At 42.1% G+C, this 60,400-nt stretch overlaps 3 protein-coding genes and 1 long non-coding RNA gene across 9 annotated transcripts; 1 reads left to right on the top strand and 3 right to left on the bottom strand.

Moving 5' to 3' along the window:
- Window positions 1–5,747: 5,747 nt before the first annotated feature.
- On the bottom strand, window positions 5,748–10,217 carry LOC142960753 (uncharacterized). Its single transcript, XR_012956357.1, has 2 exons — window positions 9,959–10,217; window positions 5,748–6,630 (listed from the first exon to the last, which is right to left on the bottom strand). It is a non-coding gene; the product is annotated as an uncharacterized LOC142960753 (long non-coding RNA).
- A 210-nt stretch (window positions 10,218–10,427) lies between these two features.
- On the bottom strand, window positions 10,428–40,070 carry klhl13 (kelch-like family member 13). Of its 4 annotated transcripts, XM_076101769.1 has the most exons (10): window positions 39,977–40,021; window positions 38,213–38,284; window positions 27,545–27,692; window positions 27,368–27,439; window positions 23,214–23,355; window positions 21,777–21,909; window positions 20,220–20,416; window positions 18,848–19,643; window positions 16,235–16,348; window positions 10,428–11,924 (listed from the first exon to the last, which is right to left on the bottom strand). In XM_076101769.1, the coding sequence occupies exons 2-10, from the start codon at window positions 38,217–38,219 to the stop codon at window positions 11,437–11,439; spliced, it is 2,097 nt and encodes a 698-aa protein (XP_075957884.1). In that variant the 5' UTR covers window positions 38,220–38,284; window positions 39,977–40,021; the 3' UTR covers window positions 10,428–11,436. The 4 variants fall into 4 exon arrangements, with proteins under 4 accessions (XP_075957884.1, XP_075957885.1, XP_075957887.1 ...); XM_076101770.1 differs by lacking the exons at window positions 27,368–27,439; window positions 27,545–27,692 and adding an exon at window positions 35,253–35,490 and having other exon boundaries at window positions 39,977–40,006; XM_076101772.1 differs by lacking the exons at window positions 27,368–27,439; window positions 27,545–27,692 and having other exon boundaries at window positions 39,977–40,070.
- Window positions 40,071–42,348: 2,278 nt separating this feature from the next.
- Window positions 42,349–50,270, top strand: wdr44 (WD repeat domain 44). The gene is made up of 20 exons (XM_076101229.1): window positions 42,349–42,883; window positions 43,694–43,727; window positions 44,742–44,825; window positions 45,145–45,727; window positions 46,045–46,184; window positions 46,285–46,380; window positions 46,495–46,631; window positions 46,741–46,824; window positions 46,931–47,037; window positions 47,165–47,316; window positions 47,398–47,536; window positions 47,632–47,693; window positions 47,812–47,931; window positions 48,040–48,162; window positions 48,242–48,433; window positions 48,535–48,636; window positions 48,749–48,864; window positions 48,962–49,089; window positions 49,203–49,337; window positions 49,421–50,270. Exons 1-20 carry the CDS (start codon window positions 42,807–42,809, stop codon window positions 49,507–49,509), a joined length of 2,700 nt encoding a protein of 899 aa, XP_075957344.1. The 5' UTR covers window positions 42,349–42,806; the 3' UTR covers window positions 49,510–50,270.
- A 93-nt stretch (window positions 50,271–50,363) lies between these two features.
- On the bottom strand, window positions 50,364–59,830 carry LOC142959776 (U2 snRNP-associated SURP motif-containing protein). 3 transcript variants are annotated; one of them, XM_076101230.1, is made up of 24 exons: window positions 59,673–59,830; window positions 58,685–58,769; window positions 58,451–58,562; window positions 57,548–57,687; window positions 57,369–57,436; window positions 57,162–57,259; window positions 57,007–57,071; window positions 56,760–56,925; window positions 56,442–56,641; window positions 55,786–55,829; window positions 54,524–54,628; window positions 54,371–54,437; window positions 54,003–54,172; window positions 53,746–53,908; window positions 53,566–53,645; window positions 53,371–53,458; window positions 53,154–53,282; window positions 52,797–52,986; window positions 52,483–52,572; window positions 52,344–52,407; window positions 52,068–52,218; window positions 51,747–51,857; window positions 50,795–50,964; window positions 50,364–50,701 (listed from the first exon to the last, which is right to left on the bottom strand). In XM_076101230.1, exons 2-24 carry the CDS (start codon window positions 58,760–58,762, stop codon window positions 50,581–50,583), a joined length of 2,670 nt encoding a protein of 889 aa, XP_075957345.1. In that variant the 5' UTR covers window positions 58,763–58,769; window positions 59,673–59,830; the 3' UTR covers window positions 50,364–50,580. The 3 variants fall into 3 exon arrangements, with proteins under 3 accessions (XP_075957345.1, XP_075957346.1, XP_075957347.1); XM_076101231.1 differs by having other exon boundaries at window positions 57,578–57,687; XM_076101232.1 differs by having other exon boundaries at window positions 52,492–52,572; window positions 57,578–57,687.
- Between the last annotated feature and the right edge of the window lie 570 nt (window positions 59,831–60,400).

Genomic DNA, 60,400 nt, shown 5'->3' with positions numbered 1-60,400 from the left:
CAACTCTTGTCTCGACAGTCAGATCCCCTGTGCTGCTCTAGCAACCTCCACCGGATGCTTGTGTCCAGGGTTTACTTTACATAATAAGGTTCCAAATACTCCCACCCTGAAATCAGTGTCCTGGAACGGGTCAGAGGTTGTTGCTCGGTGGTGTGCACCTCATTCATACGTCACAGCTTATATTGTGAAAGTAGGGGGGCAAGACAGGCAGAGGTTTAAGCAGAACCAAAGGAGCGGCGGATTGGGAGACATGGACCACAACACAGAGGTTTGTGTGGTTGCAGTGAATGATGCTGGAGACAGTGAGAGGTCCTGTTTGATGTACCCGCCCAGGGACAGCAGTCTGCCTCTGACAGCAGGGCTCATCGGGGGAGCTCTGGGCTTCCTGCTGCTCCTCATGCTGGCTGTCCTGCTCTGGAGGCACAAGAAGCAAAGGAAACAGGAGGCCAGCATCTCTATGCATGACACAGCTGAGACAGAGTGAACAAGAATAGACGCTCAGTGAGATAAGACTCTGTCCAATGAGACTCCTCAGCGTCATCGCAGATAATGTGATTACATTATAATGTCTGAGGTTTTATGCAAAAAAAGAGGCTTCTTGAAAATGCAGAAGGCAGCGTTCGGCATCACACATGAATATATCTCTTAGTGTGAATTATGTGAATTTGGTCATTTTTTGCATTACGAAATGAGCTGCTTGTTGAACAGCTCTCCGGACTTCAAGGAACATCCCTGCATGTAGTCCTTGCTTGCAACTGCTCATTGTAGTTTATTATTAGTTGATGGGATAAAACGTGCAAAACCACCAGTATGGTAATTTAAGTATTTATTCATTCGTTGATATCAGGGAATTTAAGTTTTTTGTTTTAGATTTTTGTTTATTCCTCAAAAAAAATACCGTTTAACAGAAGCAGCCGTGGTCCTGGGAAAACCATGTATCTCCAAAACATCAGCTTTCATGAACTAAGAAACAGTCTTGTTTTCTAGTAATTCAATGAGTCTTTATGTTGTGTATTTAGCAGCAAGGAACACCGATTCCTTAAGTTTATCGAAAAAAAAAAATCTAATTTGGAGTAACTGTTTTTTAACAGTGTAGGTTATGTGATGAATACAAGATGTCTTGATAGTTTGGAATGCAATAAGAAATAATGATTTATACCAGAGACAATAGCCGACACAGGTTCAAATGATTGTGAATATTTTGATATTATTTGTGGTCATGTATTTAATTACAGAGTGAAACGATGTATAGTGGTTTGAAGGACTGAAAGGGAATGATGTGCTGTATTATGTTCTGTATTTATGAAAATCATTTGGTACTTTGCCGTAGAACTTGTTCATGTTAAGAGTTCGATTTGTCAAGATTCCTTAAACACTAAAGAGACAAACAGAAGTCTATAAGCACACAAAACAAGACCGGCTGTTCAAACAGAAACTACTGGTTATGAAAAGTATGTTAAAGGTTATTCAACATCTTTTGGATGGGCGTTTTCTTTTCCATCTTTGTCAAAAGTTGTGTCAGCGTACTGGATGAGCACAAGTCTTCAGTGCTGTGTTTTTTCCAGCTGTCATACAATAGCCTTTTCCCCGGATATGGATTTTGTGATTCCAGCTGAGACTTCCAGTCATCCAGCACTGAGCTGGTGAGAAGCTTCAGGCTTTTTTTTTTTTTGCCATGATGAAAAAGAGAAGAAAGTCCAATATTTAACCCCCCCCCCCCCCCAGTTTATCTCATGTTCAAGCCTCCATCTGCACGTCTCGCAGCCATGTTATAATTCCTTCTTGCTCTGGCTGCTGCCACGGAGATGTTCCACTGCTCTTGGCGTCTTTCTTATTCCAGCTTCACTGCATAACTTACATCGCAAAGAGCTGCATGGAAGTCATTTAACATCTGCAATTTGGAGACACAACAGATTGTTCATTTCAGTGACTGAAATGGCCTCAAGATGTTGCTTTTATGACACATTCAGTGTGCAGTGAGTGCAGTCGCTCTCAAACTGGGAGGGAAATCTTGACATGACTGGGCCAGTATGAGAGGAAATGCAAAAACATGGGCGTACAATATCATGTTTTTTTTGTAATGCATACTTCAACCTGCAAAATAGGTTTGACAGGAACTACAAGCAGAGCAGAGCATTTCTGCTGATGGTACCAGAACAGCACAGCATGTACTCGGTCATATCTTTTCAAAATGAATGTGGTTTGCTTTTTTGTTTTTCAATAAACTTTTTATTTTTGAAAATTCTTGAATGACCATGAAGAAATCATAATCCAAGCCACTTATTGAGTGAAAAATAAAACATTCAGTGATGTCTGATTTTCAACATTAGGTGTTCAGCAGTGATGTAGTGTCACTATTAGGTTGTTCAGCCTTGCTTTGCTTCCATATGAGGTTTTTTTACTCTGGGAAATTTAGACTTAATTATTAGTCATCTTTTCCAGTAGAAAATGTGAGGAGCTAAAGACAAGTAAATCAGGAAGAAAATAACTGATATTTAATGCACATATGTCACAGATGATACAGACTATTATTTATTTGCACATTTTGCAGCAAGGTCAGCAGCAGGGACGGTGCTGTTTCCAGGACAGAGACATGTTGAATCACCGCTATCTCATTCAGTAAACCCGCTGACTCATGTTATTTTTATGGCGAAGTGGTCACATATAAAAGAGTGAATCAGCTCAATTCAGGCTGTAGGATTTCACAATAAAATACTTTGTTGGCCTCCTCCCGCCTGTGTTACTTGTAATGTGTGATTAACAGCGACGATGGAGCTCGTTTGTATTAGAATGAGTAATTGTGTAGTCTATGAACTGCTGCTTGATATGTTCTCATGTGGATTCATTAAGTTTTGGATTCTCCCCACAGGTATTGCATTATGTTGTGTGGCTAATGATGATTACAGAAGCCAGAGTTGAGAAATGACTCACCGAATTTGCTCTGCTAAACATGAAAATATCACGTAAGCCAAGAAGCGGGCTAGACATTTTGAAGTGGCATTAAGTAATCAAGGACTTTTATAAGTGTCGTTCAGCATCCAAGACAATTTTCACAACAGAGACAAAAGGTACCTTTTAAAGGCCTCTTTTACCTTCCCTCAGGCTTGGAGAGGTTAGGAGAAGTCACCTTATTGCCCTCTGCTGGTCACATTCAACCCTGACAGAAGAGGCCTGACTGCACTGAAGGGCAGAAAAGGGCATTAACACAAAAGCAACATAATCACAATGATAAAGCTGGATTAAATAACCCCAGAGTCTATTAACAGCACTCTGAAATGAGAGGTGTCAATGCTACATGAGACAAAACAAATCTTCGAAGGGGCCTGCACTCAAACACTGAAAATTTAGAGGTAAGAGTATAAAACAGGTTGGAAAAAAACATTGATTGGTATCCTCATTTGAGCTTCTTCTGTGGCAGCTTTTACAAAATGATATTATTTTTGGTGAAGTGATTACATTATTTTGTCTCCCCCCTGTGTTGTATATGTAATTAAATAAGGAGTGATTGTTTCATCTTTGGATAAAACCCCTCACTGGGTGTGTTTTCGTGGCTGAGGCTTTAAGAGGCTTTACTGCAATGACTGTAATTGTAGGTTGTAATATTATGTTCACCTCATAACATCATACTGGTACCTATCCCGAACAGTCATTCATTTACATGCAATTAATTAATCGTGAACAAATTAATTTGCATTTACTGCTGTGGAAATGAATGTTAGTTGTTGTTATTAGTACTCCACCAGCAGGGGCACTAATGGCTGCTTTCTCTGCACACTGGGGTCAGCTTTTACAGGGCATAAAATCTTCAAAGTGGGTCAGGCATCCATCAGTGCCCATTATTGGATCTAGACAGTCCTGAATGCATACTGGCTTTATTCAAATGCAGAAAAGGTTTCCACTCCTTTGGTCTTCGAAGCTTTTTGCAGACAGTATAATGAATAAAGAGAAAATCAAATGAAAGGGTGTCAATCAAAGAACAAGGGATGCTGGGCCATGCTGTGGCCTTCATCAGATGAATCTCTGGGTCTAAGTGGGTGGTTGTAGGAACCAAACCCCCCTGCAGGCGTCGCATCCTGTTTACTCCCGTTATGTCTTGGACTGCGTCTGTCTGACTTGGCTCAGACCATGACTCTGTAAATAAAAGATTAACTTCAGTCTCAAAGAGTCACTCTGATGTCACTGGCGGGATGATCAGGGTTTATGTAAATGCAGACAAGGTGTGCGTTTGATTAGGTTTCTTCTTTTGGCACCGTAGGAAAAAAACAACAAGAGTGTGGCATCTTTCATCATCCAGACATCTTTCAAAACCGGTTGAGTGTGACTCAGAGCTGCTTTTATTTTTTTTCACTGGAACCACTAGAGGTCATTAACGCAGAGAGCACTGTTCAAAGCCACCTCTGGCATGTGCTCAGTGACAATGGAGTGGAAATGAGTTGCTCTAATAAGGATGAAAATGAGTTTGCAGTGGTAATCAGCTCAGCCACATTTCCGACATCGCAGGGGGAGAGTGAGTGTGTTTGAAGAAGCCGCTAAATGTTTGCTTTCCGTCACCGTTTCTTTTCTACTGCTCGACAGGCAGGTCAGCGCTCTCCTCCCAACCCCCCCCCCCCCCGCCCCCCAGGATGGCTCAGTGAGAGCGTTTCATAGAAGAAGAGGAGGAAAAAATCTTTCACCCCATTTCCTTGTATGAAGAGCAAGGGTAACCATGGTAACCTGGCATTATACAGGACAGAGTTGAGGAGGTTGAAACTGAGCTCGAGCTCGCAGAGGAGAGTTATCAATCACTTTGGCATCAGCACCATCACACACACACACAAACAAACAAACACACACACACACCCTCCCAGGCCAGGATAACGACATTTTCCTTTTCATCAGAGAACAAAAAGAAACATCCACTTCACGGTGTTTGCCAAGGCCAGTGTACCAGATTATTATTCATCATCTTATCAGTCAAACTAGAACACTCCACTGCAATCATAGAATTCAATTTATTTAGTTTATTTAGCAAATAGCAAAAGAAAAATCTTGAAATTATAGAGGATAGGATGTGTATGACAATTAACCGTGTTTTAAGTTGTGCAATAATTGAAAACGTGTTGAACAAATTATAGACCTCTGTGGAGATTTACAGGCTTACAGTGAAGTAGTAAAACAATGAAGGTTTGCCATCCTGCATACCCACAAAAAAGGAAGAAGCTCGGCTTAAAGCTAATGATGAACATTTTTACCTGAACGACATACGATTGCAACACAAAGCATCTAAATCAGCACACAGCAAAAACTACTTACGATGAATTCCCGTAGAGTGGTGCTGGCTAGTGACGGGAATTACAACTCTTTGAAGGGAGCCAGATCTTATGGCTCCGTTCCTTTCCGAGAATTGCATTCTTTGCCTTTTATTTCCAGTCATAGGTGGCGCCGCAAAAAATACCAATTTTCCCCTTTGTTTCTACCAAAGAGCTGTTCAAAAGATTTTGGTTGTCCCAAAAGTATAAGTCTACCACTCATTTTCATCAGCCTTGAATGTGATAACAGACTATGTCTCCATCTGGTGGATGAATTGTAGTACTGCACTCATCCTAAAGGCACTGAGAGCAATGGGTTATGGTTCTTTGAATGGCAACATTTCCCTTCAGCATCATTCTGTGCAAAGCGAATGTTCAGATGTTGTGATATGGTTTGCCGGAGCGTTTGTGCTGCAACTGCATCATTGCAAAGAGGCAGTCACTATAAAAGCGCACAGCTTGGTTAGGCGGAAATGTAATCCCATTTATTATGTGTTCCATCTTCATTTACAGACACCAAGTAACATTTATACCGACACTTACACTGCATAACTCTCACAAGTGATACTTTTATTATTACCTAGTTTATTCAAATAGACCATATAGTTGCAGAAATCATTTCATTTTCGAGCAGGGGCATGACACTTATCACTACAACCCAAGAACACACAAAGAAACCACCACTCTATTCAGGTCACAATAAGTGGACATTATGGCATCAGACATAGTACATGTTGAAAGAAGATGTATCCCAACATGTATCTTTGTAACAGACAAAAACACATTTCCCCACTTCTTTAGGCTTATTTCCTTGCATCACATTATCTCGATGAACTAGCTTTCTGCTTATGAAAGAAAAAACATGAATACATTTTTAGAATCAGCATGTGTGCTCGCATTATATGTATTATTATGTTCATAAATAGTTCCTGCTCAGGTGCCTTCAGCTGAATCTTTAAAAGAGCGTAGGAAACCTTGAGGGACATGGAGCCAGAGCTGTATTTAACCCTGTGAGGTTAAGTAGTTTTCCCAGAGAGGCTGCACTACACTGTTCTGTTCTAGCTCCCCACTTTTATTTCGCTGGTCCTAAGCGGCTCTTCATGCACATTATAAAACACCATGTTCTTTGTTGCCTCAAAGGACAATCTCACAGTTAAAGAGCTCTCAGTGTGTGAACTGCATCGTGCCGTCTATCTCGCAAGCCATTTATATTCTTTACCTGCTTTTTCCTTTTTCTTGTCAAGGGGGCACTGAAGCATATCCCAGCATGCATTGGGATGGAGGTAAGGAGACACTTTGGACAGGCTGCCAGTCAATCACACAGTCTCCAAATCACTTTGAACTACGGGAGGAAACTTGCATGAAAAAGTGGAACGTGGAAACAGAAATACAGTTTAATACAGTAAAGACAGAAAAGTCCAAAAACGGAGCACCTTCTTCATCGGAATCGATGCAACAACATTACATTACATTACAGTCATTTAGCAGACGCTTTTATCCAAAGCGACTTACAATTCAGAGTCTATCACATTTCTACAATGTAGGCACAGCTACGGGAGCAATTTTTGGGGTTAAGTGTCTTGCTCAAGGACACATCGACATGCAACTAGCGGAGCCGGGGTTCGAACCGCCGACCCTCTACATGACAGCCGTAAAAAAGGAATTGTTATATAGAAGATGCAAAGAGGTAGTTCTGCACATCCTGTCCTGCATTTAGGCCAGGTGCAGGACAAACAGACTAAACTCGGTGAAAACATGTCCGATCTGTATGAGGAGACGTGCACACAGACCTTTAGAGAAATAACTGAGGCATAAACTAGAATCTAGGACTGATGCATGGCCAGATGTTGAACAAAACCAATCCCAATTACTCCTCCCATTTGTTTCATAATAACACACTGCAGCTGGGGCAGGAACAAGCACTGGAACAAGAGATGAATCAGGGACAGATTATTCAGGACACAGTCACGGGGGGATAGAGAGCTCAAGAGGAGAGCAAGGACTCGACCTTTTCTGAATATTCATGATGAAAGAGAGAGAAGAGAGAGAGAGATGTAAACCTTTTCTGAGACCTGAAACCTTTGGGGAGTCTAATAAAACAAGGCAGCTCGTGATTCAATGGAAAAATAAATATATCTGGCAGGAGCAACGTCAGGATATCTTGGCTGTCGGCCAGCCAAAAGGATCAATAGCCATTAACACCATCATGCATGCAGTCAGAGGACAGCAGGGATCTGTGGCTCTGCAGAGTGTTTTATCATGATAGGAACCATGTTGTGGAGCTTTTTTTTTTTTTACTGTAAGAGCATCCCTTCTCCTCGCCGCTGAGAGCGAGGCTGTTGGACTGACAATGTCATCAGTGTGCTGTGTATGTAAACACACCCAGCAGCCTGCAGAATCTAGGTCATTTTCTGGCTGGGAGGAGGAGCCGTCTGGAGACACGCCGAGTCGCAAATGTGTGCTGTGTTCATGTGTCAGGAGTCGGGCCGTAATCCAACACGCACCTCTTTTATCTGCTTCATGAATCAAGTGAAATCCGCTGAGAAACACAGGTAGTGAAGCAGAGGGAGGGAGGGAGGGAGGGAGGAGGATGAGGGGGGAGGAGTATGGAACGCTTGTAATTTCTTGCTCCAGTTCTCTTTGCTTCAGCACCGAGGACACATTGTTCATTAAAAATCCAAGCCTTCAGTCTTCAGGACACACAGAGCTCTGCGTCATGTAATATTGACATTGGCTTCAATGCAACCATGTGTCAGGAATTACACACTGGATCTGGAACATGGTGTGCTGCATCGCTACAGAGATTGTGGATATGCTGAGGTGGATTATTTTTCTTTTTTTTGTCCTCAAAAGTGCTCTGCACAGTCAAAAAAAGATTCATTAAAGTGTCAGTGCTCTTAACGGGATGTCTTCTCTCAAATCCATTTAAAAATCAATTAATGCTTTAAAATGTGTCTGAACAGCTGAGTGCTATTGTAAAACTCAAGACTGCAATCTATCTGGTTTGACTGCTGGAACAATGGTCATGCTGAGGCAGAGGACTGGGCAGTATGGATACAAGTCAGTTTAGAAACTGAATTTGAATCTGAAAAAAAATAAATAAAAAAAACAGGTTGGTTCATCACATTGATACAAAAATCATATCAGTGATGAACTGTACAGACGAGAGTCTACAGCCATGCTAGCGGCTCTTTGAGGCTATGCTTCAGTCCAGTGGTGCTTTGAGCAAAATGCTAACATCAGCAGGCTGACATGCTCACAATGACAATGCTAGCATGTTGATGTTTGGCAGGTTTAATGTTTGACATGGAGGTCAAAGCCACTTCATCCTCTGTGGACCATGAATGTCTCTACCAAAACTCGTGATGAATTTGTACCCAAAAATGTCTCACGGTGACACTAGAGGTTCGGTCAGGGGATCACCAAAGTCATTAGGATTCATCTTCTGGGGACAATGAATGCATTAGAAAATTTCACGGCAACCCATCAAATAGTTGAGAAATTTCAGTCTGGACTAAACAAGTGGCAGACCGACACCAAGCTTGCCGTCCCTAGAGCCACACTGCATGTATAAAACCAAATATTAAAATAAAACACTCCTGCATATATTTGCTAATCTGCCTACAATGGCCTAATACATATTAAAGAGATAAATGCAATAGTATAAACGGTATTGAAAGAATCTAACAGCTGGTTAATTAACATCATCTCACGTTTTCTATATCGTCATATCTCTGAACATTAATGAGGTGTTTTATTGCGCGATGCCTCAAACAGCACACTTTTTTTTTAAATCACACACTAATAACATCTGGTGACACAGCTGTATGTAGCTGCATATTTTGGCCAATGTGACATGTGAACTTTGCCAAACATTCAGAGCGCCTTAAAGTGAGGCAGTTATAACTTATCCACTGAAGTAGACAGGCAACATATGTTCAGTCCTAAGAATAACTGGAGCTGCATCACCTTCACATCCTACTTTTCCAGGAAGGGTTACTGCTGTGGTCGTGGTGATTTATCTACAGCATCACTCCATCTTCTCTTTAGAGTCGTACTAATGCCTTCAGGTCCAGGTGATACAGATGGTAGATGGTCAACAAAGTGTGATTTATCTTCAGCGAAATATCCGGGGAAGAGACGGCACTAAATCCCAACCGTCTACCATCTTCGGTCTCGTATGCCTTTAGCCAGCAGCTGAGCACGTTACATTTTTGCTCTTCTGTTCATTCAGTGACTTTCCATTAAAAAGGATTACAAACGGCCTATTTTTAAATGATGCAAACTGTTTCATCAAAAGGACTTAACAATAAGCTGCTGCACAAAATAGAGCTTTTGAAATGGTATTAACACAGCTCTCCTCAAAACAAGATGACGTCAGACAATCGCAAATAACTAAAAAAAAACAAACAAAAGGATAAGACGACATGGGAAAGATGGAGAGGAAAAGAAACACAGAAGAGTTTCAGAAGCTAAAAGTGAATCAGTGAAAGGCATTAAACCAAGTTAAAGACGTGTTGAGGTAAAATAACCTGTTGTGAGCAGACATTGTGTTGCCATGAACGACGCAGGGACAGGCATTCAAATTTAAAATCAGCTGCAGTGCAGCGCTCCATTAATGGGATATAATGAGAGTATAATGAGGATTTAAAGCTCCAGAGCAAACTCACCTGATGATTACACAAATCTTTTGTTCCCGCTCACAGCACCAAGCGGACATTCTCGGACACCATATGCTGCCATTAAGGCTTTAATCGGCCGGGAGCAGGTGGGCAGATTGTGGGCGACATTACCATCCGTCTGGATGCCAGGAGGAGCGGCGACAGCGGTGGAAGTGGCAGCTTCCAGTTGGTGCTGGTCAGCGGCATAGTGTTTACATCACCGGCTGGCAGTTCAAACTGTTTTCTGTAGCCGACTTGGGCACATGGAGCGGGCCTCCGACCACTGAGGAAGCCAATATTCAAAAACAGATGGGAGAGATTGAAAAGCAAGTTGTGTTTTATAACCCTGCCGTCTAATATCTTAACAACAGGAAAGCAAACAGGTCAACTGATATTCTGTCCCATCTCTGCAGCGTATTCATTACAGTCATTACAGAACACACTTAAAAAGGAAACTAGCTTCTTTCTTACAGCTGTATCAAGGTTACAAGATTCATTTATTTTGCCATTTTACAACACAGGGTTGCACAATGAAATAGAAGTTGAAAAGTTGTAAAGGCCACACATCTTGTTCTAGAGTCAGAGGGCTTCACTCAAAGCATCAACAACGGCAGCCTTCAGTGTCTAGATATACACCGAAGAGTTCATCAAAACCAACCGGTCTACTCCGTCCATCATATACAAATATATGTCACAACAAAAACACATTATATTCTTTGAAAAGAGTCGACCCCGTTAAGCCACGCACGGATTGACGTGAGTTGCGCGGTTAAGTGCACGTTAAGCCGTTTTGTTGTCCAGTTACTACATTCAAACGACTTCCGCTTTTGAGGATCAGCCCGGCTCTGCTGCAGTCAGCAATGACAACAACATTTGAATTATTTTCAAAACCATGTTTATTAAATTTAGAAAACACCATTTTGTTAACAGTTTCATAGCAATAGCAGGAAAATAACTGAAACTGTAAGAGAGCGACAACGTAGATGGGGGGGGGGGGGGGGGGCTGGGCCAACCCCTGAGTTAAAAACCGGCTGTGTTTCGGAGCTTTAATTGTCCCTACGCTTCTGCTTTCTGGAGTCACCTGCATCTGACCTGGCATAGACTAGAGGAGAGTCAGTGCGGTAGTCAACATCTCAAGGTAGAACGCTTAAAGAAAACGAGACATAAGAGAACTCCGTAGACATCAGGTAGAAAAGTTGATTTGCAAAGTCACTTTTCAAGTCAAGATATTTCCTGCCAAAAATATACCGAGTATGCAACGTCAACATGTAATTAGGCTGCCGGTACGTACGTTTAAATCACTTTGGGAGTGGTTTCTGCACAGCTTATGGGGGAGGTGGACTTGGAGATACTACAGACGTAGTCCAAAGAGGAAGTGCAAATGATGTCTATAAGGAGTGTTTGTTGAGGGGAGGGGGGGGGGGGGTTGAGTGGGCGAGGGGTTTACGGGGGGTATGAGCAAATCAGGGCTCCCCCCCCTTTACTCATCAAGGTGCCGAGAGGGGCGACTCTCTGGAGGGCGAGCCCGAGATATCCTCGGGGGGGAAAACTGTGAGTGTGCAGGCCCGGATCCCGCCCAGCGACTCGGGTAAGTCAAACACTTTGTGCCATTCGTCTTTCTCGGGGTCGTACTTCTGTACTATTTCCACCATGCAGCGATTGTTCCACGAGTAGCCGCCCACCACATAGATCTTATTCTCAAACACGGCCACGCCCACGTCACTCTGGCCCCGCAGCATGGCGGCGATAGGTGTCCACAAGTCCAGGGCGGGGGAGTAGTATTCGCAGCTCAGCACGTCGTCGTAGTCGCTGGTGCCCCGGAAGTGATTGCCCCCGATGACGTAGAGGCGGTCGCCCACTGTGCACATGCAGTGGAGGCCGCGCACCGTCGTCATGGGTGCTTTCTGAGTCCATTTATCTGCATCTGGGTCAAAGCACATCAGCTCCTTCTGAAAAGTGTCGTGAGTGATTCCCCCTGCAGCGGAAAAAAGGAAAAGAGCGCAAATTAGCCTCCACACTAATGATTTGATCTGTGACTCATTCAGCCATGTCAACCTACATGCATTCATGGAGGCCATTTGGAGCACTAGCCATAACACTGGAACGTTTGCTTTCCTAACATTATAAAGAACAGGATTCAGGACAAAGTCTGTACACTTTTAGATCACACGTATCCTCGATCCCCATTTGTCAAACCTTGACGCAAACTCAACAGCCAATAAAAGGAAATTTTGTAAACAAGAGCGACATCAATATTCTCTGCTACAGCGTGAAATAATGCTGATGGGGAGCGCGGTACAAACAGGAACGCCACTACAAAAACGTTCATTCACATACGCACAGACTGTAGACGGCGGGACACAAAAAGCTGAGGGAAGAAAAAAACAGGACATGTCTACAGGGAAGGCTTAAAATAAAGAGGAACACAATCCCAGCATGCATTTGGGTGAAAGCCAGCCCACCCCTCCTCCCTTTAGGCAGAGTGACTAGGAGCAAATTCTGAGACGATTTGCAGAGCGTGCCGAACAGAGGCTGAATCCCTCTTCTGCTGCTGCCCAGTGATCGTGTGCTCGGTTTATTGTTGAGGCCTGAGCCGTCTGTTCAGCTGCCATGACTCAGATCTGTGATGCTGCACCTCCTTAATTGATCAAACCCAAAAGATAGCCCGACTATCCATTTTCTTTATCCAAGTAGTCCACGCGGCAGGTCTGCCATTAAAAACCCTGACAAGGGAACAGTGGCGGAGCAGACGTAAGGTCCTTATCATTCCTCTCAAGAGGCCCTGCTGCTATTCTGATTCTGTTTAAGGGCTTTAGCCTTTCTCTGATACAATGATGTCTGATCAGTATCCCGGTATCCTAATGGCTAATGAATGCCATTAGTGAGACACCAAGAGCGGAGAAGGCTTAGCCAAATTGAGACTGTCTAAGAGAGACAGGCTAAAAGCTTTCACCCTTCTATAGACGTCACAGGAGCGACTGCTTTATCGTTTGTATTGTCCTCTACGTAGGCCGGATAAAACCATTTCCCTCCCCATGTCCTGTAGGTATGAATCAGGTGTAGAGTCCCCTTGAAGAACCAGTGACCCGCTTGGTTGGTTGAATCAGTGCCGGCACAAGTGGGAACCGAGGAGAAGATGAAGATGGAGGTGAGGCAGGAAAAAGGCGACTCAGCATTTCACAGACTTTTTTAAAGGGCTGGAATATGAGATCTTACAGTACAATCAAACTGATGTCAGATGTTTATGAAAGCACTCCCTTTATAAACAGACAGTAATGTACCCTCAATAGTGAGTAGCACATTGCAAGTCCAGACACTTCACAGACAGTTCAGGCCCACAATGGTCATTTTACATCTATAAAATCCAACACATTGCATTGTGGGATTGTTGGCAGGAAAAGTTTTTTGAGCACTTAAATAAAATGGCAGACCATACCCCCATATTATTTGCTGAGCACTCGCACTATTTCAAAAATGAGTGGGGGAAAAAGCTTGCAGACATTAAAGATCGCCGCCTTTTGCTGCATAAAATAAGCCAATTATGAGCCACTGTTATGAGCCCATTACCACTCAAATTCAAACAACGGCCATAACAAACCGGCTTTCTTTTAAACGCACTAAAACGCCTAATGAGCCTCGTTTCCACACCGAGACGGCTTCTGAGGCCGCCCTTACTCAGGTTGTGCCTAACCCCCAGCACTACTGAAAGTCTCTGCAAATCACATGTAGTTTTAACCCTAAAGTTAACAATCTCTGACTTGAGAGCAAACACCTACCCATTGTATATATGAAGCTTACAGAGTGCGTGTCCCGGGGCATACGTCAGGGCAAAAACAAACAAAAAAAGGCACTTACGAACGTTCATCTCGTCTACAAAGACGACCAGCTGATGCCTGCAGACTGAATGCTCACAAACAAACTATTTCTCTCAATATGCATCTTGGTCACAATTTAAAATTAAAATAAATCCAAGGGACCCCCAAATATCGATATCAGAAGCAAAACCCCGGCTATGATGCATCTCTCAGGTAGAACGGTAGACCAGAGGCAAGAGCGTCTCTGTGCTCGTTCACTAGCTGTGTCTGAACTCTGACGCACCACCCGAGCTGTGACGGTCTGCGGGCTGAGTGCATTTGTCAGCTTCATCCAGCTGATAGAATACCTTCAGACAGCGCAGCAGCACAGCCGGAGAATGTGACCTGATCTGCTGTGACAGACAGACACAGAACTGCACTTCAGAGAGGGTCACCTTGCACAGCAAGACCGTAACACCCCCCCAACCAGGAGACCGTGGGCGCTACAGCGGGGCCTCATGGGTAATGTTCTGTACCTTCTGCATTGAAAGCACTACAGTCCATTAAAGACAGCCATTGTGCATGTTTCTGTCTTGTGTCACAACCCACAGCTGTATTCAGAAAACTAATTCACAAGCTTTATCCTGTAACACGAAAATATTAATTCCCCCCACATGTAGTATTAGCTGCTGCAGGTGCAAAGCATGACATAGTGTCATTGTGTTGGTGAAATTTACCAGGCTATCACTGAAACATGAACCAACACAAAAGGAATCCATTAAAATATCAAAAAGGATGAGCAATAAATACGATGTACTGCAGAGTACAGCCTGAGGGAGACAAACAGCTGGCTACCAGCAGATTAGCTCACTCTGTGACCATTACGGTATTCATCATTTCACTTTTTTAAAGTGAAAAGATGCCTTTCATCTTCGCTCCGCGGTAATATCATGCTCGCTAAATCATGCGGTCTATGTGGTCCAAAATATGTCTCAGGGTTTCACTTGGGATGAAAAAGCACTCTAATTTATAATGCAAACTAAATTCTTTAGGAGGAACTAAAACAAAACATAGCAAATGCATGGTGTATCAGATTTACTATGTGGAACAGAAACGAAACCCAAAAAACTAATACGGTGGCTAATGTGTTGCGTATACATCGATATAATACCGACAGAGATTCGCAGCAATAATGAGATCTGTGGATTATGAAATTAAATTCACTGGTTGTGTGCACAGTAATCAAAATGAGGGAGTGCATCTCACAAAAAAAAGCATGTACGCTGGTCAGCACCTTGTATTGTAAATAAGGTTAATACTGCAGTTAACCAGGTTTTTGACATTTTCTTTTGCCACAGATTTTCACTTGATCTAGCTCCACTGGTCCCATTTCTAAAGTTCCTATATACTGTGCATGTGTTTAGAGATAACCTGGCCATGTAACTGCTATCCAGTAATGATATTCAGGGTGAGGATGACCATAAACTCCCCATTTCCCTTTCCTACCTCCGTTTCACCAAAAGACATATAGAAAACTAATCTAGTTGGAAAACCCCTGTGATGTTTTTCATGTTCCCGTGTTGTAGAACGATGGCTGTACCCACGGCCAGGAGGGATTAACACAGGCTCCTCCGTATTACACCTCCCACTCATGCTTCAGTCCTCTACTTTGCTCCATCCTTCCCAAATTTCCCTTCCACCCCTCCCATCGCCTGCCTTTGTAGCACCACTCTGGATTAGTCACACAGAGAAACTAGGGCTCATCTCCATAACGCAGGATCTGTTTTCAATCCTACGAAGTGAACAAGTATTGAGGCGACGCCTAAAAGAACAATCTCAGTGTCCACCCTCGTGCCCCGGAGCATTGAACCCTCAGACTTTAGCTAACTTCACCCGCGTGCTCGGCAGAGATGAAGCGAGTGAGCGAGGAAGGATTCGGAAAAGTCTGCAGTTGTGAAAGACACGATTTTTACATGATAAATACAACTACGTAGCATTAGCATACCGTCAGAAATCTCATAATTGACTCACTGAAAACCTAAAATCTACTGTGTTTCCTTTTTGTTGAAAATCTAAATACCAAATTCATGGTAAAATAGTTGTAATAATACTGAATTGTGTTGTACTATTGTGAGCACACCTCCCCTGCAGCCCTGTAATGCATGCGTCAATCACAAAGTAGATCTAGTTTGAACACATGCAGCCTGTCTCAATGAGTCATGGCAATGCGTGATGCATCCACTCGAGGTTTAAACTAAAGGTAGCAGATGAGCAAACCACAGATTAGATTTCATGGCCTTGCATGTTATAAAATCGAATCAGCCGTTTGCTGCTGGTGAAGAAAGAAACGATCTAATTGGAAATCACAATGCACTGACATTCATTCTAATTATGACTTGAAGACACGGAATCTATCTTTAAACTAGCTACACATCCACCCAGCATTACATATGCCTCGTTATTTGGATCGATGACAAGTGATCTCACTTACCTGAAATATACATATAACCACCATACACCGTCCCAGCGTGGCCGTAATGTGGTTCATTCATTTTGGCAACATATGTCCATTCATTTGTCCTTGGGTTGTAGCACTCCACGGTAGCTTGAGGGGAAAAGACGGATAAAAAAAAAAAAAAAGGATGCATTAGTATAAAGTAGGTCAAGACACAACTAAGGAGGACAAACGGCAGCAAATGAGGCCTTGGAGGGTCTCAGCGTGGGAGCTAAAACACAGATTAAAATACACAGTACACATCTCTACAACCCCACCAGCACTGAATGCACTGACTGCACAGGAAATGGGGAGATTGTAAGATCCTTTTTATGTGAAAGCCTCCGAGGATGGCTCCACAAATTCTGTGACAAAAACCGGAACAGGGGACGCTGAGATTTATGAGTGACCAATAAATAGGTGAGCGGCCCCTCAACAAGCAGCCAGGGTCGATCACTTTACGGGCTCATTGGGAGCTTGGAAAAGGGAAATATACAGTCGATGAAGTGTTATAAATTATTATTTAAAAATACAAGGAGGGGGTCTTATCTTCACAGTCTCATCTGCATATAACAGGATAACGAGTTACAATATCTTTTAAACGGGGGTGGAGAGGTTGTAAAATAATATCTTGTTTTTACAGAGTGCAGCTAATAGAAACAGTAGTTGGTGAACTGACAGCGGTCAAAGAAGTGGTCTCAGCTGAACATCAAGAATAAAAAAAAAAATCATATTGACTCCAAAATACAGCAGCTCAGGACCAAAAAGCTGCGCCACCTGGGGAAATCTCAGCGGGGAAGAAAAAAAAAAAAAAAAAGAGTGAAAACCGTTCTCTGCTTGCTCAACAACTATCATGAAAGTAACCTTGAGCAGTGCACAACATGTTAGCAGCAGCTCAGTGGAAGTTGAACAGACGTATGAGGAGACGAGACTTCATTAAACTGATTAAATGAATGCAGAGCAGTTATTAAAAACGGTTTCATAAACAAATGATAAAGTTGATTTACCTACAGAGACCAGATGCTCTTCTAAATTGAAAAAAAGGCTTCTTTTTTTTTTAACTCTACCATCAGATTGTCCCATGATCAGCTGAGAAGGTCATGTGCCTGATTTGCATGATATTATCTTCCTGCAGGCTGTCAAGCCGGTAGCTGGAGACATCTGGTCCTAATCACTACGTGGCACACTCCTCTGACCTAGAGCAGCGGTTCCATGTCGGGTCGGGACCCCGTAATGGGGTCGAAAGTTACTGGAAATGATTGATTGTCGCCAATTATTGAATGGTTACAACATACTAACAACCCCACCCCCAAATCTAAAGATATATTTGGTCATTTTGAAAGACACAAATAAGCAATCAACCGAGTCTAATAAGGAATGGTGTCCGACCATGAACCCGTTAAGATTGAAAGCTTCCTCCTGTAAAGATCCGTTTTGACGTTGTCGAGCTCTTTCTTTTATAATCTGGGTATTTCAGACGTAACAATGAAGCCACACCCGTATGACCGACCCAGAGTAAACAGATATAATGCCAGAGCATCCACAAAACACATCAAGGCTGAACCCCGTGCAGTGGAACGTAAAGCAGAAAAAGGCAGTTGTGTAGACAGCCAGTGAACCGGGGCCGTGTACTTTGAGTCTAATTATAACCCAGAAGAGACGCCGGCTCACACAGCGGCCTCTCCCTCTCCCTCCCTCTCCCTCCCTCTCTCTCCACTGCAGTTACAGAGCTGAATTTAAGTATTGGGTGGCACCTCTCTGTGGTCCACAGTTTCGGGCGCTGAGATTCCAGACTGGTTACGCAGCAACCAAACTACAATGGACAGATATAAATATATCACTTCATTGAAGTGCTTCTAGCGGAGGGGCGAGCCGTGTGTCTAAATGTCACAAAATTCTGTTTAAACTATGAAAAGTAATCAGATTACCGACTGAAGATGATCTGACACGATCCCTTTATGATCACGGACAACTTTTATCTGACACTGCATTGTAGTAAATATTGTGAGGTAGACTGCAATATCAAAGTATTCAACTCAACAAAAAGACTTAGTCGTGTGTAGGCTGTGGCTTTGTTGTACTGGAGTGCACTATAATATAGTGACTATATTATCAGGTGAAGAAATAGAAAAACTTACATTACAGCACAACAAAACCCTAAACACCACATCATCAAGCAACAGCCTTAGAATATATGAAACGTCTGAAATGCTGACAAATGAGATTGAACATCAGACGTTGCAAATGGATTCTGCATCACGGCTTTATCGAAGATATTTCACATTCAAGAGCGGCAAATGGGAGAGCGAATGAGTTTTTTTTTTGTTAAAGGCTTCACATCAACAACTATAGATTGAAGCAGAATATTTCATAAGATAAAAACAAAACATGCTGTGAATTTTGAAAATAGATTTTGGCTTTTGGGCTCGAGGACAGACACAATGACAGAGACATTTGATTACCCGCATCAGTATGCTTGCAGCCTTATTACAACGGCACAGTCTCTCTGCTACTGCTGCTCGATATTTAAGTGTATAATCTCATAGAATATTAATTAAAAGGCTTCTGATGTTGCTTGAAAAGAATAAACGAGCAGGGAAATAAACTCACCGAGTTCCCCCGCAGCGTTCCTTCCGCCGACAGCGTAGAGGTGTCCCTTGAGTGCACTGAGGTGGAAGAAGGTCCGTTTCTCATTAAGGCACGCCACCTGCATCCACTTGTTGTAGCGCGGGTCGTACCGGAACACCGTGTCCACCGCCGTCTTGCCTTTGGTGTCGTAGTTGCTTTGGCCGCCCACCACGTAGAGAAAGTTGCCGATGACCGCGATGCCGTGTTGGTAGCGGGGCGCGTCCATGGGCGCCAGCGCCTTCCACTCGTGAGCCTTCTCGTCGAAAAGACGCAGCTCCTTACTCACGACCAGCTGCTGGCGCAGGACGCCCCCCAGGGTGACCAGGTGGGCGCTGTCCGAGCGGATGGCTGTCCGTTCTGACTGCATAACCGGTTGCATGTAGGGCATCATTTGGTAGTTGCTAGCCTCCAGGAGGAGGTTGACGCAGGTGTTGTCCGTGCGCATAAAGTCCACTGTCTGCACGTGATTGATGAGCTCCTGGGGGTTCATGAGGGGAAAGCGGATGTTCTTCATGAGCTTGGCGGCAAAGTCCATGCGACTGTCTTCGTAGCGTAACCAGCGGCAAGCGGCCTTGAACAGGTCCAGCTCGGTGCAGTGTTTCAAGCTGTTGCTGGACAGCACAAACGCCAGCCGGTCAAACGGCAGCTTGACGAACTCTCCCGTGCTCAGCAGCGAGGGGAAGTTCTTCAGGATGAAGTTGTTGACATATTTGTCCACCTCTGTGAGGTTGTACGCGTTGGCGATGCGACCCACCTCGACACAGTTGTCGAGAGAAACCTGCGAGGGGGAAGAAAATCAAAATCTTGGAAAGCTGCAACCGAGACATCTCAGGACATGGACGAATGCATCTTCTCAAACTTATGGAGAGAAACTCGCTTCCTTAGACAGAAGGACTTGAGGGATGCTGCAATCAGAGGCAAATTAACATTCAGTCTACACCTGAACATAAGAGGATTTGCTGCTTTTATTTGTATTCTATCAGTGTAGACTTAATACCTTTTAGTTTTTAGACTGGTGGCAAGACAAATAAGCAATTTCAAGATGTCAATACATGGGCTCTAAAGAAATCAATCTTCGCAATCATTAGTTGCAGCCCTAATTTGCATCCACACAAATTAGTTTCAGTTACATTTTAGTGTATTTAAGAAAAAGCTCATACCTTCTGAACACACCAAAGTCCAGAAACAATGATATAAAATATTTTGGGGGAACAATTGTTAGAATTTTTCTTTTTAAAATCAAGTTATTTCAACATGTTCAACAGCTAATCTACGACTGGCCAACACCAGAGGAAATCTGTGCACTGTGCCGTAATGTGCAGCTTTTGGCTTGTGCGTGTCTCGCTATACTCACCCCAGATATGAGGAAAACCTTGCAGAAGTCCAGCACAGGAAGGATTTGTAAGAAGCTGGCTGCCTCAAGTGTGTCTTGCAGATTCTCCATGTTGAGCGACAACTTGGCCGTGTAGATAAAGTCAATGATCTTCTTCAGGCCTATTCGGTTAACTCCGTGAAGCTTGATGCACATTAAATCCTGTTCTTTCATTCCACCTGCATCGGGAGAGCGTGGGGGGTGGGGTGGGATAAGAAAAGATAGATGTTCAAACGTAATCTCATTTGACTGACAGGTCTGCGCGCAGACCGATTTATTTTAAACTTGAAGAATAAAGCTCGTGCTCGTTATATAAGCTTGATCCTTCAAACAAACATAACAAATTAAATGATTGAATTAAAAAATGCATCATATCATTTGGATGCATATGCCATTGCATGTTAAATGACAGTGAAATGTTTTCAGTGTCCAAGGACTTGCGTTCAGAGAAAGGATTGAAGGTTTTAGGGAGAATCCCATTGCTCAGCATCTGTGCTCACACTAATGAGCTATCGCTCGCTCTAAGTACAGTTTCCCCTTGCTCCTACTTTAACCAGCTTTCCTTTTGTTCTCATTGCACAACAGTCTTCATCTTTATCATATACTTTAAATGCCAAATCAACAAATTTACTTCCACTACGGTCACAATAAGAGTTCCAAAAGAAACACGCCGACTGTTCCCTTTCCCAATCATCCCCTTTCTAAGCTCAGTATATACAATGTAATCCAATTGACAAGGGTGTTAAATTACTAATAAAGATTGAGTGATGAAAAATAAACACCTTATTTTAAATTGGCAGGTTAATACGAAGTGCAATCAAAGCAGTAAGGTCACTTTTTCTAGCAAACATCTGTATTACAAGGTTTCTTTGGTTTCAACAACAAAAATAATTACAAAACCTGGCACATTGTGTTTTTCAGTATAAATACTCTTCCACCACATTTTTTTTTTTTAGATACAACAGTTTATCTGATATTCCTAAAATACCCTTCATGCACTTTACGTTATGTATTTAAATGTATTCAAGGTTCTTCTACTTCTGCATCCAGTGTGCCTGGGAGATGAGACAGGCCAATACGTCCTATTTGCAGGCATTATAAGTACAAACGACCATGAACATGAATGCATAACAATAAGAATAAGCAGGTCGGTTGTATAACATGGAAACTGTTGTGAATAGACACACACACACAATCCTGAAGGGATGTGTGAACAAGGTCAATTTGAGTAATTTCTCCGGAGGCAAAATGACAGTGACGGGACTGCGACTGTGTTAAAGCATGGAAATGTTCATGAATAATAAATGCTTTACCAGAGAATAAAGTGCAGGAACGAAGAATATATATATATATATATTTATATATATATATATATATATATATATATATATATATATATATGATAAAAAGCAATCAAAAGCATGCTTTGTGGCGACAAAGAGCACAACCCACACAAATCAACGTAGGTGGTACCAGTCAAATAGCTGAACATCCCCGTTGAGCAGATGTTCTGGTCAGCGCGAGGCTTTGTGGACCCACCTGTGAACATGGCTTTGAAATAGTCGGACGAGGAGGCCATCATGGCGCGGTGTACGGGGAAAGCTTCATCGCCGTCCCCAGCCACCAGCGTGACGTCGCATAGTAAACCCTCTATCCTCAGCTGGTCAAATCCCTGGGAGAAGAGGAGAAAGGTTAGGGATGCATGCGAGTGATGAGTGCTACTGGGACCAGAGTAGTGGATGACGGCCTGTCAGATAAGACCTCATGGACCAGAAAAAGTACTTGGGAATTATATGTTTGGAGCTTCGGTACACTATCTCTTTGTAAGCCATACAACCTGGTGGGGACGCGTACAGCATGGAGGCCTTACCTGCAGTATATCAGACTTTGGCTACACAGATTCATTCACTACTTTGTCTCTTCAGGGTAATCCCGTCCTTATCCTTAAATCAGAGGTTATTAAGAGGCGTGAATGGCTGCACTGTAAATGTATACGGCGTAGTCTTTAGAGAGTCATATTTTGCATCCGCTGTTTAATCGCTTGGCTGCTGCGTACCTGAGGCTGTCTACACATGCGGTCGGAGGTTTTCCTTTTCTCAAGGATTCGCACTTATCTGCACACCAGATTTCATTCACTAACATTTTATGCTTTGGGGAAAAGGGGTTAATTTAAACAATCCAGTTATTTGCCATGGCCTATGAGTCAGTCATAAATGGTAGCACTAATAGCAAGTAGTAAGAAAACATACAGTACATGCTATTAACATACATCAACTCAAACTCCTGTAATACACAATGGGCACAATGCTTCCAAATGCACCAGCTAAGTGAGTGTGCTTTAACTAACTGTGGCCAAAGACAAATCATCATCCTTCCCTCACTGTGCTCTGACACCAAGATATGAATGCGCAGCAAAAGCAGCCAACACCCATTCATTTTCTATGAGAGCTGGTGACGAAGGGCAGCCATTGCACACGGCGCAATGCCGGCGTCGACTACAATAACTTTAGATGGATCTTACACTTAAACGTCCGCTGCAGTACACTATCTTGCTTTATTAAATAACTTCTTCATCCATAACATCGTTTAAAGAACCTTTCCTGAATAACTTATGGTGCTGATTGTTTTTTGTCATGCATCCAATTTATTTATATTACAGAATGCATTATTTTTAATCAATTAACAACCGTTTGACTTTCTGTTTCTGTGTCATTTTAATTAGATTATTCAGCTACGTGGGAGTTGTTGTTACTTAAGCACTCAAACATCTAAATCAATCTAAAACAATCTAAATCACAGCCTCGCCATCCTGCAACTGGCACAATGTCCTGACTTGAGCCATGTAGCGTACATTGCTCACAGGATATCAAAGGAACAATAAGGAGGAATGGACGCATTAATATCAGACAGTGATGATAATTTGATTTAACATTCAGTGCTTCATGAGAGGTTGTCGCTACGCGTCTACACTCTTACCTGAAGAACCACTGAGCTGTGCGTGTTGCTTGTGAAAAAGCGTGTGTTTCCAGTCTTTGATGCCTGAAGGTGAGCAGAGATGCCCATATCACCATAGCCCAGAGCCACTTTCATGTGAGCGTCGTCGTCCTCCACGAGGGATCTATTGGGACAAAGGGGGAAAACTTCAAAAAGTGTTGCCAAAAACACGTGTTTCCATCTAATTTTAGCTTCTAGAAAGTAGGACAGAGAAGTTTTCAAAGTGACACTGCGTAAGGACATATTGGGGGGGGGGGGGGTAGCCTAATTGTTAGATAAACGTGTCACCTAAAAAGTTGCGGATTTGCAGGCCTGGAGGGGCAAGAAAGATGGTGGCAGGGGCAGTGAGGAAGGCATGACCCGTACTTCCCACAATGCCTTTGGGCAAGGAACTGAACTCCGGCTCTACTAAGGTCACTCACTGGTCTTCAACATGACTAGCTGCTTCCAGATTTCATGAAAATAATGTACATAACACCTACTATCTGTAACATCTTGGAATCGAGAGCTCAGAATGGATTAGATAACTGCAACGAAACATTTTTCTCCGTTGTTCCTTACTGTTATGTCATCTCTTTTGTTCATATTGTAATTGCTTTCATTGTTTCTATTTTTACCATGTAAAGTGCCTTTGAGTACCCTTGGAGCGCTATATAAGTAATAAATAATGTATAATTATTATTATTATATGATGTGTAGGTTGTAAAATGTGAAATACCATCGGAATAAATTAACTGGTTTATGTCAGCAGTTGCGTTGTGCCAATATATGCATGTGAATGCAAACAACGTCTAAGCTGATGAAGTACACACACACACACACACACTTTAACATATATCTAAAACAATATGTGTTGTGAAATCCTGAGAGTAATGTTGTGTTTAGAGCCACTGTGATCCAACTGACTTCCTTAGTATATATGGTTTAGCTATAAGCAGTACACACGTGTTGGAGATATGACTCAAAGAGGCATTTAAATGCAGCCCTTTACCATGTGTACACGGTGAATTTCATGCTCGAAAAAGCAATTTCCCATAAAACGCATTGAACTCATTCCTGCTCCTTGATGCTCATCCTCGGGCCAAAACGTCTACTTTCACAGAAGATAGATCTCATGAATGTAATCGACATATTGACATAAAATCTAACAATACAAAAGCAGACATTTTTGTTAAAAACAACCGTTTATTGCGGAGGCGTATTGAAGACCAGTCTCTTTGCTTGTAGTGACACTCAGTGTTTTGATTCCTTCTCCTTCGATAAACCACACAGCCATGTGATGCATCATCTCTCAGAGTTAAACGAGGACATGAAGTGAAATTTAACTCTTTTTTTAAAACGGGCTGCACAGCTTTGAAAAGATCATTAGTTTTCTGAAAAGCTGCGACTAAAATACAGAAAGACAAAAACATTATTTCTCACTTTTCAGCACTGAGGAAAAACAACCACTTAGGAGACAAAACGCTGCTAATGATGATTGAAGTTAATCAAAGTTTGGTCTCAAAATGTGTAATGTATTCTACAGTATAATAGAAGTCTGTCGAGTCTTAAACAGCCCTCTACTACAGGGAAAATGATTCTGCTCTGCGAGAACGTGGTATATTAGAGGTTCATATTTGAATAGTCCAATTCTTGTGATATTCCCGAGCTCGAGGGCAGTCTGACTAAAATGTAACAGAAAGTCCTTAACGGCTCCGCAGAGAGCGTGAACGTGGAAAGCAGAGTGTGACTCAGAGCCCCAAGGGGAACACTCTCGGGATACGGGTACATTTTGCGCTGACAAAACTGACATTAGAGAATGAAGCTCATTTGGGTAAAAAAAAAATATCCCAACACTCTGTGAATCAACACAATGAGTCATCTTTGATCAAACAGCATAACGGCCTCTTAAGGTTAGATCATCGGCAAACAGTGTTGATTGCACAGCTTTTACTTTGATGCAAAGCTCCTGTGTAGATTACCTCAAAAGTGAGACTGCAGAGTGGATAAAAAAGTAGAATTACTGCTCTGCAATCACGTTGCAGTTTACGTCCATGTCAGTCCAAAAAGGTCTTCACTTCATCATTTCATCCTATTAGATATTTGTATGAATTTGTCATAATCAGTACATGAATTTTTTTAGTTTTTTCCAAAAACTGGTTGTTTTTTTTACCTCCACAATTCTGATCAGTTCTTACTTCGAGCCCAAGTGGACGTCTGTGCCAAGTTTGAAGAAATTCCCTCGAGGCTTTACTGAGAGACGGCGTCCACGAGATCGGTACGGACGGACAATAAAACAACTCCTCATCAAGCACCTCCAGAGAAGAAAGACCAGTTGAGTTGAGGAAGGTTGGTATTTTTAAAGATAAAGAAGTTAATATAACACCAAAAGGAACTAGAGCTTGAGGACGTGTGGCTGATTATTATACGGGTAGTTTGTGTGAACTGTTTTTAGTAAGAGTTGTTGCACGAGAGAGGAGCTACACACCACAATGGCTCACAAACATCTACAGTTCAATAACATTTATATAATGAAGCAACTCTAAAGTCCGTGTGTGTGTGTGTGTGTGTGTGTGTGTGTGTGTGTGTGTGTGTGTGTGTGTGTGTGTGTACGCCTGATTGTTCTGTGGCTTGCAGAGCGCTTTTTATCATTTGTAAGGAAACATCCTTCGTTATTCAGCAGATCTAAATAAAATATAGCTTTTAGATGCTGGAAGTATGTTTGAAATGAATTTCGTTAATGCAACATATTTAGGCTGATGTCATCTGATATGCAAAATGTACTCATTCTCACCTTTCAATGCCACTCTATGTGAAGAGTAATCACATATAATGCTAATTGTGTAAATCTATAATAGGAAGGCAGAGCAGTCTTTATGGAACAGATGCACAGAACACTGAACAACGCACGACTATTATTACCAATAATGGTGCTATAATGGTTTGTGCATCTCTCACATAAAGACTGCTCTGCCAGTCTCTTCTTCTTATGGCACATCTGATTAGAAACCATGTCAGTAATGTGTTATTAAATCAAACATCGCGACAGAAAATGCTATTAACAAATATGATCCTGAGTAAGAGAGTGCAGGATCTGTTTTCTTTGAATACAACTTAAAAAGGGATCGAGGAGATTTGATGTTAAATATAGTCATTAGATCCGGACCCATCTAGACAGACAGACAAAGCTTCTACTAACGGCTGAATCAATAAGCCAGGTTAAAGGCTCATGCGTCATTATTTTCTACTTAAACGCTGACCTGTAAGAACAGAGAATGGAAACGCTCCGTAATGTTTACAACGTGCACGTTAATATGAAACGGTCCTGCTTTTAACGATCATATTAAAAAAGGAACTATTGCACAATGATTGATTCACTTTACAGGACGAGTATGCGGGGAGACGTTCTCTATCTAAGAAGATGCACAATAACGAAAATTATTTGCAGTCTTGAGGTCCCTTGGAGATGAAAAGCATCTGTTGACTGATACACTGTGTGCTTTGGCGGCATTAATCTGGTTAGAAAAGTAATCAAGAGGAAAAAGTTACACGGCAACTTTTGCTAATGAAAACATTCCTTCTCTTTCCTTATCAAAGAAACCTCACTTTAGGGCTCCGATAGACTGATCAAACGTTTTGTGTGGAGTCACATCTTTAAACTTGAACACACCACGAAGACTTCGGCCGGCTAACAGTGAACCGCAGTCTCTCTTTTTCAAGACTTTAAAAGATTAGGCCAAAGACATTTGGAGTACATTAAACAAAGACTCATGGGGTACATGATGGGGTACATTAAACATTAAGAGAAGGTCAGGTGGAATCTACTTGTCATTCTTTCCACATGCTGTACAAGGACTGAGGAACGGGTAGGAAGGACCAATGAGAACACATAAGCAACAACAACATAAGCACAAAAACACATCTGCTAGAACAAGAGGTAGAAACAAACAACTACGGTCGTGGTCACACATGCTTAAGGTCTGTTGTATTTCTAAGATGATGAGGAGAGGATGGATTCAGGAATAAAAAGGGAGATGATCATGGACCACGTCTACTAGGGACTTTGTGAACACCACCACGAAACGCTGAGGAACTTGAACAGTGGAGACAATCACACGGACACACACAGCACACAGGCAATGCACTGGCACATTTACCCCGTCAGGTGGTAAGTCGGACAGGCAGCGAGGAGAGAGTGGGCTGTCCAAACCACAAAGGAGTGATGGTGGCTGCCGGAACGAAAACAAAGAAGACAAGAGCTACAACATCCCGTATCAAAGTTCTGCTCTTCCTAAAAGAAATAGAGTCTGCACACTGTATAGAAAAGGCAGCACCTGGTATTCATCATCTGGATACGCTTGCTTTTGTGAATATGTTCCTGCTCGACCTTAAAGACATCAGACGACCTGGCGAGTGAATCTCTAGCTGCTGCCGTGGCCCGTTTGAAGATGATGGTGCCTAAAGCGTGACTGCAGCTCAGCACTGACCAATGCAAAAGAATCATTTATTAAACATCAGAGGATATTTCACCATCTCTGAGCCTGTCAAACATCTATTACCAAGGCCAACTGTGGGTTTATTTTAGGTTTCGTTTTTATGTGTATCACTTTTTTTCAATAATTACACAATGTCACAAATGTCAGTGTTTAATTCAACGTGATGTTTGACAACTCAGCACCTGAGATGTGTCCTATACTGAATGATGAGTTCATACACAAGAGTTTGGAGTGTTTCACAGCAGCATATCACAGCACGTTGTTCACTTTTAACAGAATGAGGATTCATTGATTATGAAACCTCACATCAAGCAATGCATTGTGGTACAGAGTATACCGTTATGTCAGAAGCTTTAAATTAGGGGGAATTAAAATGATAGATGACGGAGATAAAATCAAGGTATCGTTGTGTTTAATAAAAACAACACTCGATCTTATTCATCAGATTAGAGGATGGCAGATTCATTGTACCAATTAAGTTAATGAGGAATCATCAATTGGTATTTATGGTTATGTTACAGAGCTGTTATTAGTTCAGTGCAGCAATTTCTCATGTTTACACTTTAGACCAATTTGCTCTTACAGCCTCTTATACTTTAGAGTTTGCTTTTTTTCTTCCCGCAACAAAAACCAGAGCATACGTTGTTGACTACATCGGAAAGGACAAAAAACGCCATGCTGTGGATCATATATTCAGGTCAGTGACACATAACGTGTTTTATTTTCACCTGAGCAGGGAGAAAGAGAGGGCTGGAGGATTGAGAAACAAGGGTAGCAGTCTATGCAGGTCTGTTATGCCAGTGCAAAGCTTAAGAAAACATCCTTCCACCAGTGACAGTTTAGCTGAAGCTAAAGTCAACTTGGCTTTTTCCCTCCGATGACAGCGGAAGGGTCTTAAAGGATTAATGAGTATAGCTTTGCAGCCTCATCATGCTCAGACGTGCATTGATATTGAACTTCATTAATCTGTTTCAGGTTCATAACATCTGAAAGACCAATGTTACGTTTCAAAATGTTCGTGGAGAAAAGAACTTGCATGGTCAAGTTTACTGGTGTAAGTGCTCATTGTGTCTGGTCCTGGGCCTCGCTTTAAAATGATTGGTTACTCAGGAGACAGGAAGAACCCCCCTTGAAAATAGCCAGAAATCCTGAATTAAATGCATGTACTGCTTATGCAAAATTGATATGCAGCCCATTATTCTTGGACTAATTCCTGTACAAACTGCGTCACACGGACATTTAAAAAAAGTTTGAGTTGCTCACAGCTACTGTGGACTTATGTGACCTATTGTTTTAAACAGGAACACAGGAAGAGCCTGAGAGCAAAAACAGACACAGTAGAAAACAAAGAGGCTACCTCTACCGCCCACAAGACTCCTACAGTCTGGCTGCTGTCCTCACAACAGGCACTGCAGCAGCCGGATCTGAAGCAAGCCGAGCGACGGCAGAGCCCCGAAACTGAAGGCTCTTCTCAATCACTGGGCTGCATGTTGAACAGCTTCTACTCCAGGCGGGGGGGGGGGGATCGTATGACGCAGTAGTACTCAAGTAAAAACACCTTCACAATTCACTGCAGTCCAATACAATGGCCAATAAAACATGGTGTTGAATTGACTTATAGTCATACACACCTTCTAATATCATGCAACACAATACATCAACGATGCTGCGGCAGAAAACACTGCTGTGGCTCAAGCTGAACCACTATTTGCAAACATGCAGTACAGTGTCACTTGGATTTCTAATACTGCAGAGGTTGTACGTGGATGTTATTTCCTAAATTATTTAGCTGTAAGAGTACTGAACACTTACATCAAATTACAAACCTATCAAGTTTAAACACATTTGTCTTCTAGTATACAAGCACGCAGATATTCAGCAGCTTCCTCTTCACCTTTCCTGCAGCAGCAACACTACCCCCCCCCCCCCCCCCCCCCCCTCCTTCAACACAACTGAAAATTAACAACCAAGAGGAAAAAAAAAAGTGTGAAATTCTCTCAACATTTCAGAGGATTGGGTGCAGCTCTTGTTTCCCTTTCCCCATCGAGAAGCAGTCGGGCAGAGAGAAGGAAGTAGTTACGCCGTCTTAAAATTCTTCTACCGTACCGTCTTCTGTTCCATCAAGACAGACTTCTGGTGCATCTAAAACGTGACGTGTCTGGTGGATGGATCGCAATATGAACATGTTCATCGTCTTAATAAATACAGACATTTGCTTTTAAAAACAAGCCTTCGATCTGCGATCACTTATCAGACTATTCACACATCTGTGTTCCGTGTGTTTGATAAATGGTTGTTTGCTCTGCCCCATTATGGTCAAATTGTCACTTCCCTAATTAATACTGTGACTTAACCACCTGAATGGATGGTTGCAATGTACTATTCACGGACTCTTAATTGCTGGAAATCACACGTAAATATTCTGATTTAAAAATAAATTAGCATGGATTAAACCGTTCCAAAAACAAATGAAAAAATGGAGTAAATGTGGAAGCAATTGGATTAGAGAAAGTTCCAGTGTTCATGAGAGCAGAAAATCTGCGATATGATAAACAAAACACGTGAAAATAACCCCCCAGGGTGCCACAAAATACATGCAGACTATGTGAATTTGATGAGTTTAGTGATTAGGTTATGCGTTGTATTGAGCATTAAGTATTGGCGGCTCACTCTGTCCACAACAAACCTTCCACGATCTCCAGATAATTGCTCCAATCATGCTTAGAATCTAAGCAATTTGTCAGTTTTAATGAGTCTGTAATTACACTTTATAATCAAAGAGCGCTTTCAAAAGGCCACAGCCTTTGCATCAAAAAAAAAAAAAGGGGGGCGGGGAATTGATGAGAGCCTTAAAATTAAAATTTTAAAAAACAGTTTGAAACCGCACCACGAGCAGTTAAACCAAAACCTGCTTCATAGCGTGTTTGCGTGTGGGTGGAGTGGACAATCTGTCGACATGTACCGAATGCTTAATCAACCTGAAAGATGCTGTATGAAGGAACACGACCCAGCTGAGTGTGTGTGTGGAAACCAAAAAAGACAAAATACACGGAACTGTGTCGTCACTGCAGATGTGAACCCAAGGACTGAGTCCAGACACTAAACAAAAAGGCCAGAGATGTGTCAGAGCGATGGGGAACTGGACGTGTCAGCAAAATTTAGCTTGGACTCAAATAAGAAGAGAGGAATAACTTTGCATACAAAAGAGGGTTAATCTCACTGTAACTATCTAAACGGGGACGTACGATTAATTGGAGATCCTTCCATGATCATATAGGTCACCTTCCGTTACATGTGGCCAATTACAACCTCTGAATTCACAGAGATTCGCAGGATGGTGGCCAGTAGCACAGCTGGGTCTATCGGCCCCTCCACCTCACTCCAAGCTACCAAACTAACCAGCCTTCTCCGTATGGGTCCGCTCTCCTCCCGGCTCGCTATAGCCATTGTCTCACCCGACTGAACTCGGTTGATGCTCTGCCAGCCAGACTGCCCGGGCCTCCCTTTAGGACTTTCAATGAAAATAAATGATCCCCGTGTGGATCTAATGCTTTTTGTACAAAATACGGCCACCGGTCAGCAAGAACCTAATGTCCATTCCAAAAGGCAGATACATTAAAAGCTCCACCACGATGCTCTAAAGTTGATAATGGACACATATACATATTAAAAACTCTGACACTCATTTAAAAACAATGGCAGATGTTGCACTCTGGTTTAATGAAACTGATCATATATTGTTTGACATCACTGTGATCAGTGTCCATCGACAGCCTGGCATTTAGAGACCATGTTAATCATTCACTCGTCTTATTTAAGAGCAGCTTGATTCAGTGGAACTACTTTTTAGCTGATGTGGCACACCGGCTGATTCTCTGCCTTCCATCAAAATGGAGAAGCCAACACATGTAAGGAATAAGACACACGTGAGGGTTGTACGAGGTACTTATCTATTGTGTATGACGGTTTGGAGAAGCAGACGGGAGTTACATGGAAACCGAGCAATGTACTGCGGTGGACGGGGACATCAGCACGTATTTTGGCTTAAAGAAAGAAAGGCTTTTCAGCGCTCTACCTTACTGTGAGAAAACCATTTCTGACAGGGAACTGAAGAGGACAAGCCGTATCCATCCATGGTCACATTTTGGTTTTCTCCAATGGATTCTGGTGGCTGTGGCCCCATTTAAAAACATCCGAACGGTCCCTTTAATGTGTAAATGTGTGATCCATCTGTACTTGCACTTTAGAGTACAATCGTACAGTATTTTAGTTTGAACATCATCCCTGACTGAGTCCAATTAACACATAAGAAGTATCTGGTGACACCCTTGAGTACAATTCCACTGTTTTATGCATTTTTAAAACAGATGACGTTCAAAGTCAAAGTAAATGAAAATTCTCAGTGAAAAACCAGCTCTTATTCAGTTTGATGCCAGCTGTCAAATTAACATTTTTTTTCCTATTAATTTTAGAATAGATGAATTGTTTAATTGATCGAACAAATGAATGCAAGTTGGTAATAAAGTAGGTTTCAAAGAATGTGAAGCAGTGGGCTCATAACAGCAGCAGCAGAGGATTCAGCAGCAGAAGGATTTGACGAAACACGAGAAGCATCTACGGTCACAAATATCTGTTAAAAGAGAAAAGCTTTCATTTGACTTATATAGCTGTACATTCTGCATTGAATGTAATCTGGTCACACTGGCTTTAATTGCAGTCTTAACACTAGAAATACTTTTTTTAAAACGAGATTGTTTTGACTCAAGTCGTAAGCCATTTTAGCAGCAGCCTGCATGTTTTATTTTCTTAAAGTGTGCATTTCTTTCAAACAAAACATACATATATATATATATATATATATATATATATAAATAAATCAGTAGAACCAAAAGGCAGAAGATACATAACTTCTAGACTCTAATGTGCTGGAGCACAATATGAAGGTCAGAATGTGCAAGGTGTGATTTCATTTTTAGATTTCCTTTGAAGGATTGATTTTCTCATTCCCATTTTGCCTCGATGAGATTGTTGACAGAAAACATAGCGAGAGAGGAAAGGGGGGGGGGGGGGGGGTGCTAAAGGTCCCCGACTGGAATCTAACCGGCTTTGCCGCAGTTGAGGATGCCGGCTCACCATGCCACCATTACTATAGACAGCAGTCACACATATATTAAGTGCTTTGTACTGAACCACTGTAAAATGAGGGATGACGTTCATTTCCCAGACTTTATGTGAAATAAAATATAAAACCCAATGACGTTTACTGAGCGGAAGATTATTCTATGGGCCGTGCCGGCAGTGGGCCTTAAACCGTTCCTTTGCTAGCATTCAAATCTGCACCACAAGCAGTCCTCCGGTCTATATTTAGATTAGGGCGGTTTCAAAAACAGACATTGTGAAAAACAAATTATTTATACATCATGTGTGACAGATATTTTAAACTCTCTCTCGTGTGTGTCCTCCATATACAAAGATTACCCGAGCAGCAGCACACCAAGTTAAAAATGTCTCCAAAGCCAAGCGAACAGTTGCACCACTCAAAGGACCTATAAAGAGGGACTTCTCCCTGACCACAGACTAACCTATAATTGGGGGCCCCAATATTAGCTCACAGCTCACAATGTACACGTTTCAAAAATAGTACGTGGTCTGGGAGGGCAGAGTGAGGTGGAGCCTCAAGGCGTTGGTGTGTGTTCTCCAATGAAGACACGCTAGTGCCATCCGCCTGCATCTTAAGTACACTTAATGCACTGTCGCCCTTGCGTTTTCATTGGTGGAGTTGTCTTAGACGTGTTGGTGTTAAGATCCTGCATACTGGTCCTGATTAATGCTGTAGCGGGAGGAGGATACTGATGACATACAGTAGTTAAGTCACTTTTAAAGCATTGACACAGCGTGATTTTTTTTTTTTTAAATGAGTTTAGAAATAATCCCAAAACGATGATCCATCAAGATAAGATAAGAAAGATGTAATGTAATCGAGTATGCCACATAGAAATGGACCATGGCCGGTCTATGACCATTTATACAGAAATTCTAAATTATACATACAACGATATGATCATTTAAATGCCCCAGAATAAATAAATACAAAATCTTTTATGACAAAAATCTGTACAAACCAGCAAGAAATACATTTTTTTAGTGTCAACTTGTGCTGCTTTATTTTGAAGGAGCTTTATTACACACCAAAAACTCAAACAAATCACCAACAACGGCGCAACATACCTGTAGACTGGACCATTATTAAATGTTCATGGACAAGATGGAGATTTTACTCAGAAATTTCCACTCCTTGTTGGCAACTACATTATGAACTAAAGCACAGTTTGGGCCTTTCTATTATAGATCCCAGTGAAGCTGAAATAACTGGAAGGTTGCTGGTTGCATCCGTCTGAATAAATCCGGGTGGGGAGGTGAAAGAACAATGACTGCTACAACCACTAAGGTGCCCTTGAGCAAGGCCCTTAAACAAGGCCCTTAAACCACTCCCCCCACCACTCCCCAACTGCTCCAGTGGAGCTGCTCAGTGGCCAACAGATAAGACTGTGGTAGAACTGGACAGCTTCCTAGATGTGAATTTATGCACGTGTGTGTGTGTGTGTGTGTGTGTGTGTGTGTGTGTGTGTGTGTATCAGGGTGTTCCAGCTAAACTACCAAGATTAAAACCAAAATTACAGAGTCAATAGTGCCAATAGCGATTGATTTTGAGGAGCCTTACTTAATGTGTACTTAAGTAGGGACTATATGTACATGTTTTGTACATTTAGAGCTAGTCATGTAGCAGATGTGATCCGCTTCACTGAGGATGGAGCACAGATTTCTCTTGCTGGGATGCAGTAATATGTCTAAAATAAACATGTCTGTAAACCTAGCAAAATTAAGCTCTTAAGCTCATAAGTAAAGCTGCATGATAACTGGAGACTGCATAAATCCAATTTTGCAAAAACCCACCCGAGTAAGCCTATAAAATGACCTTAAGGCTATCGGCTAGCCTAGCATGCCGTGTAAACTGTGTCGTTTTCAAGCTTTTGGTTCTCACTCTCTGTAGGCCAAAGCCATGGAACAAAAGTCAACCGAGACACTTGTCCATTTCAGCAGAGCAGCAGGAAACGGGGGGGGAGAGAGAGGATGGCGAGAGGCACTTTCATTCTACCCTCCCCCCCCCTCCTGAACAGTAGCAGATGACAATAGCTTCTAAACCAGGGCACGCCAGACATCCTGACAAAGGCAGGCTCCTCCCAAGCTGCCAAGTCCCTGCTCCCAAATAAACAGAGCCACAGGGAGAGGGCAAGAGTCGGGGATGTGGTGCTCGCTATGTCCCGACTATAGCTGGCAAAATGAGTCCTTCTGCCCAGGAGCAGAACTACACAATGCATGCAGGGCAAGGAAAACCTGACACACTACGAGACTCGGTTGCATTCTGCCTAATTAGGGCTGCAACGGAAAAAAAAAAGATTTACAAAGAAATAAAATAAATAAGAAACTGAAACAGCTCCCCAGTAGCACAATGGGATGATGAGAATGCTGTTCAGCTCATACTCACATGTAGGCAGGTGAAAGGGGTGAGGACCTGGATGTCTTAAGAACGGGTACTGGGAATTTCCAGCTGACGGGAGAACCGCTTTTCCATTTCAACGGCATGTTGGTGTCACCAGACTGGTGCTACAGCAAGACCAACAGCAAAGACCATTTCCATGAAAAGGTTCCCGATGCAGTCTTCCATCCCACTCTGCCCACACCATTTAAGGAGGAGGGAGAGCAGCAGCAGCTACAGAAATACACTGGTAGAGGCAGTGCGGGCTTCAGTCAGGGCTGTGACTTCAGCAGCAGCACAGAGAAGCCAATAGATTGCATCCACCACGACTACTTGTCCTGCTGCATTCACGGCTGTCTTGTGGTAGGAGGAGGAGGGGGTGGGGTGGGGGGGGAGAAGCCCAGCCTTCCCATCACTCTTTCATGGTTTATGAAAAGCCCAGCAGCTGAGCAACAGTGCCACCTTGTTAAAGGAGCTGTGATTACAGTTCTGGATCTCTGCTCCATGTAAAGACATGGAGCAGAGATAAAGGAGTAGGAGAAAGAGGACAAAAAAAACCCTGGGTGACATTTGGGATTTGTCTGAAAATGTAATTTAAAACACAAATAGGAGTCTTTAACTATCCAATGGTAATCAGTTATTCCTTATGTGTTGAAGTGTGGGTATTAAGTAATCAAGTAGTCCTCACAGTGTTCATCTGGGGTATTTTCATACATGACAACGTATGGAGAACATTTTAAAAATGTATATTTAAGATATGTGCACAGGGAATGCAGCTGTGGTTGAAGCCCCCCATAAAACAATCAACGTCACGTTTGAAGCAGCTGTACTGTATTTTGAAACTGTCAATACAATTCAGTAAATAGCACTTCAGTACGTAATATTCTTGTAAAACAAAAAGGTCAATTAGATGGCAATCTGCATGAAATGTGTTTATAACATGGTTATAATAATTTGACTTGGACAGACGTGATCACTATAAGACGTTTCCACTGCAGTCATTTTCTAGTGGACGCAGCAGTCAAATGCAAAAGAGTTAAAATATGTATTATCTTTTCAGCGTATGTCTCGTCACCGTTGTATTCCAAGTTTCAAGACTTGGAGAGCCGCTAAGGCGAATTAACAGATAATTCTGAAAACATGCTCAAAAATCCCTCGACTTAAGATGTAGGCTTTTTCCACATATCATGTTTGGACGCGGCTGTGCTTTGTGTTTTGGCTAAACAATAAAACAGACAGAGGGATAAATGAGTGTTATTCTGGAGCGTTCATGAGTAGAGTCAGTCATAGTCAGCCCGAGAGCAATCAGTGTAAGTTAACAAAGGTGTACCAACACAGCTCGCACCAGACTTTCTGATTCACACTTACAGCAACCCATCTGGTATGAGAAACCTTTCCTAAATGATGCAACAAAGCGCCATGGCCAGACTCAAACAGGGGATGTGGCGGCTCATGGTCAGGTCGTACTGGAGAAGAAAAGGTTCATACGCGTATACTGGAGCCTTAGGCCACCAGGATGCCCCATCAACTCTCCACTTAAAAACACCCCTTGTGTAAAAATCTGTGTAAAAAAAAAGAAGAAAGAAAGGCTTTTAGCAAATGAGACGCTGTAGCGCTGCTGTACCCAACGTTCAGATAAGGAGAGAAAATTCATATCTCTCAGAAAACACAAGTTGTCATGCCTATCGTCCTGCCCCACTTTCATGAAATCAATTAGATTTGTTGGATTACTGTGCAAGAGATTAAGAAACAGCAACGTCTGATGTAATCCATAATAAATAATAACATTAACACGGTCATGTTAGTTAAAAGTGAATCTTTAAACTATCTAAAAGCCCCAGGCAACCGGTATCTAAGAAATCAATTCCAGTTTAACTACCTCACAAAGCAAATGTCCTCTTATTGGCTAATGAGAAAAAACATCAGTATGGGTCATATTACTACAGCAGTAATGGCACAGCAAGAATAATTAGGATTCACAAGTCCACGGAAGTTCAAAGTAAACGTGCTCTTCCTCCATGTCAGACAGAGATTCCTTGCCAATAATGAAAACAGCAATAAGCTGACGGAGAACGCAACCATTTGGTGCTACCTATAAAAAAGGTATGCAACAAATAAAAACACACACACACCGCTCTTCGGGAGCTTCCTCGCGGTGAAACTAAACATTCCTCAGAAGCCAACTGAAGGAAAAACTTGCCCAAATGTGTCACCCCATCTGTCATCAGTCACAGGCTTGATCTCGATACGTATATGCTATTCCATAACTTTGCATTATTTGCTGATATTCTGTTGGAAGTTGAGAAACAAAGTGCACGACGTACCAGTTTATCTTATGCAAATTAAACTCCCACATGTTGTCAGCTCGTAAAAACATTTGTATGTTGCCAGCACCAACACTGTGCCCAGTTGAAAACCCCTATTTCAGTGTACGTCGACCAAAAAAGTAAGCAAAGTGGGCTGTGACAATAATGTTTGAGTGACAGAATGATTGCTGGCAAATAGTGACACATTTTGCCATCATTATGCAAAGGTCATTTAGGCATGGAAGAACTGCCACAGGTGAACTAATGTCACAGAAACACCTTGGGTGACACTCTGGTAAGATGCTTAGCGGTGGCTCTTCACCCTGTTGATGAGCGCCACCGTGCTTTTCTCCCTTACAATCTAATCAGGGATTACCTGATTAACAACTCCAATTCCAGGGAGAAGCCATTACCTAGCCCCGACAGACAGGACTAAAGATACCTGCTGTACTGTATACGAGTCAAGAATTATTATGATGAACCATCAATACGGAGTCAAAAGTAGATTTATTTTAATAGGTAATTTTACGGGGTTGCAAAACAGCTACTACTACAGCTACTGTTAACAACTTTTGGGCAGTAGAATGTGTACAGTTAAAGTCCACTAATACACATTTGTACAGTTGCCAGCGGAATAATGAAATATGAGACATTGCACATTACCTGTCATGTAGTCCAATGGGCATCGTCTCCCCTCTGTGTACAGGGTGCTCCATACCCTCGCCAAAACCACACCTCAAAAACATAAAGAAATGGTACTTTAACATTTGAATTAAGTCTTTTGTCTAAACAAACATTCAATTTCACCCAAGAAAAGCAAGATAAAGCTGTTACATGTAGACGCGTTTTGATTCAGCAAGTCAGTTTCATATCTGCACGTTTAACCGAACTTCCTTTTTTATTTAAATGTTACAGTCTGCACACTATTTTACATACAATGTATTGTCTAATTTGGACAGTATCCCATTGTTGTAACAGAGAAACTCTTTCCATAGTCATGCATAGATGGTTTCAGAATCTGGCACTCTTATTTCCAAAAGATACAGAGTAAACAAGAGTATTATTTTACTACAGATCACAAGTAAAACTACCTTACAGTTACACAGTATTAAAAAGGTAAAAAGAAAGCATCAAAATGTATATTTTCTACAACTGAGAAGGAAAAATAAATAGCAACACCTAGCATAATTTAAACTTTAAAATTTTCACATTTTTCTAAATAAGACTAATAATGGCATCAGACTCAGTAAATATCAAAAAGTTGACTTTCAACTTTATCCTGAAAGCAAACGTGTGTGTCTGTGTGACAGACTTTAGCTTCTCACACACACACACACACACACACACACACACACACACACACACACACACACACACACACACACACACACACACACACACACACACACACACACATTACCTCTTGAAGTTTGGTGATTAACTCAAAATAATGTGAATATATTTGCATTCATGTCCCACAGAAGTTGATGGCCTTTCCTTGAGCCCCATCCCCTTCTGAAATGTGACAGTGGCATCATATTTCTAACTTGTTGCTTTACACAGAACTAGGCTAATTGAAGCTAAAACTATCTGGTGTGTTTTTTTTTTTTTTTTTTCTTTTTTTTTGACAGAACCACCTTTTATTTTGAAATTCAGCTGATATGCTGTACAAAATGAAAGGCGTACATCAATGTCTTAGAAGAATGACAACTGGCCCACGGTAAAGTTTCCTCACTAGTCTGGTTCATGTTGTTATAAACATGTTAAAAATGACATGATTTTAGTGACACAGAACTGATAGGAGTTGACAGTTTACCTCTGAAAAAGCTCTCAGACAGGCACGAGGTGGAACGTTCCTTTAAAAGCTAAAGTGAGATATATGTCACTAAGTCTACGGCGAGGTAGCCCACTTGCTTGCTAGCAGAAGCTTTCAGCCTACCAGGATCTGGCGTTAAAAGTGTCTTTATTTTGTCCAGACTTTAACAGTTATATTGTCACGTGAAGACACGCTGACAGATCGGAGCTTTTGCTAGTTTTCTAGCCATGTTGCCGCAACACAGTCGTTACATCTCCAGTGGGAACAGGCTATGTGGCTAACTAGCCAAGCTAACCCTTTACATTGGCTAGCTTGAGATAACATTAGAAGCAGGACAACCGGCTATATGACTGTTAAGTTAGTTGCTGGTATACATCGTTCGCTAGCTAGGTTAGCTTAACTAACAACTAAAAGACCGGGGTCTTAACACGAGTTAGTTGGGTTAGTTATTAGTTAGTCAGGCTGGTTGGTTTACCACCAACACATGACTGTGACTACCTGTCAACCTGATATTTGCTGAGTTTAATACAACCTTGCTATATATATGATATTTCAATGAACATATGTATCTCAAATACACTCTGTAAACTTTTAAATAGCAGATTCCATACCTTCAACAACGCGATATCGTTGACTAGCGTCCTTGTTTTCCTTCCCAAGCCCCTCAAATCCACTTATACCACTTGGAGCCGCCTTCCTATTTTTAGCCAATGAAATCGTCGCTTACTAGCAGAGCTGGAGTATCCACACTTCCCATTGGTGGAAGAGTATGGCAATCTTTTCTCATTGGCTCAAAACTTCCGTTACTAAATAAAGTCTTTTCCAGAGAGGAGTCGTCTTCCTGTGAAGCGTTCATGCCCTGAAACAAATGTCTGTGCTTGCTTTACTTGGAAAAAAGAAGGTTAAGTTGATTATGGAGGTATGATGTGACCTTAAAACGCCCGGGATTAGTTACAAGGAAAACAATAGGCTCTCTGTATGAAAACACAGGAAATATCATCTTAAGAAAAGTAACAAGGACTCACAGTGTCTTTGAAGCAAAGCAGGGCTTAATGAAGAGCCTCTAGTGCTGTGCATGTGGTAATTAAAAAATATATGAAAATAAAGCAGAAGAATGACTTTGGTTTAATATTAGAGTGATTTAGGTAAAACAATTCTACATTAACTGCACAGATGCAGTGGATGTGGATGTTAGGCTTTATTACAGTCAACATACATTGCTAACTCCCTTTACTCTACTTTTTCTATTATCACAAGTGCTGATGCTTAGGTCTTTATCTCTTGCTCTCACATTCAAATATTGACAAAGTCCCTACTTGAATTTGATTTGTACACAAATACACACTCACACACACGTCCTTATCTCCACACTCAGAAGCTTCCTCAACAAAGGAGACAGACAAACATACCACATTTATTTATTTATTTATTTAATATGTTTTCCTTTGAATGCTGTTTAATGCTACTGAAGTTTCAAGATCTTAGACTGTTTTTTAAATTATTCTTTTATTATTATTAATTGATTAATAATCAAAAGTTGAAGAAACGATTTATCGAGAGTCAACACTATACTTTTGAAATACTCCTATAAGGTGAATTGTTAAATGTTCATTTACCAAAACAATCAAAAATCAACCTTATGATGCAAAACACACTGACTTTGGGGTTTAGTTGCGAACATTTAAACATGTTTGAGGATAATTAAAAAGCTTAACACACAACAGTAATTATTTTTTGCAATTCATATTCTATGCATGCGTGATAATATGAATGCAAGTCTACAATATGGCCAAAAAAAAATTTCCAAATGCATTCATTAAAATGCACTGAGGCACTCATCTACCACTGCCACCTTTTTGTCCTCTCCAATCATCAATGAAATTGCAAGCTTATTTATCAACTGGTGCATTGATCTGGAACAAAGAGCACTTTGGAACAGACTTAAAATTCAATGCTAATTTTGATTAACTGTTGACGGCTCTACAGTGTACATAAGTGTCTGCCTATGTTATGTGTGAATGAATGGGACCTGCAGCTGCTAATTTATGCGCATATTTTACCAACCAATTCTGACCTCATGAGTTGCACTGGCTGTTATTAATGAACCATCCAACTGGTATACAGTACCATGTAATTAAATGTTCTTGGATAATTTAAGTTTATAATTAAAGATGCACACACACATTCCAGAATCAGTTATTTCTGCATGATTTTTCAATTTAAAAAAAAGTTTTGATTATCATTGTGTGACCTCAGGTTACAAGTGTACCGGGAACACAGTTTTTCACAGTTTTAGCACATCACAGACATATCTCTGTACATGGCAGCCAATAAACAAGAAATTGCATTGCAGAAATTCTCCAGTTTTTCCACTGTAAAATGTTCTGGTCAGCAGCCAGCATATGTTGGCCACATTTCTTTAATAACCAAATGTAATACAATTTTGTAAAAAAAATGTCTTTGTTCTGTATTTCTTATATTGTCAAATATCTATATTGGTATTTGTCTCAAAATCCAGGATCAGCGATGCTCTAGGCTGCACTGATTTCGGTGATTAGATAGATAGATAGATAGATAGATAGATAGATAGATAGATAGATACTTTATTAATCCTGCAAGGGGAAATTTGTTCGCTACAGTATGATACAGGTAAGCAATCAAAGTAACAGAGTAAAAAATAAAAAAAATATCGATTAAAATGCACAACATATAGGCTACAGTGAAATAGAATAATATTAAATGAACTAACTAAACAGTAGTGCAAAGATTTAACCAAACAACAAACAACCAAGATTAGCTTCTCATCCTAGGACGTTTTGCCAGCCTTTTGCAAAATACAAACGACAACCCCTCCCTGGTTTTTCCCCCTTTTCTGTTACGTGCTGTTCTTCAACAAGTCCAGTAGGGGGCAGTAGTGTGTCAACATCCTCCTCCAACTGCCATAATAGTAGCGTAGAAGAAGAAGAGCGGCTGGGCCCCGCCCTTTGACTCACCTCGTTCGTTAGATGTATTTTTTTTGTATGTGTTTCTGGTTTGTTTATGACGCGGCTCATTGGCCCCGTTAGCTTGACAGCTGACCGAGAGAGTATGCGGTTGTAAAAAAACGCACTCGTCGAAGTCCCATTTCATGGAAGCTACTGTGCCGTGAACGACAGATGTATAGGAGGGTAGAGAGCTAGTTTAGCAGTAGGCGTTGGTGAGTCGAACGAACAGATTAGAGTTGTTAGCCTAGCATTTTGGCTCATCTGTAACAGTCATGGAGTGACGTTGGACAGGAAGGCTGGGCCAAGCCATTTATACTATAACATAGATATATAGAGAAGGCAGTGTATAGAGGAACAAGTGCATGTGTGTGTAACGCTTAACACTCGCAGGTTAGGCTTCTAGACAGCTGCCTGGCGACTGAAGTTGACTTAGCTTGTGAGCTACATTCATGTTAGCATGGCGTCAGATACAAGTGACACCGACGAATTCTATGATGCTCCCGAGGACATTCATTTGACTCCATCTCCCAAAGTGTAAGGAAACACATTTTTTTTATACTATTACTTCGCATAAGAGTGACCAATGCACACGTGTTTCTGATTGTTTCATCTAGTGGCATCAGCACCTATCCAACTTAGCAATGACAGCTAACAAACTTAACGTTAAAATGGCTAAATGCTCATCTCTATAGGCAGAGATGAGCTATATCCAGTCAGTATTGTGTTAAAATATACTTGTGTGGTGTCAGTGCAGAGAGAGTCAACCGCAATACTCAAGTCACGTGGTGTTATTCCTGAGATCAAATCGACCATTACCATTTATAAACATTGTTTATTGTAACATCAGAAAGATACACCAGGTTGACATTTTTGGGAACTTGTGGTTTTAGCTTTAGCTTTTTAAAACATCGCCATGTTTTCATAATATTGTTAGGAAATGCTCCCAAGATTTAACTGTTACTTTGCCTCTTGGACTTTATCTCCATTTTTGTTTGTTCAGAGTGAAAATCAATAGTTGAGGCCACCATGTGAATATCCATCCTGTGCATTATTCACTTAACAGCACGTGCATGTTATGCATCATGTTTTATATGTTTTAGTACTGATCAAGTTTAGAAACCAAATGTGTGGCAATTTAGGCTTTTTGTTTGTTTAATGATTGAAGAGGTCTGAACATCTGTATTTCTTTTTTGGGGGATAAAAGAGTTATAATTCACACACATGCATAAATCTAACTGCTCAAGTGGGAAAGATACAATAACAACACGTTTGGTTTCAGATTAGATTTGTTTTAGCACGTTGTGTTTTAGACATTGAGCCTCATTACCTTTTTGTGGTTTCTAGGTCACCTACAAAGTTCGCCATTCCTTCACCTCAGGTATGTTTATCTAAAGCCTGTTGAATCAAGGCAGTATCTGCTGAGTCGCTTAGTTTGAATGTCCCCAAGGCTTGAAAGGGAAGTGGAGGTAGTTAATACATAGTGTTCGGGTTCAATTAACTTGTATTATATTCCTTTAGAATCCTTTATTGAATCTGTTGAGGTAGTTTGTTACGAGTTGTTTTTTTACTTCAGTTTGACAGCAGTTGTACCTCAGCAAGATGACCACCTGTTTGCTTACCTTGCTAGTTAAAATAGAGAGTTAACTAGAATTGGACTTTAGTGAATCTGGGTATTTTAACAATGGCTATTGGACCTAAAACCTACTAAAGCAGTACACTGTGGTTAACTATCTAGAGGTGACTGCAGTGTTTATAGTAGTTGTCCTTGAAATGACGCCCGTCTTAAGTGACTTCAGAGAAAGATATTGGGACCCTTTCGTGAAAACATTAACACCGGCTATTTAGCGATGAGTCATTGACTGCTAATACTCAACCCTCAGCCGTGACATCTGCCACTTGCATTGGTGAGCTGGCGTCTCCCTGTTGACAGCTGGGAGAATGTAAAGGTATCATCTGGCCTTGATGCTCTGCCTGCCTTCCCCAGACAGTCACAACTGAATTTAAAATGTCTCTACTTTATAACTACTTTATCTGCATCACAGTACTGAGCTGGTGTTGGATTGGACCCTGGAGTGAACCTTGCTCACAGCCCTGTGCCTTAAATCAGCAAATCTGACTGAAAACATTGATTTTTGCAGCAAAAGGAAATAGCACCACAGAGCAGTGTCTCATGCACAGATGGAATCTGTGTGCGGATCCCTGAATTTACTTTCAGTCACAGAGTTCATCCTCATAGCAAGCAGTTGCATCAAAATAATAAAAGTCCAATTAACACTCAGCTGGTTATGAGAGTTTTAGTAATTTTATAGAAATGCGTGATCAAAGCTGACGTGCGGCTTTTGTTATTTCCAAAGTGTATCTGTTGATGGTCGTTTTTCTGCTTTCTGGACAGTTTGTACAGAGATCAGCGAACGCAGCACAAGATGTGAGCTGCGGAGTGGCTGCATCTGAGACTCAGCAAGACGATTCCCTTCTGGTGAGTGTTTCTCCTGGTTGCACAGTTTCCCGCACGATTTCCTAAAATGGAAAGATCAAAGATAATGGAGTTTCAGCACATTCTCATATTTTTAAAAGTGTTAAAAAAAGTGATATCTTTGATGGTATGCTTTATAAATGGCATTTCCTGCAGTGTGTGCTTTGCTGTTGTTTGCTGTTTTTGTTTTGTGTTAACTGCTAACTAAAGAAATAAAGAAAAGGTACACGTACAACCAATAACATAGTTGTAGTTGAGCTGGACATGGGAACTTGCATTATAATTGCTGTGTTGTTAAGTTAACTGTTCTGTTCCTTTATAGATCATTGACAGCATCATTGAGGAGAGTCAAAAGGGAAGTGTAGGTGACGTTGGTGAGGTGGCTCAACTGTTAGATCAGCTACAAGTCGATGCGAGAGCAGAACCGGAGCCAACGGAAGAGAATAATGCTCAGGAAGTTCCTGTGGAGGTCGCAGCGCCAGCTGTCGAACCCCATCTTGTCGAGAGGCCAGAGGAAGAACAGGAAAGCGCAGCGACGAACGGAGCGTGCTCTTCACCTGCCTCTGAACCCACGGATCTCCCAGGGCCATCGGTTGTTCAGCCCCCGGACATCACCAGCACCGTAGGACTCATTCAGCTGGCTGGGGAGCAGGAGCAGAGACCTGCAGACATCTTAGACCAGGTCCCGTTCGCGGACAGGCCGGCCGACTCGGACTCCTCTGGGCCGACGAAACCCCCGCGGCACATAACAGCGGAACCAGACATTGTAGCAAGCACCAAGAAGCCTCCTCCCTCGCGCCCACCCCCTCCCGGCGGAGGTCCTCCACCGAGACCGCCTCCACCTGCTTGGCAGAGTCTACCTTCCAAGAAGTCCCAGGAGTGTCTGAGGCCAAGTGGACTGGAAGGTAGAGAGAACAGCTCAAGTTGATGACATTGATTTAAAATGTTGTGTAAACGTTGAATTCAACCTGTTGGACATCACTTGGTTAGTTACTTTCTTAGAAGTGACATTGCTGTAAAGTACAGCCTTTAGAGCAATAGCGTGTGTGGAGAAGGTTGAAAAAACAACACTGATCTCATACTAGAGTCGAGTATTTTAGGCATCTCTCTTTTATAGCCGTTATAGCAAAACTAGTGTCAAACCGCTGCATTCCCGTGCAGAGCAGACAGAGTAGTAGACTAGTTTTTCAGATGAAGTGTTTTGTGTTGTACGATTGTCCAGTGTCTGCAGTCAGCGATGATGTTCTGGAGCCCTCAGGCCTGGTGTCTCCCAGCAGCACAGTGAGGAGTCTAACCAAAGAGCTGCAGCATTCCTTGGATCTGGCCAGTGCTACCAGCGGGGACAAAGTAGTGACGGCAAAGGTCAGTGAGGCTGTGGCCCGGAGATGCTCAAAAATGAAAAAGTATATGTTGTAGGAGTTTGCTTATCTATTGCACCGATGCTTGCTTTTGCTTTTTGTAGGAAAATGAGGATGAACAGGCGTCATGTCAGAGTGGAGGACAAACTCCAGGCCCTCATCGTCCACGTTCCAACTCTGGTAGAGAACTGACAGATGAAGTAAGAGCTCCTCTCTGTTTGTTTTTATTGCATTTTTATTCAGCTCGAATCCAAGCCACGACCCTAACCTCTAGCACATTCCTTCCACCAACCTTGTGTGTTATCTTAAAACAGGAAATTCTGGCCAGTGTGATGATCAAGAATTTGGACACTGGGGAAGAGATCCCTTTAATCCAGGCAGAAGAGAAACTTCCTGCGGCGATCAACCCGCTCACGCTGCACATCATGAGGAGGACCAAGGAGTACATTACGTAAGTTTGTCTGTATTAGCTGCAGTATTGTTACATTTGGCGCTAATCACGGTAAAACAAACGGTACATTTTCCAGAGGAAGTAGATCTGTTATATTGTTTCCTCTCAGGAATGATGCAGCACAGTCGGATGACGATGACAAGGCTCAGGCTCCGCTGGCAGACACAGATGGAGGAAAACTAAAACAGAAAACGTAAGGAAGTTCCTGCTTGCTGGAATTTATCTTCGTCCCCTTCTCACCACATGATCAAATGTATAATCTAATATTTTTTGCTTTGTCCCTTATTTCATACAACCAGAACACAGTTTAAAAAGTTTCTGGGCAAGTCGGTTAAGAAGGCCAAGCATTTCGCTGAGGAATATGGAGAGAAGGCGGTCAACAAAGTGAAAAGTGTGCGCGATGAAGGTAAAAGAAGCATTTTAAGTATTTCTACAGTCGGTTAGATTTCCGCTTGTGAAATATTTATGCTCCAGCTGCTGCAAAGGATGTTGATAACCTGAGTTGTGATTTATTTTGTTTCGGGTGCGCTCAGTGTTCCATACAGACCAGGACGATCCGTCATCAAGTGACGATGAGGGCATGCCTTACACCAGGTCTGCCAAGTTCAAGGCAGCGCACAGCTTCAAGGGGCCCTTTGACTTTGATCAGATTAAAGTGGTGCAGGACCTGAGTGGAGAGCACATGGTAAGAGCATCCGAGCTGTTTTAAGAGAAGACGTGCACCAGTGGATGCTCGGTTTCACAGCGTCCGTTGTCTCTTCCTCAGGGGGCCGTTTGGACGATGAAGTTCTCTCACTGCGGGAGGCTGCTGGCGACTGCGGGCCAAGACAACGTGGTTCGCATCTGGGTCTTAAAGATCGCCTTTGACTACTTCAATAACATGAGGTTAAAGTACAACACCGAAGGTAACCTCATCGGCATCTCCGATTCTTTTTGTTGTTGTTGAATGATGATCGATTATTTCAATTTAGATGCTCAGATTCTGAATTTGTTCGTCCAGGTCGGGTTTCACCGTCTCCTTCTCAGGAAAGTTTATGCTCCTCTAAATCTGACGATCATGGGGTGAGTGACATTAACCGTTTCTAGAAAATATTATTATTATTTAGTAATAGTATAAATATTGCAATGCTGTATATTGTACAGTGTTGAGACTCTTTAACAGATTGTTCTCTCGCCATAGGCAAGTTGTGCTCCAGAGGACCCAGACACAGAAGATAATAGGAACGCCCCTTTCCGTCAAGTCCCCTTCTGCAAGTATAAAGGTCATACGGCGGATCTATTGGACTTGTCCTGGTCAAAGGTGATGTCTTACTGCCAACTCTTCTATCCTTTAATCTCTCCTCTCCGCACACTTTAGACAGTACTGGTTTATACTCTCCTCTTACTCTTCATTTGTGTTTCAATCCAGAACTTCTTCCTCCTCTCCTCTTCCATGGATAAAACGGTCAGATTGTGGCACATATCCAGGAGAGAGTGTCTCTGCTGCTTTCAGCACATTGATTTTGTCACAGCCATTGCTTTCCATCCCAGAGTAAGTTTATTTTCATCACAAATCCCCCCCCCCCCCCCCCAGATTGTATTTATAGTAACGCGTGCTTCTTGTTTCCCAGGATGACAGATACTTTTTAAGTGGCTCTCTGGATGGAAAGCTCCGGCTCTGGAACATTCCGGACAAAAAGGTGGCGTTGTGGAATGAGGTGGACGGCCAGACACGCCTCATCACGGCAGCTAACTTCTGCCAAAATGGGAAGTACGCCGTCATCGGCACCTACGATGGCCGATGCATCTTCTATGACACAGAGGTGCCCAGCTGCTAAGACATGGTTTTCAATGTTATTATTGTTTTTGTCATGACAGCATTTGTTCCAGGTTAAATGTGTTCTTCTGCTTGCTCATCCCGTAGCGTCTGAAATACCACACTCAAATTCACGTGAGGTCCACCAGAGGCCGGAACAAAGTTGGGCGAAAAATCACTGGCATTGAACCGCTACCTGGAGAGAATAAGGTAACATCTGATCTCCGCTACAAATACATCTGCGGTGTGTCTGATGTCACCATAATGAGGCACGTCTGTCAGACTTCTAAATGACACATTTCCTTCCCCATCACTGTGATAGATTTTGGTGACCTCAAATGATTCCCGCATTCGCCTTTATGACCTGAGGGACTTGTCTTTATCCATGAAATACAAAGGTTACGTCAACAGCAGCAGCCAGATCAAGGCGAGCTTCAGGTGAGGAGGGCCCGTCTTTGACTAGCAGCAGTAACAGTTGAGTCTTGTTTTTATGTTGCTCTGCACCGTGACTTACCCCGGGATTCTCTTCCTCCAGTCACGACTACTCCTTCATAGTCAGTGGCTCAGAGGATAAGTACGTGTACATCTGGAGCACTTACCACGACCTGAGCAAATTCACTTCCGTACGACGGGACCGCAATGACTTCTGGGAAGGAATTAAAGGTAACTGTGCTCTGTGTGGTGAATGACAAAAGATTATTGTAATGCTAACCACTTGTCTTAATTGATTTGTTCCCGTTGATTGAACGGATACTAAAACGGGACTTATCTTTCAGCACACAACGCAGTAGTCACCTCAGCAATTTTTGCACCGCACCCAGGCCTTATTGTTCCACCAGAAGCTGGAGCAGACAAACCAGAAGCGGAGTGCAAGAGCCTGGACTCCACAGACTCTGAAACGATACCCTCAGGTACGTTTCAAGTAACACACGCACAGTTTTCATGACATCAAGGCTGTCGTTTCAGTGCTATAAAATAGTGTTGTCGTTCGCAGGAGCCCTAAAGACGGATCACACGGAGGTTCTACTCTCCGCCGACTTCACTGGAGCCATCAAGGTTTTCATCAACGTAAAAAAGTACTGAGCACTTCTGAGGTCGTCCGCTCACCCACACCCGGTCCCGTCCGTCCTAAAGACGAAGGACGGCCCTAATGGTTATTGCTCCGAGACAAAGAGCCTTCTGTAGCTTCTTCGGGAGAACAGGGACCCTACAATGGAAGAAATTGACTGTATAATACAGACACGGTGTGATTCCCTGTCACATTTCTATTTTTTATCTTTAATACCAAGCAACTGTGAATGGTTTGGCATTAAGAAAAGAAAAAAAAGAGCCAGAAATGCCAAGTGTGTGGTCTGTTCAGGTATGTGTTCATTTACAGAGTTTAGCTGCAAGGCTGTTTGGTCGTAGAATGGGCACCTTACTAATTTCTTTTGCTTTCACATTTCAGTTAAGTGCAAGACACTGTCCTAATGTCACTCTCAAATTTTAATGTGTCTTATGTAAAGAGATGTAACCATTGTCTTGAAAGCAAGGTGGTTTGAAATGATGTGTGCCTATGAAATCTAGATTGCTTTTCTAAATTCAGCCTTTCAAGCCTTTCCTCTAAAATATATCAAAACATTTTAGCAGATGACCGCAGACCTACGGTACGGGAAATCTGAATGCGGTTCCTAATGATTAGGGCTGGGTATCTCACAATCTTTCACAAACAATACTGGCTCATAAGTGCTTTTGATAAGTTTTGTTCAATGAGAGCACATTATAAAATCGTTCTATAATACTTGCAGCTTTTTGTAAACCGAACCAAATGCTCGATTATCCTCAATAAAAGTCCAAATAAACAACCAATGTTTGATAACCTTTTTTTAACATCGAACAATTAAGTAGAGAAAGTGTTTTGATACCTGGCCCTACCAAACATGTCCTCCACACACACATTCATCACCAACAGTGATTTATTTAGTTTCAGAACTTTACAGCAACATGTCGGGTTATCATTTTAAAAACAAACATAAAAACAAAAATATATATAATTAGTTACAGTGTTCAAACTTCATCATACAAAAAGAGTGCTGAATCTTGCATGGATAGTGTGAGTTGGGACCAAGAGAACAGAGCAGTGTGTGACCCGCTGATGGAGGACAGGCCTGAGAGTCAATGTTTGCTCTTCTTTGCCTTCTTGTGGGAGCGATGCGGCGACCGCGACCTGGACTTCCTCGTCTTCCGGCTTGGAGACGGCGATCGGGAACGCTTGGACCATTTGGGAGACCTTGTCCTGTTTATATAAAAAAAAAAAAGGTTGAACATATAACAGATTGACTTCAAGGATAATCAATGGCACTCTACAGAAACCTCTCATTGCACTTGCTTTAACGGGGAGATGCTCCTGGATTTTCGGGTGTGGTCATCAGGATCTCGACTCCATCCTCGTCTCCTGACCCCGTCTTCACTTCTTTTGCTCCTGTCTTTGTCTCTTCTGTCATCCTTTGACTTGTCTTTAGACTTTTTCTCAGTCTTTTCTTCATCTTTTTCAAACTCCTATAGCAGACGGGGTAAAAACATCCCAATGAAGTCAGATATAGGCTTCTATGTCTTTACCTGTTGAGACGCAGAACACGACATGGAACCTGCTTAACTCATAATCGCCTGCCGGTTCTCCACAATGTGCAGCTGCTTTGTCAACGTCAGACCAGTGCTCAACTATTCCACCTATTAACAGAACTACTACAGATCTGCAGATGTGTACCAGTTCATATCAACATTGACACCTACAGGCAGAGAAAGGACAAGTTTCTCTTATAGATGCTGTTTTCTCTGTGTGGCCAAAACTATTAGCAGCAAAATGCACAAAGTAAACAGTTCTTACTTATTCAACAGAGACTGTGCTGGAGTAAACAAGCCATCAATTGCAACTTTAGCTAGACTTTCCTTTCCTGCAGCTGGCTCACATCGTACTAAATGTGCAGATCTGAAGCTGCCCGCCCCGTGGCTCTGCAGCTACTCATGGCCTGTGTCTGATTTTGAGTGCTTTGCATCAGTAACACTGTTTTTTTTACTGTGCCAATTGACTAATTTCATAGTCTAATTTTAATGTTCTGTACATTTTTGCCCCACACTGTTCTTGATTAAAGAAATATTTCTATTACATATCAGTGATGGTTGCATTTTTTGCTTTAGAAGCCCTTGACAGCAGAACAAACACTGAGTGTATACTGTGTAATAACTGTGCATCATTAACTGCCTCCATAATTCAGGACTCCTATTTTCTGAAAGATAAAATCAAACATTCAATAAGAATTTAAAAGTATCCAGTTCTCCACCTTCTGCAGCAGTTTGTTCCTGTAGTGCTCCACTTGCTGTTGTATGCTCATTCCAGACTTCCTCGACCTCTTGCCGGATTCCAACTCGTCTTGGGTCTTCATGACCTTTACCTGTGTCAAGACACATCTAATCAGTTCTGCATATTTATCCAACTATCATTTATGTATAGCATCATCCTTCCTGAGTTAAATTCTGTATATTTCTGATTTAACCAGGTTACTGAAGTGGCTACAGGACGACAGCATTGTTTCTATAAAAGCAAACATTTATTTATATATATATATATATATAAATAAAAACTAGATCAAATGTGGACTTGCCTCCAGCTCTCTCAACCGTTTCCTTTTGCTCTCAGACATTTGAAAACTTTTGAGGGTGCTCTGGAAGTCTGCGCTCTCATACTTGGACAATCTGCCGGAGTCATCGCTACTGTCACTCTGTGAGTCTTCATCGCCATCCTGGGAGTGGACACTGTCACCGAGGGGGGGGAGAAGAACAATACATTTCCATACCATGTGACGGTTTACGTACACAGGGTGTATGCTTCTTGCAAATGTAGACGCACGATGCATTGATACCAACCACGGAGGCCTTACCTTACATTCACTTCATCTGCACCGTTTGGCTCCACCACCATGTCCCACTTCGACTCAGTCTTGGCTGAGAGAGAAAGGACAAAGATGAGCAAGAGGGAGGGGGGGGGGGGATTGATACGATATGTGAGTGAATCTTTACCTGCGTTACCTTGAGAAAATGTCCCAGTGTCGGTCGTCTTCTCCCACTTAGACAAAGGCACTCTGGAGAGAGGAACACTGCTCTCCTCCACTGAGGGGAAAAAGAGACAGATATAGTTGATGGCTTTATTAATCCCTTTCTGTACTCATGGAGATCTGAGTGCTCACTCAGCTACCGACAACAACCCGTGAGAGGGTGGATTGATCGTGTATCGATCCGTGACACTTGTGTTGGGCGGATAATTGACAACAAGAACAGGAAAACGGTGGACTTCTGGTTGAAAGATGTGCTTTTTGATATGCGTGTGGACTCACGGGGCATTCCATCAATGTCATCGATGGCAACTCCTAAGGGAACACCGTCTATGTCATCAACAGGGACGCCATCCAGAGGGTCCCAGCCTAAGGGGCAGCCATCGAGGTCATCCACAGGAGCTCTGTGCGAAGGTAACCCATCTATGGGTGCGTGGTCCATCGGCGCACCGTCGATAAAGGAGGATACTTCCTGCAAGGAGACAGACAAGAGGACATACTGTTTGTCCTGTTCGTGAGCAAACATCTTGATCTTCTTTGTATTCAATATTTTTTGATATGAACAGCTGTCTGATTTGTTGAAATGCCGTTAGAAAAAGGCAATAACGTCTGTAATGAGAAGATAAATATTAAAGTCACCTCTGCCGTCTCTTTCAACTCCTCCACTGCTTTGGCGAAGCCCAGAAAGATGTTTTGAAGGTGGATTAAATACGGCTCCGGGTATATGGCCCAGTCTTCCCAAGCTCTAAAACAACTTGTGACCTTTTGCTGTGAAGACGGGGAATACAAATGCTTTCCTTTTGTTGTCCATTATGGTAAATGTGCTTGTGTGACCCAAATGAAAACACATGATTACCTTAAACTGTTCTGCCTGCAGCCTGGCTTGTATGTTTTTATGCGCCGCATTAAGGTCTCCAAATATCTCTGTTAGCTTTGTTTCAAAACTGAAAAGACAGAGCCCAAAAAAAAAAACACGTTAAGACTGTCACATGGAGAAGAAATAACAGAGGGATAAAGTGTTAAAGCTGGATTTTAAGGGAAAGTATCTTACTATTTACGATAATATGATGCACCGGCTACTTTGGCACATGAATTGTGCAAGATATCCGACACGAGATACAATCGGGCAATCTGCGGGAAAGAGGACGACAAAAACAAATGGTGAGTAAAATCAGCTGTTTAGGTTTACATAGACATTCTGTGCAACTATGTTTATTATATGAAGACTAGCCTTCTTCTGAAGGGGCGTCTGAAGCAAGGAAAAAGATTCAGTGATGTGTCCCACTACTTCCTCTGCTGCATCTGCTCGCTCAAGACAGAACAGCATGGCATTGGCGATATCGTCTCTGCTTGGAGTGAGCTCTTTAAGCAATGTCTCCAGCCTCTGTTTGTGCCTGAATGGCATAGAAAAACACAGGTTTACAGTTAATTCAACTAAAGTTAAACAGCATATGAATGAATGTCATTCTGCCTGCTGGACACACTTACTCAGCTCTGAGCTGCCCTTTCTTCACCTCCTCCTCGGGGGGAACATCCTCCTCCACATCCGCCCTGTCGTCATCTCTCTCAGAGTAATTGTTTATGATCGGGGGTCTCCACATGGAGCCTCCCCGGAACATACGAAAGTCTGCCGTCCTCCACTCCGTCGGGGACTGTCCCTGTGGTAAGGACGAAGGTCGGGTAAATAGAAACTCACATACACGGCTTCAGAGTAAAAGCTAGAAAGAATTGGGGCATGACTCCGACAGCTGTTCCCCATGAAATGAGATTAACAAGTGAAGTGTAGAGCAGCTTTTACTTCCACCAGGTAAAATCCTAAAGGTCTTAAGAAACGAGGCTTTGCGGTGAAAACATACCTGCAGGATGGAGAACAGTTTCCAGCGATAGTACACATGATCTTGGCTTTTGTTGTCAAAAAGGAACCTGAAACGATAAAAAGGATGAGCTCATCAAATACGTACCCGTCAAGGTCACGAGACCAACACGCGACCGGGTGCAGTAATGCTCACCTGTAATCTGGATTGCTTTTCTCCTTGTTCATAATTACGGCTTCAAACACGGGGCCTTCACGCACCACAAACTCTATCATCCTGTGAATGAGGAATAATAGGTTCCTGTGGGAGAAGAAGAGCACATCAGAGCAGGGTTTGCACACCGTCCGTCAGTCACAGCACGGGATCTCTTACACCTCTTCACACTGAACTAGTGGCCCATGCAAACTGCAGGCTGACCGTCACATTGAACGCATTTGACCGCCAACAGTGTCGTTCGCAATTTTATTACAAAATATTGACCATAATAAAAGGCGACAGCCCCTGGGACTTTGCAAAACTGCATAGTCACTGTCCTCTGTGCAGACAGTGCGTCAGCGTACTTTAATGTTCCTGGGTCACTGTGTCCATGGAAGTGGTGAAAGAAATCAGACGGATCACAGCATCTATTCGCTGACTTGGATTTGAATATATGAAAGCCCCAATCATAGGAAAGTTTCGCCATTTTACCTCGATTGTAGAAAAGGTTCCAACAAAATCACGTGAGAATTTACAGGCCAGTTTTTAAGAAATAAAAATGACGCAATGGTCTCAAAATGTATTTTTTTTTCCAGATAATAACTACAACAAAACATTAAAACACATGATAAGTCAGCATCAGGGTGATATAGAGACATTAGTGTGGCTTGGGGCTCCAGGCCTGAAGCATCAGTGTACACAGTGTGTTCATGCAGTGTTACCTGATGTTGTGTCAGATCTACCACTGCAGTTAGACCTTCATAACACTCGCTACCCTAACCTGAAGCAGTACTTAAGTTTGATTTATGACACCAGCATGAATCCACATCGCCTGACTTGGGTTAATATTAAATCTATCTGCCTTCTAGCTGTATCGGTCTGCAGTGTCTCAGCCCACCCGTGGGAAACCCAGGGCTCAAAGATGTTGCTATAAATCAAATGGCTCTTACAGTCATTTACAAAGTCTACTGCTTTTCACAACAATAATAATATGATGATGGGAACAACATGAATTATCTGAGGTATTTGAGCCAACTAGAAGGAGCAAATACTGAAAATACTAACTGCATTCATTGTCTGTAAATCTGAGGCCATCGGGACCTTTGACATCTACAATGAGAACCCTCAGTCTTACGTTGCAGGTGTCAAAAATGTCCGACCGTGTCCTTCGTGTCAGATCCATTAACAGCCTGAATGTATACGGGTCCTGTAACACTTGTGTTATTGCAGCTGGTCAGTCGTAGTAAGAAGAGTGTGTGTACCTTTCGGTTGGGATAACCACTTTGACTACGGCTTCGGACAGAGTCTGTTTGTGAAGTCAAATCAAATAGTGAAAATATTAAAAAGTGAGTACTTGTACAGATGAAACACTGCAGGATACATACAGCATAGAAAACGACGATAGCATTCATAGTCAGTGAAATGAAGGGGAGGGTGACACAGCTTTAGTAAACTCTTCTAAAATGCTAAACCAGCTGTACTAGCTAAGCTAATTTATCTAAAAGGTTTATAGTTACATTTTTTATACAAAGTCAAACTGTTATGTCACTTTGAATTAGTGCATTTCTTTACCCTGCATGGACAAGGTGATCAATTAGATGAATGAACAAACATGCGACATAATAATAAACAACTTTTTACAATGATTGATGATGAAAGATTACATCGACTTATTCTGAATCAGTTGCAGAACCCACTGCAGTTTTAAAATGTTTGTACTTTCATTTTAATATTGAGGCCAAATAACACATTTTCAGGGTGTGCATATTTCTAAAATCTTCTCTAAAGACTCATCTTCCTTAATAATCTCGTGACTGTAATTGCTCGCAACTGAAACATGAGAGCCTGTAGTGCCAAACACACATCACAGAGACAAAATGGCCATGCAAAACACCGCAGAGAACGGAGACAACTTCACCTTGTCGAGCTCTCCTTTGGACATGCCGAGCGGCTTGGTGAAGTCATTGCGGAAGCGGTCTCTTGGCTGAGCGTTGAAAGGGAGACCAGATGGGGGCGGCGGCGTGGCCCTCACCCCCACCGGTGTGTAGAGAGGCTGGGGTGGAATCCGAGCTGGTTTACCCCATCCGAGCTTTATTTCAAAGCCCATAATCACTTTACCTACAAAACACAATCACAGTAATTAGACTATTAGAACAATGGGGGAATGGGTATTATTAGATAGACCTGCTATCGCAGCCTGTAAATCAAAAACCTATTTTTTAAGAGTCAACTGTACCATCGAGTGAAGACAAGGCTCTCTCTGCATCTTTCCGCGTCATGAAAGCCACGAAGGCTCTGTTGGACGTCCTGCAGCGCTCCTCGTCCGTTCGGGGCCACATGATCTTCACGCTGGCCAGGGGGCCATACTTACCAAACTCTTTGCAGAGAATCTCCTCGTTCATCTGAAAGAGGAGGAAACACAAACAGTGGGAGACGTACGTCTATGCGGCGCTAAGCCAGTCAAAGTCAGTGTGCTCTTTTACCTTTGGGCTAATGCAGCTAATGTAGAGGTTAGTGGTGGTTGGCACGGTCAGGTCATCGTATAATGCTGTCGGGGGGGGAAGCAGGATTGAGGTTAACATGATTTAAAGACTAGACATTTTTAACGAATGGAACAATTTTGTAGAGGTATTCTTACCCGACCGTCCTGACAACGGTGTGTCCAGTTCTCCAAATCCTCCTCCACCAGAGTCATTTTTCTTCCTCTTATATCTTTCCTCTCGCTCTTCTTGTATTCTGCATATTTTTTTTTTTCAAACATAATTATAGACTTATGTATGCCAAAAAGATATCAACTTATTGAACTGAAACATGATGCTTGGCACAAAAAAAAAAAAAGACTTACAGCTTAAGTTCTTCTTTGAAGAGTTCGAGATTACTCTTCTTCTTTTCTTCTGTCTTCTTTTTATACGTCTATTAATCAAACAAGTAGCCATTGTGGTTATTATTATAATTGACGAAGCAACATTTAAAGATAAATGTTAAGAGTAAGTTTGCATTCTTACTCAATTCAGTAAAGTATACCTTTATACAAACATCGGAGTCCAAACTTACAGACTTTTTGCTGTCAGCAGACGATACTGGTGAGGCATGCTGGGACACGGGGACAAACTTGCCAGCAGGTCGATACAGCTTATTTTTCTTGACCTCTGCTGCTTCCTCCTCTGCAAAAAAGTAATCAAAGCGATCATTGAATACCGACTATCCAACACTTATTCAGGTGTGCAAACTATAACTCCTCTCACTGATCCGAAAGATCCACATTCACTTAAAAACACCCACAGAAAAGAAATGAAGATCGCTCTTCATTTACCTCCTTTATTGCCAAACTGTATGTGTATAACATGAGAAATGCCTCAGGTGAGTTTTTTGGTGTGAGAACGTTCCTTTGTTTTTTATGAGCAATCACAGTAACGATGTTAACAGATAAATCAGACAATGTAGTGATATCCCCACAGTAGTGGTCTTAAAATCCTGAGTCCTCTTTGTCTGTGACCCGCGACAAGACCGTGTAAAGAAGCAGTGGATTCCTAGATGAGACCTTCAAAAGGTGGTCTTGAGACCAAGACTACAACAAGGATCTGAGCGGCTCAGTCCTGCTGCTGCGTTTGCAATGTCTCCATGTGTAACAGTAAGTTGAAGAACTGTTCAGTATTGGAAGAGATTTATTTGTTACATTAAAGCGATAATGGACTGCTGACTTTGGGACTGCAGAGTGGATGAATATTATGAAGCATATGGGCACTAATTTAAGACGGTGATTTATTTCACTGCCGAGTCAGCCTGATAGTCTTAAAATAACTATTTTCAGTTATCTTAAGATATGCAGGTAATTCATTACTGGAACAGATAACTCATGATTCATCTTTTGTCCGGACATACCACGCAGAAAAAATGGAACAGTATTGCGAAATCTTAGCTGCTGACCTTTAGTTGCATTTACAATCCCCCCACGGACAAAAGTTTTCACTCCGCTTTTCTCGTTGGTCTCAAACGACGCCAAGAATTCTTCAAAAACGTCCGCTGCTTTTTCTTCCTCCTAGAATGTCACACAGAAACATGTACAGTACAATCTTAGTTCACCGTTGATCTAATTCATAATTCTGATTTTGGTGATGAGTTTTCTATATCAAATATTACAACATCCCCAAACCTCCGTACCTTTTTCTTGAGCTCTTCTTGTTCTTTCTTTGTGAGTGTTTTGATCTGAGTGACAGGTTTTCCTTTTCTATCTGCCATGCTCGAACTGCAAAAGTAACAATAATAAATGAATGAAGTCAAAATGTAAAGATGCTACATCTATCACAGTAATGTCATAACAGTGACATCTCTGTTAAATCCAGCATACATCCCCTTTCCTTTTATTATTCTACCTCTAACAGCCTTTGGTAGTTAAAAATGAGCCTATTTGGTGTTTAAATGACTCTAATCCTGTTATACATATCAATGTCTCAATGGAGTCTGACATCCTTTATGTCATCAGCACAAACTGCACAGTGAAGAACAATGAATAGTAAGACACGTCCCTGGTCCTCTGAGTTTTGTATAATATATAGTTAGCCTTCTTTCAAAACTTAAACTGTGCACATTTGAACAACACTCAGCAAAATCTAGCAACATTCACACCCCACATTCACTGCAAACTGCTCAAACATATGGCCAGAAGCAGATTTACTCCACTATATTATGTATATTTTAAACTGTATACCATTCAGCACATGTCCTGGGAGTCCTTTGAGGTAACGCACGCGTTGTTTTTGGTCAGTTTGTAGCACACACGGTGTTTAATAAAAGGCCTGGGCTACACTTAGCTAACGTTAGCTAGCATTAATGTTTAGCTTAGCTCACTCGAGCGTTAACCTTTAGAGGAGCATCGCTGCATACAGCCGATACTTCCACGTCGACCATTATATCCTGATAAACCTCACTGACCCACACATATGCAACAACCCTCCATCCAATCGCTAACATCTGCTAACTGTGGATGTCACACAGTGACTCTCTTAGCTAACGCTAAGCTAACATAACAGTCTTAATGTTTCCCTTCTGTAACGCCACAAAAAGCACCGGCTGACCGCACACAGCTGATTATTATTAAACCGCACTGCATGCACATAGCTTAACACTTTAAGCTGAAACTGTAACTTACAACGTGTGTCATGCTACTGCTTCACCATGTTCTGGTTGCGACGACTATTGATTAGTACAACAACACGGAGCTGTGAGGAGGCGAGACATCCGACTGGAGCTCTGCAGAGAGGACGCCTGCTCGGTGGGGCTCAGTCCGCAAAGTAATAAACGAGTCTGTCGCTCTGCTCGTGCATATGCATGGGGGAGACAGTCCACTCTTTCTCGTGGACAATTTGGACTTTATTTAGGTGAGTTGTCAAATTGTTATTGTGCTTACAAAAGAGTGCGCTCCCCCCCTTATACTCCCACATGAGCTGTGGTGGTCACCTATGGCTGGAGAGTTTTCTCAAATGTTACAGCCTACTTACTGAAGTTTAACCAGGTCTTGGGAGTTTAAATCCAGTTCCAAGTTTCCACTGAACAGAAGCTTCTTTCTGGTTCTTACACCCTTAACATTTTTCAATGTTTGGAAATATGTGAATAAATGACTTTAAACGCCCCTCAAGTAGCCTCATCGATGACAGAAACAATCTGGTGGAAATCACCCCCAGATCATACAATACAACATAATATCACCATTAACATATCTGATTTAATCATTTGCATGAATATTACATCTGATAATATACAAAAAGGGTAGATGTGCAGTATATTTTTGACAAATCCTTTCTTCGGTCATGAAGTAGCTACAACTAATAAAATACATAGTATCCATGCACTAATGATAATATTAAAACTGTTAATATA

Source organism: Anarhichas minor, unplaced genomic scaffold (genome assembly GCF_050575085.1).
Source record: "Anarhichas minor isolate MPS153535 unplaced genomic scaffold, ASM5057508v1 ptg000027l, whole genome shotgun sequence".
In the NCBI taxonomy this organism is placed as follows: Eukaryota; Metazoa; Chordata; class Actinopteri; order Perciformes; family Anarhichadidae; genus Anarhichas; species Anarhichas minor.
The sequence above is the reverse complement of the archived record's forward strand: the minus strand, read 5'-3'. Positions and strand labels throughout refer to the sequence as shown.

Bases quoted from the DNA above. Each gene is read 5' to 3' on its own strand.
- klhl13 (XM_076101769.1), bottom strand. The intron at 21,910-23,213 runs GTAAGAGTGTAG...CTCTTCTCCCAG, and splicing joins ACAGCTCAGTGGTTCTTCAG to GGATTTGACCAGCTGAGGAT. The intron at 16,349-18,847 runs GTGAGTTTATTT...TTTCCCCTCAAG, and splicing joins GAACGCTGCGGGGGAACTCG to CTACCGTGGAGTGCTACAAC.
- wdr44 (XM_076101229.1), top strand. From the start codon at position 42,807: ATGGCGTCAGATACAAGTGACACCGACGAATTCTATGATGCTCCCGAG. The intron at 47,317-47,397 runs GTAAGAGCATCC...TCTCTTCCTCAG, and splicing joins ACCTGAGTGGAGAGCACATG to GGGGCCGTTTGGACGATGAA. The intron at 48,865-48,961 runs GTGAGGAGGGCC...CTCTTCCTCCAG, and splicing joins CAGATCAAGGCGAGCTTCAG to TCACGACTACTCCTTCATAG.
- LOC142959776 (XM_076101230.1), bottom strand. From the start codon at position 58,762: ATGGCAGATAGAAAAGGAAAACCTGTCACTCAGATCAAAACACTCACA. The intron at 52,408-52,482 runs GTAAAGATTCAC...TTTCTCTCTCAG, and splicing joins ATTTTCTCAAGGTAACGCAG to CCAAGACTGAGTCGAAGTGG. The intron at 50,965-51,746 runs GTGGAGAACTGG...CGTCTGCTATAG, and splicing joins GGAACAAACTGCTGCAGAAG to GAGTTTGAAAAAGATGAAGA.